The 72,089-nt window shown below is 43.4% G+C and overlaps 1 protein-coding gene across 3 annotated transcripts; it reads right to left on the bottom strand.

Moving 5' to 3' along the window:
- Positions 1–13,962: 13,962 nt before the first annotated feature.
- Positions 13,963–42,125, bottom strand: PDP2 (pyruvate dehydrogenase phosphatase catalytic subunit 2). 3 transcript variants are annotated; one of them, XM_078671031.1, is made up of 3 exons: positions 41,900–42,125; positions 29,188–29,364; positions 13,963–19,374 (listed from the first exon to the last, which is right to left on the bottom strand). In XM_078671031.1, the coding sequence occupies exon 3, from the start codon at positions 19,303–19,305 to the stop codon at positions 17,704–17,706; it is 1,602 nt and encodes a 533-aa protein (XP_078527157.1). In that variant the 5' UTR covers positions 19,306–19,374; positions 29,188–29,364; positions 41,900–42,125; the 3' UTR covers positions 13,963–17,703. The 3 variants fall into 3 exon arrangements, with proteins under 3 accessions (XP_078527157.1, XP_078527156.1, XP_078527158.1); XM_078671030.1 differs by lacking the exon at positions 29,188–29,364 and adding an exon at positions 30,440–30,585 and having other exon boundaries at positions 41,900–42,086; XM_078671032.1 differs by lacking the exon at positions 29,188–29,364 and having other exon boundaries at positions 41,900–42,097.
- Between the last annotated feature and the right edge of the window lie 29,964 nt (positions 42,126–72,089).

The raw sequence follows: 72,089 nt of genomic DNA, 5'->3' as shown, positions 1-72,089 counted from the left end.
TGTTTGATATGCTGAGTACTAGCATTTCATTGACAATTCATTGACTTATTTGTCAAGTTTTTATTATTTAGCTTGCCTATTGGCTTAAGACTCGATAAAGTACTTGGCTGTTTTATTTTTCTTTAGCATTAAATTTTCCTAGTTTTTAATGCTTTACCTTGCGGACCGTCCACATATAAACTTGCAATCTGCTCTCATGAGATGGCACTTCTATTATCTTATTCAGTTCGTTTCCGGATCATGGGGAGGTGTCATCTAGGTCCTGGATATCTTTACACCGTGTTAAGTTAGCATGGGCTCATTACCGGTTTAAACGCCATTTTTCCTTTTTTGCAACTTCTGCACACGACACTTAGATTGTTGCTTTAGCTTTCAACCTAGTAGTTCATCGTGGTTTACATGAGAATAATATGTTATTGCTCTACTATCTGCTTTGCTTGTTAAACTATATCTGTACAGCGAGTGCTGAAGTTTCAAGAACAACACGATACAGAATTGTTATGAGGTCTGATCTCCACGACTTCATACTCATAACATAAGTGCAACTTCTGCCAATTCTGGGCATGAGGCGGGTTTTATATTGTTTTGCCGAACACACATACACAACAGTTGATGCGGTTCACATGAAGAGAGAGCTGGTGTATGCTGATGTGATTCCTTCAAATCTAAGACACTAAAGTATGGGCACGCCCTAAACCAACACAAAGAGACCTTCTTAGCAAATAATATAATATGTGTATTAGGGAGGGTGAGATATAAGCAGCCGCGGGCCGTGGAGGGAGTTACGGTGGGGCAGGGAGGCGGGGAGGGGGAGGGGCAGGGTGGAGCCCTCTACACCCTGCCCCTCCCCCTCCCCGCCTCCCTGCCCCACCGTAACTCCCTCCACGGCCCGCGGCTGCTTATAAGTGTTGCTAACTCTTATTCATTTACAGCATGTTAACATACTGTCACCATTCGCTTTTTATGTACTAGTAACTATGCTGGTAATTTTGCTACTGATAATATGTGTACTTGTATTATCTAAGATACTACGCCTGAGAAGACGGCATTAGTAAATAAACATTTCAAATACACGTGTTCTTCTTAACTCCATGTTCTGGTTTCTAGGAAATATATAACGACCGACTGTTCATGAGTTCCACGTATCCTGAGGTACTATAATTTCATATTCTGGATTGTCTAAACATTGAGAGTTTGTTATATCCAATGTGACACTGTACCTAGCTTGCTAAGGGGTTTTTGATTACTAAGGTGAGTTTTGGGGCACCCTAATTCGCCGAGGTTCCAATCCTCTGTCCACAGTTCTGTGTGAGAACAGAAACCCTGCGACAGGGGCACCCCCGACCCTTGCTGGAGCTTCATCACACTTGCGATACAACTCCAGCAATGCGCCACCTTTACGGCACAGATACATCACGCATCTGTGCTGTTTTTGCCCCATGATGCGCCGCATTGTAAATGCAGCACACCATAGGTGACGGAACAGCGGCACAGAATGACTAACACATCCCTGGTGATGCGCCAGTCATCATAAATCTATCCCTATGCTTCTTATCTTGTTAGAGATGAACCGCCATATGTATCATCAAAGTTTTTTGCATTTCCTAAATAGCGAACTTTAAGGAATAAATAGCGATTCTTTACCATTCCTAGTTTGCGATGAGCTATTTGCTAATTACAAATTACCCATTCATTTCCTTCATTTCCATAGGGCGGTTGGACTCACTTTTAGCTCGAACGGCTGAATGGATTTCCACGAAACTTGGCAAAATTGTAGGGACTGGTAGCCCGATGTGCCTTTGCTATGTCTCAAGATATATGCTCCAGTGGTTTTTACGAAAATTAACTTTGAAAAATATATATTGGGCTACATTGGCCTATATATATGTTGGAGCCCAAATGTAGCCCAATGTAGCCCAATGAAGCCCAATGTAGCCCAATGTAGCCCAAAGATGGCCGCCAGAGACAAAAAAAACAAATGTAGCCCAAATATCAGCCAGATGTAGCCCAACTATAGCCCAGTGACAGAATGACCAATCAGCTTCGCAAACCTCCGTTACGCGAAGCGGAGCGCTGTTACAGATATATATCTTTTTTTGAACGTTAATTTCTCAAAATCCACTGGAGCACATATATTGAGACCTAGCAAAGGCACATCGGGCTACCAGTCCCTAATATTTTACCAAGTTTCGTGCAAATCCATTCAGCCGTTCGGTTATTATTATTATTTTTTTTTTTGCCCCGCGGGGCCCTTTTAAAACCTCCACATCAAACCTAGGGGGTCAGCGAGGATCTACTATGCCCCCTTATGGTCATTTGCCCCTTCGCTTTGGACTCCTCTTGTCTCTCGATCCTACCGAGAGACAAGATGGCGGCCGCTACGGACTGTTTGGAATGTTGACAGACGCCGGAGAACCAATCAGCTTCGCTTCACAAAGCTCCGTTGCGCGCAAAGTACGCGAACTGGAGCGCTGCCCGGTCCGCTGTTACAGATATATATCTTTTTTTAAACGTTAATTTCTCAAAATCCACTGTAGCACATATATTGAGACCTACAAAAGGCACATCGGGCTACCAGTCCCTACAATTTTGCCAAGTTTCGTGCAAATCCATTCAGCCGTTCGGGCTAAAAGTGAGGCCAACCGCCCTATGGAAAACTCAATGTTAAAAACACGTTTTGGGACCCCCCTTTTTTCTCAGCCCCCCCTTGACGAACCCCCCCCAAATTTTCAAGGGCTGCTCAGAAACAAAATGTGCAATTTTCCTGAAAATTTCAGCCAATTCCGTCCACAAACGCCAAAGTTATTAGACATAGAATTTTCAAAAATCCCATAGAGAAAAAATCCTAACTATATATACCTACTGGCGACCGCCAGTAGGTAATATATATATATATATATAAAAAAATCTATTGGTAGACCTTAGTTACCAGGTAAAAATGAGTTAGTTCATTTCTGGCTTAGTACATTTCAACTTAATAAAGTTCCACTCTAAGATGGGGGGCACAAACACACTGCAAGTCGCCAATCGACTACTTCCAGTGGCAAAACAAAAGACGGGCCTTACAAAATGGGCATGAATATAGTGCCATGACAGGAAGCCACCAAATGCCCCTAGGGATTTAACTTGTGAACTCTGACTTATTTTAGATTGTAAGCCAACATTACAAGAGAACGTGAAGATTCGAAAATTGGTAAACCTAAAGCCTTGAGAAAGCCCCAGGCCGTTCAGCTCTAGAGGGCAAAACATGTGTTGGCTGTTCTATAGCTATATTGTATAACAGATTATTATAACTGCTCTTCAACTATACTGTATAATGGACGGTTACTCGGAAATTAGAAAAATATAATAAAGTAAAACTGGAGCAACACATATATGGATTGGAGCAAGCTTTACTAACAAAAATAGGGAGACACTCCTACACGTCTGTGAACCTATATATATATATATATATATATATTCACTGAAAAAACCATGGGTTTCACACACGTTTTAGTTAGGAATTAGCATTTAAAAACCTAGCAAATTCATTTAAAAAAACCATAGGTTTCATATCAGGAATAGTTAGCTGGACAATTTACTCGTACAAAACCATTGAAATTCCCACGTTATAGTTAGTTGTAATCACTATAACTGGCGCGCCCGCAATGCACTGCTAATGACGTCGCATATTACATCACTCATGACAGTCAGTGACATCACTCATGACATCACTGATGACATCTCAAATGACATCACTGATGACATCATCCTTGTGAAAGAGTGTCTTACGGAAAAAAAATATGTTTCATATATGTGTACCTAAACGTCGATGGAAGAACAAACGGTTAACACGTTTTTTTTTTATTGATTGTATAACTGACTTATTAAGTGTATGTTACTAAATACATGTATTAGCAATTATTGTTTAAAGATGTAAATATCTGTATCACTGTCTCCCTTTATCTATAGAAGGCTGCTTGGGTTGGTGAGTAGCCACATGATTGTCTATATGGGTTAATAGTGAGATTTTTGAGTATTAGTATGAGGGTCTGTTTGGTTTGGTGGGGACATTACTTTGTGCATAGATGAATGAATGATTGGCTTACTCTTTGTATATGTTTTGCAGACAGCATTTGTGCATGACTTTATGGGTGGATGAGTGTGTGTATGAGTGTGTTAGTGAGTGAATGACTGTCAGAATCATATCTTTATGAGTAACTACATATGTTTTATATTAGTATAAGTGAGAATTGATGCATATAGGTAAGTATGTGTGAGAGTGAGAGATTGTAAGTTTCTGTATAAATAAGTTTTTGTTCCTATAAGTGATTGTTTTAGTAAAAAAGTATGTGTACGTTTCTGTAGAAGTAAGAGTAGTGGTGTATGTATAGCTGTATAAACAAGTGGATGGTTGTTTTATAATTTATTTGCATGTGTGAGTAACTCTAAGAATGAGTGTCGGTGTGTATTACAAAATGTATAGGTGAATGAGTATATATGATGATTGAGTATGTGTATAAGTAACTATATAGAAATGTTGGTGAATGAGTGAATGTGTATGTAGATTTTGCAATTTCTGAATCGGTTGTTGTAACTGGAATTAGTTTCTCCATTGTTTTTAAAAATTTTAATATATTTTTGAATGTGTGTATCAAAACTTATATTACAATGAGGGTCTGCCATTCTTTCACAAGGATGATGTCATCAGTGTAGTCATCAGTGATGTCATTTGAGATGTCATCAGTGATGTCACTGACTATGTCATGAGTGATGTAATATGTGACGTCATTAGCAGTGCATTGCGGGTGCGCCAGTTATAGTGAGTACAACTAACTATAACGTGGGAATTTCAATGGTTTTGTATGAGTAAATTGTCTAGCTAACTATAACTGATATGAAACCTATGGTTTTTTTAATGAATTTTCTGGGTTTTTTAAATGCTAATTCCTAACTATAACGTGTGTGAAACCTATGTTTTTTTTAGTGAATTTGCAAGGTTTTTTAAATACTAACCCCTAAATAAAATATGTGTGAAAATCTTTGTTTTTTATTATGAATATAAATACATCAAAACACTGTAACTAGTTTTTTTCTCCTTTCTTTACTGCCTTTACCTTAGTTTTTCACTCCCCTACCTTTAGTCCCCTTCTTTCACTCACTCACTCACTCTTCAACTCCTCTTTTGTCACTCACCATACTCCCCTTTTCTCACTCTTTCCCTCAGTCCCTATCTTGCCTTCACTCAGTCATTTCAATCACTCATTCACTCATTTATGCACTACGCTTTCATTAAAAAAAATGAACGACACAGTGTATTAGGAATATAACTCTTTTTAGAGAATTGAATGAGTTCTGAAAAGAACTTTTTTTCTTTTGTTGTTTTATATATTCTTTTCCTTTTTTTAAAGTTTTATAATTTTTTTTGTTTTTTTGAAGAAAATTCAGGAACTGCAACATGGAAACTGTTCAACAAGAACAAAATAAATGAAAAATAGAAAAAAAAGTATGATTCTGAATGCTGCGTTCAATTAGATTCAGGCTCTGTTCTCCAAAAACAATAAGATCAAAACATTTGTTGCACCGCATATGCACATGTGCCAAATATGGCCTAAGGTCCATTTCTGCTGTTGCTGGCGATGGAGGTGGAGCTGTAGATGTGCTGGTCTCAGCTGGTGGAATCTGCTGGGCCAGAGCTCTTGTGGCTGCTTGGGCATATTGCACAGGGTGCACATTTTTTAGGTTTTGCCTAGCGAGCTGCGCACTGCGCAGCTGCAGGGAAAACCTTATGAGAAGAGTAGAGTGGCTTTGGTCCCCGCCTCTGTTTCCATTGGCTAGCTCCATAAATGGAGGCTAGCCATTGGAACAGACATCTGCTCGTCATCCTGAGAGCAGATTCGGGGGCGTTCCTGCAAATTTTAGGCTTTCCGCCCCTTTCGAAATCATCATGCGGCGGTGTATTTTTTTGTCGCGTCCATGTTTTTTTTTGTTCATTCTGCGGCCGACCGCCGCCGGAAGTCTTGGTCGACGCGAGTGCTTTTGGCCGTTCTCGCCTCTCCTCCTCCTTTTGCCGTCGTTGTCGTCTGTTTTTCTTTTATTTTGTAGGTGTAAGATGCCCCGTGTTGCCTCGTAGTAGCGTTTGCGATCAGCCTCCTCCCGCTGTCCGTGTGCCTCAAAGTAGCGTTTGCGATCAGGTAAGCAGCTGCGTGTGGTTGTTGTTGTTGTCTGTTGTTGCCGTACATCTTTGTTTACATCAATCTGATCGGTTTCTCTTTTGTTTTTGTATGATTAAGATGCTCTGTGTCCTGACTGTTGAGCGATCACCTCTTTGCGTGTTCCGTCGTTGTAATCTGTTGTTTCCTTACAGCAATGTCTGACTGTGTCTCTGTGGCTGTATATATGTGGAGCTATAAGTACAAGAGCAGAGTGATGCTATGTGTGTGAATGTCATGCTGTGTGTGGCTGTGTATGTGTGGAGCTATGTGTACAGGAGCTGAGTGAGGCTATATGTATGTGTGATGCAATGTGTGTGTGATACTATATGTGTGTGATACTGTGTGTATCTATAGCAAGGTCGAACTGTGTACCTCTGTACAAGTGTATGTGTGCAGCTATGTATACAAGAGCTAAGTGATACTGTGTATGTGATGCTATGTGTATATGATGCTGTGTGTGTATGTAGCAATGTGTGGCTGTGTGTGTCTGTAGCTGTGTATGTGTGAAGATATATGTCCACGAGCTGAGTAATGCTGTCTGTGTGTGATGCTATGTATGTATAATACAGTGTAACTGTGTATGTCTGTATAACTATGCATGTCTCGTGCTGTGTGTGTGTAGTTGTCTATACAAAGCCAGTCAATATGTGTAGAAGGAGAGCTCTCTGTGTGTGTGTGTATGTCTCTGTAGACATATACCTAGAGGTGTGTATAAGTGCAAATGCAATACGTCTAACATTTGCTACACATAAAGCTATTTACTAGTAAACAACAACGCCATTTATTTATCGGTTTACTCAAACAAAAATTTTTTTTAACATTTACAATGCCAATAACTAACATTGTCAAAGGCAAAACGTTGCATTGTAAATGCTTGTTACATGTCTGATCATGGTATGGATTGAAAAGGAGTATTTTTTTTAGAGGGTTTCCCCTTGAAAGAACAGTACCACAAAGGTTACACGTTACTTTAGGGGTATTTACCTTTTTTAGTCCCCTCAGGAAAAGTAAAAAAAACTTCCAAATAAAAGAAGATTTCCCCTTCTTGGCTCGCTGGCGATATTCTATGTGGGAGTCAGATAAAGAAGATGTTGTTTTCTGTCTTTCTGCCATCCTGTTGTTTTTTCTGCTTCCAGCTTCAAAAAGGGTCCTTCTTCCAGGAGAATAAAGCAAATAATAAGGGAAATGAGTGGGGTTTTTTGAAGATTCTAGATCTGAAACTACTATGAACCAATGAAAAGTATTGTTTTCGAGTCACATGACTTGACGTGCGCGCTCGGGTGCGCGCACCCGGTCGCACACGTCACACCAAAATGGCGTTTTACCCGATTTACATAAAAGTTTCATAACATGAAAAGGAGGCAAGGTAAACACTCCCTGACCCCCTAGAGCTTCTCAGGGGGTCCCTAAACAACCCAGACGGTCCCCAAAAACTTTTTTAAATTGCGAGGTGCGCAACCAGGTGCACGCACCTCGCGGTTTTTAGGAAAAAAATAAAATTGTTTTGGGCCTTGGGGGTCCTTAATGGACCCCCTGAGAAAACCTAGGGGGTCAGGGAGTCTCTACCTTACCCCCTTTCCAAGATCTCCACTATACTTTTTCACAATCTTGTAGATCGAGGTGCGCGCACCTCGCAACTTTTTAGAAAAAAAAAACATTTTTTTTTGGTCTTGGGGGTCCTTAATGGACCCCCTGAGAAAACCTATGGGGGCAGGAAGTCTCCACCCTGCCCCCTTTCAATGTTCTGCCCCTTTGTTCTCTACAATATCTTGACTCGCACTGACAAAATGGCAGTCAACACTTCCTGATTTCCTCCGAATCGAATGTTGACAGACATCAAACAGCAAATCAGAATTCCTCTCGCGCACGGGAAGGTGCATGCACGTGTGCGCTTATAGATATATAATTAATTTCAACTTTAATTTTCTCAGCAACTACTGGAGGGATTTACACCATTTAAAGAAAAGCGTAATCTGCGAACAGGACTCTACCTTTTTGCCAAATTTCATATAATTCCATTAAGCCGTTCGGGCTGTAGACGCGTCTAATCGTCCTATGGAAAATAACATGAGGAAAACACGTTTTGGGACCCCCTTTTATCTCAGCCCCCACTTGACGAATCCCCCCCAAACTTTCAGGGAAGGAGCAGAGCGGGCCATCTTCTTTGAGAAATTCGCAAAGATTCGTCCACCGGCACCAAAGTTATTCCCAATAGAATGTTGCAGATTTCCTATGGAAACTAGGTCCTAACTATACCTACCTACTGGCGACCGCCAGTAGGTAATGTTATACATATATATATATATCCAACAGATTCCAGTTTAACGTAGAAAAATTCACACTGGTGCCGCGACCTGTTCTTAATCGCTTTTATTTAATCGTGCAACGGGTGCCCAACGCGTTTCGCTGTTTCAGTCACAGCTTGTTCACGGGTAAAGTTTTACCGATTCAATTGTGCAATTTAAAGTGAAAGAGACTAGTTCCGCTTTTTTCAAAATAGAAACAGTGAAAAGACTCCATTGCTTAATTTTTAACATATGCAATATAAGTCCGTTAGATATTTGGCTTACAATTTTAAACACATAATTATACATTTTCAATGGTTAACATAATAAAGTCAGTATTGCTCGTTAATCTCATACTAACCAAGTGGGTGTGGCTTAACTCAACATCATTTTGAGCTTGTGATCGATTCCAAACCCTAATCTTCCAATGGGAATTCCGGATTACATCGCCCTAGTGGGCATATTAATTTATAATCAAAGGGACATTACATATATCCTTATTACATGTTTTTGCCACCGCGTGAAATCAATTTCCAATAACTTTATGCTTTACAATGAAAATAAAACTACTAGAGAAAGTCCTGCTCAAGTGAGCTTTTACATATTTCATCTTCAGGATCTTCAGATCTGCCATACAATTCATTCTGCAATGGAAACAACATATATTTTCTAATTTAGTGCCAGAGGAACTCTCTCTAAGTGAATTAAAAACAATCAGTTAATAAAAAACAATCAAAGGACAGCTAGACGCAAAGGTTCAGATCATATATACAATATCTTATCTCAGATGAATTGATAGTTCCTCGTCAAAGTTTAACCCCGCAGGCATCATGGTGTTAAACCTTATAATCATTTTTGATTCAAGTTTCCTCAATTCAATCACACGATTCCCCCCCTCTTTCCCTCTGGGGTACTGAATCCAACACACAAAATTTGAGGTTTTGATTTTGACTGTGAACTTCATGAAAATGGAGAGCAACCGGATATTGCCTCACCCACGCACACAAGGCCCTACACAACCAAGGCCCAGGATACCTCAACAGCCGCCTCAACTTCTACGCTCCCACACGCCAACTTCGATCGACCGGCCACGCCCTCGCTGCCGTCCCCCGCATCCGAAGAGCCACCACAGGAGGAAGGTCCTTCTCCTACCTGTCCGCCAAGACTTGGAACTCCCTCCCGAACCACCTCCGCCGGACCCAGGACCACCTCGCCTTCAGGAAACAGCTCAAGACCTGGCTGTTCGAGCAGTAGCGGACCCCCCCTCCCCTAGCACCTTGAGACCCTCCGGGTGAGTAGTGCGCTATATAAATGCTGTGATTGATTGATTGATTGCCTATCATTATTGGAGATTGCTCTTAAGTGTTCAAGGACTCGTAATTTAGCCTTCTTGGTAGTACTTCCAATGTAATAGCGATCACAGGGACATCTCAACGCATACACCCCAAACTCAGTGTCACAGGAGAAATGTCTAGTGATTCTAAACGCTGGTTTATCTTTCCTCAATTTTACAGTTTTACAGTTGTGACTGTACTTGCAAGCCTTGCACTTCATACAAGTAAAAAAAACCTTCAACAGGATTCTTCTTCCTAGTTTCTTTTATTGCGCTTTTTATCAAAGTGTCTTTGAGTGACTTACTTCGTCTAAAAGGTAATAGACGGGTATAGTCCTACATACTCATTCAGGTCCTCATCTGTTCGTAATACTTCCCAAAATTTGTTTAAGCTGTTCCGCACCTCCCAAGCCTGGTTATGGTACGTTGTTATGAACCTTAGCTTATTGTCTGTTTCTTTTAGGATTTATTCAAAAGGTCGTCCCTATCGAGATTCTTTACTTTCTCAATTGACGCTGAAATAGTCTCCTCTTTATAACCCCTATCTCTAAATCTTTTGCACATGATTTCTTCTTCTTTCATGTAGTCCTCAGTAGAGCTACAATTGCGTTTTGCTCGCAATAGTTCTCCAAAGGGGATACTTGCAACAAGATTTCTGGGGTGACAACTTTGTGAAAGTAACAAGCTGTTACCAGCTGTCTTTTTCCTGTGCAATTTGCTTTGTAATGTATTTTTGTCAATGTATATTTCAAGGTCCAAGAAAACAACTCTTTCTTTACTGGTCTCACTGGTGAATTATAAGTTGTAACTATTCACATTGAGTATTTGGACAGATTCTTCTGCTTTGCACTGCTCCCCTTTCCAAATACAAAAAATGTCATCAATGTACCTTGCCCAGAGGACGACATGGTCTTGGTATAATTTGATGTTCCGGACCACCTGCTCCTCCCACCAGCCTAGGTAAAGACCCGCAAAGCTGGGGGCGAAGCAGGTCCCCATTGCAGTCCCCTGGGTTTGTCTATACATAGTTTTGTCAAAGATGAAAAAGTTATTTTTCAAGCAAATAGAAATCATATCTAGTATCATCTCTGTGTGAACTAGAAATGATAATGATCTTTCTTTTAAGAAGTGTCTGCACGCATCCACTCCAGCATCCTGTGGGATGCTGGTATATAGACTACATACATCCATGCTTGGGAGCAGGTAATCCTCTTGCCACTTGATTCCATTGATCTTATTAAAAAAATCCCCTGTATCTTTTACATAGGCCGGTAAGCTCTGCACATACAGCTGTAGAAAATAATCTACGTACTTTGATACGTTTTCCAATGTGCTGCCTCTGGATGACACTATAGGTCTACCTGGCGGTTTAGTGGCATTCTTATGTATCATGGGTAGGAGGTATAGTATAGGAATTTGTGGGTCTTTACAGTATAGATACATATATTCACTGTGCTCCAATAATTCCTGTTCCCTCCAGTGTTTCAGATTGTCAAAAACCATTCTGTTTGACTCCTCATACTCCGATTTACTTGCCTTACTATATTTTGTTACATCATTCAGTTGTTTCAGGCCTTCCTCAACATACATATCTAATGGCCAGACCACTACATTGCCCCCCTTGTCCGCTTTAATTACAAAGTCTCTGTGTTCCTCCAGCGTCACAATGGCATCTCTTTGTGCTCTGGTTAGATTCTGTTTACTTTTGTGCTTTTTAGAATCCAATTTCTTAAATTCCTGTATCATCCCTCTTTCAAAACAATTTATGACATCGCAGTTCAATTGTGGTATAAATATTGATTTTGGCTTAAAGCCACTATCACTCGTCATTTCGATGTCAATGTCAGTATTCATCAATTCTATAATATATATATATACACATATACATACATACATACACACACACTCATACATATATACACACGTATTTGCTTTATATATATACTTATCTTGCGATGTAAAGGTATATTAGTGGTAAAGTCTTGTGTTGTAAAGTTAATGCATGGTAAAGGCATTGCGCGGTAATGGCATTACGTTGTAATGGCATTACGTTGTAAATACTGCGTTGTAAAGGCTGTTTCCCCCATATTAGGAATGGTGGTTTCTAAATTTTTTTATGTGCGACTCCGATGTCAACAACAAACATTCAGACCGTATGGAAATCACAAATGTACACATTAGTTTCAGCACACTAGTTCTAGGGTCCACGGGGTCTGCAACAATTTTATCACCAAGCATCGATGAAGATGCACAGTTCCTTGTGGTGATAACCAATGCAATTTGAAAGAAACAAAGAACACAAATCACAGAACTGCTGTAGACACTGCACACTACATTTCCTAGTTAGATAAATCTGTGCAAGAAATGGTGTGAAGAATGCATCTAAAGAGCCTATGTCATTAGTTGAATAATAAGGGAGTAGAACCTTTCAGATGAGAATAACTCAAGTGGTACTGGGAAAAAAAAACAAAGGTTCAAATATCTGTCCTGAACGAGAAGCAAGGGAACGATTATTTGCTGTACAGATTGACATATCAGCTCCTCAACTGGGTGAGGAGAAAACAGATGGTATTGGTGTAGAACTGATGCACCATTTCCTCTTAACCCACTTTTCTCTTATGTTGTTTTTGTATGCTATGTAATGCATAGAAGTGACATGCAAAGAAAAGGCGGGTATATGGCCCCCACCAGACAAAAATAGGTCATTTGCTTTCTCACTGAAAAGTGCACTTTTTAAATAAAGGTAAATGTCTTGGGTTGTTTTAGGCCATCTTATGCAGTGACTAGACACAGGCAACACCAGTACTGATGTACCGAGACACTTCAAGGAGTGGAACTCAACCTCTGATGAAAGGTATCCGGTATGGAGGGAATTAGCTCAAACAGTCTGATAAATCACAGTAAGCCAATCACATATGGAGATGTCCCATGACGCTTATCTGCAGTATTAGAATATCTGTATCAGATTGAATAGGTAGTCTGATACCAGAGTACCTCATATCGCAAGACTGGGACCGTCCATATAAAGTTCCTCACAGGAGTGTGTCGTGGAATGACTTAGCTCTTCTCTATTAAGCAATGCATAGTCACAATTAGAGTCCCTCACACTCAATGCCAAAAGAGGTACTGGACCCAGTCCAAAGGATTCACTTTTTTTTTTTTTAAAGGCACAAGTGAAAACCTAGATTAAAAATGCCCTTTCAAGGAAGGTGGAGAGTTAGCATTTCCAGAGTCCTGTCGATTCACAACCTTTTCTTTCTTGGAGAGGGTCAAGCAAGGTATAGGAAAAACTAAATGCCAATTTCTTGGTGGAGAAAACTATCCAATCTTGATAGAGAACTGAGAGTGTTGAGCCTTTGAATTCTGTCAAGATGATACACTTCCTTTCTACTGAACTTGCTTTGCAGCAACAAAACTATTCCAGATTTCAATGCGTTGCAAAGCCAAAAGGAGCAATTTCTCTCAGCTGCGTAGCGCTCGGTCCACTTTCCAGCTGAGATCACTGAAATGGTTTCCCCGAGCCACCACTTGGTCAAGGCCTCATGTGTGCAAGACACCACGAAGTACAAAGGGACCACTTCTGTCTGAAAAGGCTTGTCAGACTGAGAATTTTTAGAATGTATTGGCCTGTCCAATCATTGAAGTATCAGTTTACTGGTCCAGTTCCTAAAGGTGTGAATGGGAGGGAAGGCATCATGCCAGGCGGAAATGTACATACGGTTTGGCATGTTCTCCAACTCGGACCAGATAATTTATTACTTCTGAATTATAGTAATAGAAATTTAGATTAACTGCCCCTTTTTTCAATACAGAGTCCCGCAAACATGAAACTTAAATACACTAGGTGATGCAGCAGGCTGCTACGAAAAATATGTATTGCAAATATGGCTTGAGAGGTTTTAGGAGTAGATAAGAAAATACATCCTGCACTCTCCACAGCCCTACTCTGTGCAACTGCGCAGGACCCATGCACAGACAACTGCCTCACCACTTCAGTGCTCTGAAGCATTAATAAGCTAGGAGGTTAACAATGAACGTGCAAGTCAGAAACACAACTTAACAATTTTGTATAGCACCTAAACTTATAACGGCCCCAATACCAAACAGTGCTGTGAATACAATTAACAAAAATAACAGAACTGCAATAAAGTTTGTTTTTACTTTACATTTACTGCAAGAAAAAAACATATCGAACTGTTGTATAAGATTCAACGTAAAAAATATATCCTGTTAATGTAAACAATTGTGCTATGAATTAAATGTAAACAGATTAAAAGAGCATAGTACAGTAAATGGATGTGGCATTTTACAATCAAATTCCTCTGGTTAGTCTCTTTATAAAAATAGGCATTTTATCATGTTAAGAACAGTTTTTGTAAACTATAAAACTTGAATTGAGGAGAACTGAAGGGAAATGTATAGGGAGGTGATGTTTAAAATCCTGTCACTACGGCCTAAATTACATAAAACCAAGTCTACTCTGCGAGAACCCATTTACTGAAAACAATCCATTAAACATAAGCTTTAGAAAAAAGTTACCCTGTATAAACATTTAGTACCTGAAAATATTTTTAAACCATTTACATATCGTGTTTAAACAACAGTTTTTTTTGTTTTTTTAATCTGTCGGCTTTTGAAATATTGCCACATTTGAAACGGAGGAACGGGGCAGCTTTCACGCTCTTCAAGTTTTTTTAATAAAAAGGAGAACTGGCATGGCAATAAAATGGTTTACAGAGCGAGTCACATTACAGCTCACTGTACAGCAGATTTAAAATACAGGATTGCTAAAAAATATATATATAAATCACTGCATAGGTGTCATAACATGGAAGAAAAGGAGGTGGCCATCTTCTTGTCCCTGTGGATTCACAAAACAGGCTCACATGTACAACCCAGCTGATACAGGTAGGGCGACGACAGGTATGGAGATATCCAGAAGGAAGACATGCAGAAGTAGTCTTTGGAGAGTGTACTTTATTAGTTCATGTAGAAGGATTTAAAAAAAAAAAAAGGCTTCTGATAGTTAAATAAAAACGTTTGGTAAGCAACTGACCTTACATGAGATTAAGGTCGTGTGAATGAGTAAGTGGAACTGGGCATGCAAACTGGAGATGGTGGTTTACAGGAGAAGGGCCGTTTTCTGGCAAAGAGAGCAGTTTGGGGTGTAGTATATGAGCGAATCATTCTAAATGGAATAAGAGTGGAAAGGTCTGTATGGAACTGTTGAGTTTTTCGACAATATGTTAAAAAAATGTAAAAGAAGATTTTCAAGGATTAGTAAAATGTACATGGAGTGACATGAGAAGCGATTCAAAGAATAGTATCTAACAGTATGCTGAAACCCTATGAAATGAGTCCTATAGAGCACAGATAGGCCAATGAGTAATAATGTTAAAAGTACAGAGAATGACCGTAGCAATTGGGATAGATCTGCAACATTGTTAAACAGAACACTAAGCATGGCGCAGCAGTCCTATTGTAAAATGTGAAAAGGCTTACTAAAAGCGAATTAACTGGCTTCGAAGAGTAGAAAATCAGACAAGCAAACTGTCTAAATACGCCCCAAATGCACTCCATCTTCTACATGTGTAATACAGTATAAAATAATTAAGGTTACATTTAGTAGCTGGCTCTGCGACACACAACCACAAGATATCACAGGTCTTGTCACAATCAACCACTTCAATTTTAGGCAGAGATAGTGTGGTCAAGATGGCAGTGTAAGCAGTCTAGTGTCTCCTCCGCTCCCCACTCTCGTTTGAGATGGATGAACCTAGACCCTCATTTTCAAGTTTGAATCAAAATCTTAAAAGCTATGTATAGCGAGCCTGGGCCTCTGTTGATTCTGCATTTGAAAATAAGGTCCTCTGCAACGCGGAGACAGGATAGCACCCGATGGAAGGTAGGCACGTCGGATATATGCAATATGGTAGCTGACGTGAAGGACAGAGGCGACCTGGAGTGCCACCAGTTGTAAGTAGTAATGCTGAATGTGGCAGTGGGCAGGGCATGAATCGCCTGGATAGATGCACTGCCAATTACAGGGTGGGCCCTAGCTTGAAGGAGAGATTGGCAAGTTCAGAAGCGGCCCCCAAATGTAGAACCGGTGGGGGCAACGGAGTGGCCTGGTTAGATTACATTGCCCCTCCTGACATCAAGTGCTAGAGTGCTAAAATGCTAAGGGAGGAAAGCAGACTGGACTTTCTTATTAGTGAGGAAGCCAGTTAACACTGAGTTCAAGCACAACCCTTGAGCTAGAGGACGAGCAGCCGGAGATGTGAGCCACAATCTGGAACACAACACCACAACATTTTACATGATTGGAGCTAAATGCATTATGATGCAGATATAAAACCAAGAAGAAAAATTAAAGTAGCCCAAATGTTTATGTCCCTGCCATCTAGGCAAACGGATTACCTTTTCCGACTGAGGGACATTTTGAGGAAGAACAATAAGAGGGCTACCTGCGTAGGGTATAGGGAAATACACTCTAAAGCTCTTTGCAACTGACACTTTGGGCCGATTAATATCCACTGTAAGTACCCCAATGCTAGTCGTAGCTGTTGGAGGGGATGTGGTGGAATACCTGATACAAAACCTGATTTGTGGAACTGCATGAGGTAAGTCCCATTATGGAAAGAGATAGCCCCGGCATTGCATATAGCGCTAGGATGCCCCGTGCCATTTTTACAAGAAGTTCAATTTCTGGGACCAAGACCATCTGGATAGCTGTGCCTTTCAAATCCAAAACACGTACTCAACATTGCAGTGTCTAGAAGCAGCAAAATAGGGAGCAAAAGAAGCAGAAACGGTTATATTGTGAATACAATAGTGGTGCAAGAACATCTAAAACACAATTACCTGTGCAAAACAGACAGGTCATAGTGGCTGTTATGATAGTGAATCTGAATATGGGAAAAGGTTTTATAGCTATAGTAAATGGATTGAAAGAGTAGTGTCATGGCAGAATAATGGGTGGTATAATTTAAATGTGAATAATGTGATTTATGGTTAGTAGTGGACTGCATAGGTGATAGATGGTGGAAGATGTGAAGAATCTATGTAATATAGAGTGCTCTCTGAATCGATGATGAATATTTATTCAAAGCTGGATACTGCGACAAAGCACACAGATTTCAAACATTAAAACCCTAAAACGTTTGACTAATGCGAGGACCAAATACAGGCAGTACTGAAAGTACCCTATTCGACCTCATCAGCAGCAACCTACCAACGAGAGATTAAACACATAGTTTAGGTTATGAAAAGCTAGTTGGCCAAAACTATTTTACTTTGTACACCCCTTAATCTAGGATTCCAATGAGGAATTCGAAGATGAATTCAAGATAAAAGCATTTAAAGTGAAGCACTTTGGAAACTGCAATAGGTCTATTTAAACTAGCTGAATAGTGCCGCAAAGGAAGGGAATAACTAAAAGAATGTATTATGTCCATTAAAATAAAAGCATGGTATTTATAGTTCAGATTTTTAAAACCATTTTTCAAGGTTAGAGTTTACTCTAAGAAGAAAAAAAAAAAAAAAAAAAAAAAGGACACTGGGTTAAACCTGTAGAGCACAAACTGATTTTGATTCACCAATTATATTGTTGTCATTTGCAACTTTGTACCTATGCTTCCTTTGTACTAAAGATTTACAGCATCTCACACAATCTGATTTATCCGTTTTTGAGACGCAAGTAGATTTAATCACTCGCTTTAATAAACCATTTGCCATGCTGTGCTTCCAAGATGTATTTTTCACCATAGTAGTGTTAACAATTTTTTTAATCGGACAACCAAAATTCCCTTAGAGAACTTCCGGTCTTAAAAGTCACTTTTGGTTTCTATTCTAAATACCATTTTAAACGGAGGAGGCCCTTTTTTTATTATTAATTATTACTGTAGTGCTTTTCAATTGCATCCGAGTTAAAATAAATCACAGTGACAGTGATGTCATCTCTATACATTCTAGCCAAATCGTCTGGCAAACTCAGCATTACGGTAAGTCTCTCTTGATCAATCTCTCCATATTCATTGGTGCCAATGGCATGCCTGATGAGATGAGTGGCAACATTTTGATCTGGCGGGTGAAGGCCTTTCGCTCTCCTTTTAAGAAGCATGCTGTGCATATGCCCCAAACTGAATTTATCAACAGTAAGCTCCGGTGCTTGAAAATGTGCCCCAGAATTGTGTTCAGCAACCAGTCTCACCACATTCTCATTGTCCAGCATATCCCACAATCCATCTGAAGCTATAATCAGAAATTTATCCTGAGGCCTTAATTTGTGATAGGTTATCTCTGGCTCAGCCGTCAAATAGGGCGGAGTATAGTAGTTCGGGGGAGTATATTGATAAATATTCAATGCTTCAATATCACAAGCATTTTCCAAAACACTTTTCTGCAGTTCTTTGCTCCATTTAAATCGGACATCCCCAAAAGCTCTCAGGGGCATGAGAATTCCCAACAGTCTGTTGTTCAATATTATGGTTTCTTCCTCCGATTTGGGGTGTTCCCCATATAATCGTAAGAGTTCTGCCTCATTGAGGGAATTGTGGTCAAGTGTAAGTGGAAGGGCAGACACCGTGCCATCGTCATTTTCAACACCCAAGACAGCTCTGCAGTCCCCCACATTGGCGACGTGCAAGTGGATATTGTCAATGTGAGCAACGCATGCAGTTGCCCCAGAAAAGGCAATCTGAAGTGCTCGATTCCTTAAAACTTCATTTTCAAAAGGTACTTGCACTTCCAATGAAATGTCATGATCAAGCCTCTTAAACGCAAATGCCAAGGCTTCCTGCACACTGAGTCCGCTTTGATTGTCCAGGTCTATTAGCTCCTGCCAATAAACTCGAAGATGGTCTACATAGAGTGATGCTACACCTCTGTAAAAGTAATCATTTCGGTGTTTGTGCCACTGTAAAATTGGAAGGACTGGCTTCATATGTTCCATTGCAAACTCAATCTCTTCTAAAACTTGTTGGGACATTAAAGACACAGCAATGTAATAGAATAGTCGCTCGCTAATTGACTGCGCACATGCAAATCCAGCGTGGCCATCAAACACACCAAACATGAGGCCTTTGGTCTGCAAGCACATTGCCGCACTTCTCCTATCTTCATTGGGTGTATTGGCAGCCAACTGGTTACTCTCAAATTTAAGAATGGAGTTGGAATTCTTTCCATCAAAGTCAGGAATTTTGTGTGAAAACTCATTAGCTCGTAGAATATGATTTATGTGCGATGGGGCAAACGACAAACTGATTTGCTCTTCTGCCGAGGTATGTCTGAATGATTTTTTACTCAGGAAGACATTCTTATTTGGTGCACAGCCCACCAGAAAGGGCACAAAAGGATCCCTGTAAAATGTACTTTTCCACCGGGTTGCGTTTTTGCTGGAGATGCATTTTGCATGCCAATGCCTTTTGCCTGGCAATGTAACAACACAGTTTCTCGCAGAGTTAAAAATCCAACCGGGTACAGTACATGACATCGTAGAACAAGGACGCTTCTTTAAACTGGTTGGTTTTATTTCAGTTCCAGTTTGCACACTGTTGTAATCCTGGAAGACAAAAAAGATTTTATTCAAACTTGAAAACAAGTTAATATTTTACAATCGTGTGTGATTAGCAAAGATCAATACCTTGATTAATGCACCGCCTAAAGTATAACGCAAAGAAAAGGCGCAAGATTTGGCAGATTAGAGCACAGAAAAACATTAAACTGATGTTGCCTGGTACCTAAACACTTACCATTTTCTGCATGGTTATTTTGCAATCACGATTGAAATCGTTATTTATCATTCGGTCCTTCACACAAGTTTCTAAATTAGCAGCCAGGTTTCTGGGCAGCTTAGGAAAGTCATTTTGCAAGTGTACTTTATCCAAATAAGCAACAACTCTAAGTAAAAGACAATTTTACTGTCCATCCTTTCACAATATGTAAAGCAAGCATTTAGTAAACATGGTAAGGCAAGCAAGTATGTTTAACATTGTTTTGAAATTTGAAACAGTATATGAACCACTGCACTTAACACACTTCAAAGAGCATATGTAAATAAATCTTCGGAACATCCATGATGTATACTAGGTAACGGAATTATACAAGGGTGAGAAAAAGCAAGAGAAGAGAAAGTGAGAGAAAAAGAGAGAGAGGGAGAAAAAAAAAATAGAGAAAAGGAGGAAGAAAAAGGTATGTGTGTGAAAGGAAGCGACATCACCGGATTCCCCCACATCCATTTGCACAGGAAGTGACAGCACTGGCTTCCCACTAAAAGTCCTAACTTAGTAGCGGCTGCAATGTGGACACTCAGTGGATGCCTACAGTTTATCCACCCTTGTGCACCTCCTGCACACAAAAGGATAGCTCTTCTGCACCTTTCCATGCCCCACCTGCACACAGCGCCAGGACTCCGGATACTCTTCCTACCCACCTTCCACCTCTATCATTCACACCCTGAACTCCAGTCATATCTACCAGCAATGCCTTGCAGACCAACAATAAAGGTGCATTCTCCTGTGCTACCTGCCATTTTGCAGGCACTCTCCTGCACCCACTTCATCCCCTGCATCTCATACACCCAACAAACATGATCACGATTACACCAAACCACTCCCTGTGTTGCATGGTACTCAATACTCTAACCCTCACTAAACAAGTCGCTGAAATTTGGGATCTGCTACACGACGGCTCACCAGACCTTCGACCGAAACCTGGCTTACACCTTAGTTGGCCTCCATTAGCCAGATACAAAATCGCAAGACAGGACACAGACCCAGAGCCATCACCTTCAAAGAATCTATCCAATGCTCTACAAGCAACATGTAACACTTGAGCTTCAAACTCCTCATCACCACCAACTGCACCCTCATCTATCGCTTTGCCAGAACACACACCTTGTTCGGCAGCATCATCGCAGACATCACTCCCCAATCCTTGACTACAGCACCGTCATATTCCTCTGCGACCTCAACTACTGCATGTAGGACCTTACCAATCACGACACGACCAACCTCGATGATCTGTCCATCCTCCGACTCATCCAGTGAGGGTAAGACCCCACACATGCTGCAGGACAACTACTGGACCCCATCTTCACCAGCTACAGCAACACCACAGTAGACAAGCCCACACAGATCACCTGGTCCAACCACACCCTCATCAACCTCAGCATACCAATTCCACACCTCCGTAGAAACTCCCTCAGCATAGCTTGATGCCGGAACTTGGAAATGTCCAAATTCAAGGCCTGGTTCACTGTCTGAGCAGAAATACACTGACTTCTCTCAAAGGAATAAACAACGAGAACCAGACCACAAGCAAGTTGGTACACAGAAGAGCTCAGGCTCACTAAAAACCACTGCTATCAACTTGAATGCAGATGGAGACAAAGTCAGACGACACCAAAAAGAGCAACTGCTATCAGAAAAATCAGAGCCATCAAATGCTCCACGCTCAGTGACTGCAGCACCAACTGTGCCAAGGAAACCTATGCAATAGTGAAATGCTTCACCTCTTAAGCAGCAAACTCCACCAGCATAACCCTTTTTCAGGACCTCAGCACCCAGTGGTCCCCAATCTTCAGCAACAGGATCATCAGAAACTACGAAAACATTCGAGCCTCAACCAGACCCTTCCAGCCCTCTTGCCCATTTATACCAACACCCATAGGGCGCCCTAACCACCTGTCCACTATCACCACTCAAAAAACTGAAACAACTATGCAGCCATCAGAACACCTTCAGACACCTGCACTCAACAAGTCTTCATCAAAGAACTGGACTCCATCAGCGGAGCAATCACAGTGATCCTGAATGTCTCAATCATCACAGCGACCCACTCAGACGCCTGGAAACACGCCACAGTACTCCTCCTCATTAGGAAAGTCTCAGCAACCCAAAGGCAGTGGCCAACTATCGATATATATTGCACTGCCACCCTAACTGGCAAAAGTAATGGAGAAGTTATAAACACCTGGTTACACAACTCACTGAAAACTACCTTCTCCACACCACTCAGTCCGGAATCAGGCTCAACCACAGTACAAAGTCCGCTCTCATCGCTGCCACAGATGACATCCGGATGATCACAGACAGTGGTGACACTGTGGCTGTTATCCTACTAGAACTTTCCACAGCCTTTAACATAGTCTCACACCACATCCTTATCCAACAACAGTACAAAGCCGGCATCCAAGGTCATGTACCTCACTGGATTTGTTCTTTCCTGACAGGTCACACCCAGTTGGTCAGCTTGACCTTCTTCAACCCAGATACCATTTCACAGATTAGGTGCGATCCTCATTCAGGCCCCTTCTGTTTAACGCCTACATGACCCCACTGCCAGCATCATCCAGCCCACTGAATCAACATCATATCCAATAGTGACAACACCAGTCTCATACTTTTCCTTTCTGACAAGTCACCAAACACACACACCATCTAGCAAAGGATCAAGGTACACAAGTCCTGCACCCGTCATTATATAATAAAAAAAAGTTAAATAAAGTTCACAGTGGTGCAACGAACCAGCGGTGCGACCCTTCTACACCTCTAAAGTGAAATTACTGCCCAAAATGAACATCAACAGCAGTGGTTCAGTACTCAATTTCAAGATCAATTATATGCACATCATAAATCTTCAGTACATAGTACACAATTTGGAATGATAAATCGCCATCTCAATAAACAAATGTGAGAGCTGTTTCTGCTTCCAAAAACTCTTTATTAATCATCTTTTTCTTAAAAGCACAGCAAACGTGCAGGAGCCAGGTACATTTTTGTCTCATGCCAGATCTCTGTAGTGGAGTCTGGTTGGTCTTCACAATCTCCCCATGATGATAACCTATTTCTGGTTTCCCTGCCATGAATTGAAGTTGGCCGGTGAAGGACTATAAAGAAAATAAACAGAACTTACTGAACAATCGATACCTGACACAGTTACATTTGAGATCCCTTCACTTACTTACCTGTAGAATGATTTGCAAACGTTGGTGGCTGCTGTAGTAGTTAAACATGTTACCATCCCTTGTAAAAAATATTTTAAGAGTTGAAGGCAGATAATGGGATATTTTCATTTCTACTTTTCTACTTACCAGCGAAAATGAGTGCCTGGTTTGCATGGTACTGAATTGACATACAGTTTGTACAAAAATATACAGACATGGCAGTGTCCTGACCACTGTCGCTGAGATGCTGAGATGCTGACCAGCTACAGTATGCAGGAGACCACTGTTGTGACAGTCCATTTCATGGTTTGCTGGATGGCTGATTCGCAATGATATAGTGTATCACAGTTTGCTTGATGACCGATTGCCTTAGTGATCAGTCCTACTTACAATGTCTAGGATAACAGCCTCCGATAATGTTCAGCCCCTTCACAGAGTGCTGTGCAGGTCACATCTTTATTGGCATAAATGCTTTAAAAATGTACCTCTCACTAGGCAGACTGCTGCAGACAAGCTCTGCTTATCACTGAAAGTGAGTATCTCTTGTATGGGTCAATATAGATATGCAGCGCTTGTTAAAACTATCTACAGATAACCATTTATTTATAGGTCTTGTCACACATGTTGGGTCACTACACGGATGCGGCTCTTAGATCTTTGTCGAAAGGTCATGAAGCTTATGAATGACGCAGGACCATGATAATAGGAAAATAAAAAGTGATGTTTTATTGAAGCATAGGTGAATATAGGCAATATTTACTTTACATCAACATTGTAGAAACTTTGAACAAATGTGTATTACTGAGGCAATATGTGGACAGGCCTGCACTTTGTCAATGTGGGGATATTGTGTGTCGAAATGAGGTAAATATAGATTTAAGATGTTATACTAAACACTATTAGCATGGAGGAGATAATGTGCTGACACTTGGAACCATTATATTGCACATATCTTGGTGCAAAACACTGGTAACATCAGTATTACTAGGTACTTGAAAACAATTTGTAGACTTGGGTCTATTATGTGCTTTTATGTGATAACCTAATTTAGAGTTTGGCGGACAAGTTACTCTGTCAGAAACGTAACAAATATCCCATCCGTCGTATTACAAGTGCAGTTGGATATAAAGCACTTGTAATATGGGTGACGGGATATCGGTCACGTTTGTGGCAGAGTAACACGTTCACTGAACCCTAAAAATCGAGCCCACTGTATGTTACTGAGAAATAAAGACACATTACGTGGTCGGTACGCCTAGTGACAGGTACATTTTTACAGCATATATACCAATCAAGATGTGACCTGCACAGAGCACTGTGAAGGGGCTGAACAATATAGGAGGCTGTTATCCTAGTCATTGTAAGTAGGACTGTTCACTAAAGCAATCAGCCATCCAGCAAACCATGAAATGAACTGTGTCACAGCAGTGGACTCCTGCATACTGTAGCTGGTCAGCATCTCCGCGACAGTGGCCGGACACTGCCATGTCTGTATATTTTTGTACAAACTAGGTCAATTCAGTACCATGCAAACAAGGTACTCATTTTCGCTGGTAAATATCCCATTATCTGCCTTCAGCTCTAAAAATATTTTCTACAAGGGATGCGAACATGTTTAACTATTACAGCAGCCACCAACATTTGCAAATCCTTCTACAGGTAAGTGAGTGAAAAGATCTCATATGCGCCTGTGCCAGGTATCAATTGTTCACTAAGTTCAGTTTCTTTATTGTCCTTCACCTGCATACTTCAATTCATGGCAGGTAAACCAGAAATATGATTATCATCATGGGGAGATTGTGAAGACGAGACTGAATCAACAACAGAGCTCTGGTATGGCACAACTATACCTGGCAGACTGACTTTGTTCAATATACTTCACTGCCCGTCAGTCTCTAGGTAATAATATAGTTTTGAACAGATTTTTGACATTAATAGACAAATGGTACACTTTCAGAAGGGGACCATACCTCAGGAGGTATACTTGAGGGAAAGAGCGGTGATCTAATCATACATAACACCTCATATGTACACATATAGAACACAGTATTGGGATGCAGATATTAAGGAGCAGCACAATAGATCACATATCTTAAGCAAGGCAGCAGCATAACTCCGATGACCAAGAGAACCTGGTATCCCAAATATAAGAGCACATGGAAATGAAAAAAAAGGGAATAGACGAGAGAAGAACTAACAAACAAAAGGGGGAAAGGAGGAGAGGAAGGAGGCGAGATTAAGTTGTATTCTGAAGAGCAAGTTCACCAGAGTCCTATGACAGGACGACGAATCCTACGTGGTCCCCATATTTACAATCTATTAGATAGTCAGTGAGAGTGGGACCCATTATAGAGCAGCATCCAAAATCATACAGAGTGTGTATTACAGTATCACCTACGGGGGTTTGCATTTGTGTAACTAATCAGCAATGGAATCCCACAGATGTCTAGCGCTGCGAGCTGTGCCTAACTTTGTATACATTATATTGTCCGCGCTTCTAGTTGCGCAAAGCATGTTCGACCATTTTTTTTATGAAATCGTGGAAGCAGATTTGCACTCCATCAAAACCACTTTAGCACTCAAGGTTACAAGTAGGTCAAGAAGTAATGAATTTTGCAATGATAGGGACAGTGAAACTGGATTTGCAGAAATTCGCAAAACAATTGTAGGAAAGTCTATCCAAAAAGGCTTTTCGAAAAGATCTTGGATCAGAGACTGTATTCGGATCCAAAAGGTTTGGACCAGTTTACAGGAGTAAAACATTTTTTCCAAAGAGCCCACCTGCTTCATGCATTTCCAGCAGGTGTCTGTCCTAGATAAGCCCAGTTTGTAAAGTTTGGCATGAGTCCAATAAGTTTTATGAATGGGCCAACATGGATTGTGCTAAAGCTGGGGCGATTCTTGCCAGAATTGGGGTCTGCCAGATCAACTTGTTTGTTTTGTTTGCCCTAAATTGGCAGGGTATGCCCAGACGTGGGTCCCTTGCTCACTTTGCCACTGAATTCAAGCTAGCCTGGCTGATGAGGGCTGTCAGCCCGAAACTGGTCCCAGGATGCTTGTTTCCGGTCCAGGAAAGACATGGCTTGGCAGTTCGGGCTGGACTGTTCCCATGAGTCACAGGGTCAAGACTGATTTGCATACAGCTGTGCCTGAAATGAGGTGGCGAAGTAAGCTAAAGAACGATGATGGATTCAACCCGGATCTGTGACTGGGGGTGAGTGTCTGAAAAGTTTAAGAGCTCCGTCCATCATCTCCTAGTGTTTGGTCGGCCAGATCTTTCCCCGTGTTGCATGCTTTAAGGACTTATTATGCATGGGTTGAATGAATGTGGACCATTTCTTTTTCAGACCTTTCATTACGTAGTTTTTAGTGGGTTCACGCATTTTGCAAGTATGTGATGCTGAGGGGCAGTTCTTCCTGAAGTTACAGAGCAACCCTAGAAGATCAGGGGTATGGGGATGGATCCGTTTCCCAATTACACTTTTCAATTTCAGAAAGTTATATAATTCTATATCAGACAGGGCAAATTTAATGCGTAAAGTGGAGAAAGGAATAATGTTGTCTCGTGTTCCCAAGTCCCATAAGGCATTTATGCAGTTATTTGCTCATTGTTCCCAATATATTGTTTCACCCTCTATCTCGATTCTATTATTATGCTCTAGGTGATATATCATACACTTCTTAGGCAAGGATGTAATACAATCAAACTCACTCAAAGATTAGATTTCTAAACACGCTTTCACAGGTAGGATAGCAAAATAAGCTTGCAGCCAACCTCAGTCTTAATGACGGAGGACTGCTTTGCACTGGTCCCTTGGGGACTGGTGAGTCAAAATAGAGGTGGAACAAGCATGTCAGGCCCTACATTTTTCCCTCCCCGTCACAATTTTAAAAGGTAAAACAGACTAGAGGAACCAATGAGGCGTTCACATAACCTAAAAAGTGCTTCTCTGCTTTGTATGTTTGCAGCTAAGCTGAGCTGTGGAGAAAAGTTCATCTAGGTCAGTGAACGCCTGCGGGAAGAGAGAGTTTGCTTTAATTTGCTAATGGCCGTCATGGAGGTGTGGATACTCCCTTTAAGGTTTAAGTCAGGGAAAGACAGTGAAATTACCATTAAAATAGTCTCCAGCATTCGCTTACCTTTAACATTGTTCGCGAAAGATACTGTGATAATGTATTTGTAGTCAGACTGAATTAACAAGATATTTGCATTCATTGAACATAATCTAGTATTTGGGGTCGAGAAATTATTGAACACAAAACATTACAATTTGGTGTTGATGGGGGATATTTCATCCAGTCACTGAATTGCACAAATCTAACCAGGAAAACTGGGATCAATTCCTAGCTTTCCCATTTAATCAAATTGTGTGATCCTATGCAAATCAAATTTTTCTCTGTGCCGCATTTTTATTGACCATGCTATTTGTGACCACATTGAAGAAATTCAGGTTAGTTCGTGGGTTATATGAAAATCTCACTTACTTGTTTATAAGGACACTAATGTTGCTCCACGTGCAAGATTTAGTCACACATACAGTGCACGTGACATATTGACTACTTATGTTACTCTTTGCAAATCGTAGAACTCCAGCTGTTGCATGTAGCACAGACTGCGAAGGTACGTTAAAGAAAGCAGGGCTTTACTTTGTGCAGGCTTGGGTGACCGCTTCAGGGGCCTTTTCTATTGCAAGGGAACTTCGTGGGGATCACTTAGTAAAGAGACTGATTGAACAATAATGTGAGCTTGCACCACATTAACCTGTTTTCCTAAGCAGTTTTCTTGTTCAAGACTTGAAGGGGAGCCGAGAACAGTTTTCCAATGGGCTCTATGGTGACGTCTGCCTCTTATGAAGGCAGAGTAGAACTGAATGCCTGGTTCACTGCTGCTCAGTGCAATCAGCGTTTACTTCATTGCCAGAATTTAAAGAATTTGTGATGCTGTATTAGGAATGCCAAAAAGTCACAGAGAGGTCACAGAGGGGTAGAACTACTTGTATCGTATTTCCATGCGCAAAATGCAATGGACTGATAGTAAAGCCCATGGACAGTCCTATTAGCCACTGCCTAAAACCTGATGAACATCAGGAAATCTATGGTTGAAAGGGGTTGTTCAAAAGTTCCTTTCTGTATATTTATATGGGTGTAAAAGAAAAAGTTACGTCGTGTGTTGTGTAGTGTGGTGTGTCGAGTGCTGATAATCGATCTCTGCAGGCAGCTAAAATGGTCTGTAGACACATAAAACCTCTGTGACTCCAAAATGGACACAACTATAAAGCTCACCGCCTCCTGGACTTAAAATGAAAAAAACTAAATTATGAAAGCATGGACAGTTCTCCTCTGAAGTATTTTAAAGCATTATTCCTAGAAATGTGGTTCGTTTCCCTTATGATCGTACAAATGTATCCTAAAAATAAAAATAAATAAAAAAGAGGGCCACTACCTCAGAAACTAGGAAATTCTCTACCCTCTTTACACCCTAGACATGTCACTTCCTCTTTGGCTACGAGTTTGCAACATGTTTCTTCCTTTATAAACAACTGCACCCACTACTTTGATGTACCTCTGTTGCCAGTGTTAATTTTGTTCCTGTTTCAGTTCCTTAGCATACTGTGTGTGTCTGGACTATTGGCTCTGCGCTGTAGATTGCTTCTGCATGTGAAGTTTTTTTTTTTGTGATAGTACCCCCTGGAGTGCTCACTGTTGAGTTTCCTGCAAATTCATTGATGAATTCTCAGGGTGGATCATGTTTTGGGACTGTAGTTTGGCTCGTTAGGTTTGGGTAGAAACTTAGTTGCCACTTTCCATTTTTTCCATGGATTCCTCGAGATGCATGCTAGGCCTACTATGGGACAGCAGAATGCAATTTTTAGAGGGTTTTGTGTGAAATGTTATTACCAACCTAACTAGGAGACTGTGTTGCAACGCGGCGTAATGGTGAGGCTTTGGGGGGTATGCAAGTGTAGAACGGCTGAAAAGGATGGAAAACAGATTTCTACGTAGGCTATTGGTCGTTCCGCAATCTTCATCCACTTATGTCCCTTTCAGAAGTGAGAATGGGTTACCTGGAAGACGTAATTAAATCCTTTGCTTCTTTGGTTAAGGGTTTAAGGGACCCCAAACGAGAGCCTCACAAGGGCAATCATAGCTAATTGTTTATCTCTAGATAACGTGTTTGCCATACCATGGCTAGTATATGTGAAACTAGTTTTAAGTATATTCAGGGCTCAGGAGCTCTTCTCTAATCGAGAAAGCATAGTTAATAAATCAACAGACCTAGCTAGAAATTTACCTTTTAACTTCAGTAACAAGACCCGTTTGAAGGAGACTCAAAAATTACAGACAGGCAGCCACTATTAGCTTTTAAATTTATCTCCAGATGTTGAGTTTTATTTAACGATTACTTTTAATGCTCAATATAGATTTTACCTCACACAATTACGGTTGAACTCTATCCACTTTTTAATGCCGTTCCGAATGCAGGGATCCTGGTCTTCGAACCTTCACAATTGACCATGTGACACCGTCTCGAAACAAAGCACTGCTCTCTATTTGCTTTTTAGCACATTATATTTGCCTCACTGGAAACGCTTCCTAATTCCAATTCTGCGGGAAGCAAATATTAGACGTCATAAATACGTTTTAATCACTTTACAACAAATAGGCTCTTTGGAACATGACTTGTAGTACTTAATTTTATTAGATTTTCACTGTATACGAGGAAGAGGTAAGAAGCACCTGTTTGCATGCAAACGTTCTATGGTTGTACGTGGGCGAACGGTTTATATGGTTTCTTTATTGCTCGAAATTGGTCCTTTTTTTATACATTTTAATACTGCATTTTTGTGTTTTATCTTCTGTGCTTTTATGCCTTTCTTAGCTGAATAAAGTTTGACTTGACTATTGTGAGACTAGTACCATGTGTATTGTCCCTAATGTTCTTTCAAGAGGTGTGTTGGATATAAACTACAAACTTGTAGTTCATGTACATTTATACATATTTTACAATCCTATGTGCCTAGAATACCTCAGAAAAAACGATAGCTTCATTTCTGAAACGTACTTGTCAAATATTTGAATGTGTAATATATTTACTGGTGACTGTTGGGATGTACATATGTTCGTAGGAGCGTTCACGAGCTCTCAAGTGTGCTGAAGCTCGTGACAAGCTCGTGCATGGTAAATGTAATGTTGACTTTCAAATAGGTAGAATGTGGGGAGTTAGGCTTGGGTAGACTGTTGCATCATTATGAACTGGGAGTGAGAGAGGAAAGGATACGAATAAATACTCCTTTAACTTCATCCGCTGTCTTGCGTGATATATCGACTTCCCTACACTGGCGACGGGCGGGATTCATCACCTGCATCAAGGATTATAAGAATTAATTTTTAACCACGTTTTTTTTTCACTTGCGTTTTCTTTGAGAAGGTGAAAAACGCAGAAAACAACCATTATATTGGAAGCGATTTTGTTTTAAACAGCGTTGAACTACTGCTGTATATTTTGGAAAGTGAACAGCGTGAACCACTGCTACAAATATCGGGAAGCGAGCAGTATCGAACCACTGCTGTCCGTTAGGAAACTGAAACGGATTTACAGAAGCGGATTTAAAATTCCTGCAGCACGGATACATGAAATTTGCCAAAGCTGTTTTTAGAAAGGCATGGAAAGATAACTCACTATTCTGTTATAAGCATCAATTGAAATCCTCTCGATCCGACTCTCGAGCGTGTTCATTGCTGACGTACATGCGCACAGACTTGCGCACAAGGAACGACGTAGATTCCACACGCTGCCTGACGTCCAGGAAAATTGACAACTGCGCGCTGTGGAGCAATAAAAACGAGAGGAGTCTTTCTTCTATTATTTGTTTACCTTACCGGAAACTTACTCCAAACGTGACAGAGCCACAGTTACATCGCGCAAATAACTTACAGCTAAACGAAGAAACCTGGAAGGTTATGAGAGTCATGAATATTATCCTTTATGACTAAAAGTTAATAATTTTATTGAAAAAAAAAAAAAAAAAAATTTTTTTTTTTACAAATTAACTTATTTACGTAAAACTTAATTAACAATACAAATAACATGTCTGGCATTGTACCTCCTCCTTCATTTTTATCATCACCTGGTGAACCACCCATGGCTTGGGAGATTTGGGAACCTGTTTCCTTAGCCTACGTAGATGTATTAGAAGAAGGGGAATGTGAACCAGAAAGGAAACTATCGCTTTTAAAACATTGTTTGGGTGGTATAGCTTTGAAAGAATTCAAAACCTTACCAGCGTTAGTAAATCCAGGGAATATTAATGTATATGAATATGCATCATTACAGTTAAGTTTAAGATATGGTAAGAAAAAGAACGTTGTTATGGAGAGGTTTATTTTTATTCTCGGAAGCAACGCACAGATGAACCTGTAGAGGATTTTGTTTCAGCATTAAGGTCTTTGGCTGTTACATGTGATTTCGAGCACATATCCTATGAACAAGTTTTAAGAGATCAAATTTTGATGAGGACTAATAACAAAAAAGTGCAGGAACGTCTTTGGACAACTTCTGATTTATCTCTTAATAATGCCATAGATATAGCAAAATCAATAGAACATTCGGAGAAATTTGTCAAGGAAATTAGAGGCAATGACAAAAGTGATGTATTTAGTGTGTCTAAAGACTTTGACAAGTCTAAGAAAAGTTTCTCACAGAGAAATGAATTTCCTGTCAGAAATGATAACAAATCCAGATATCAAAAACATGAGAGGAGAACCTCAAAACTTTTATGTTTCAGGTGTGGAAGTGATGCACATTTAGCAGATTGTAAGAATTGTCCAGCCTTAGGTAAAACTTGTTCGAAATGTCATAAGAAAGGCCATTATACAAAGTGTTGTAGATCAACATCAGGGAAGATGAATTGTATACATGAATGTTGTGATGATTATCAATTAGATGATGAAGAAAATTTTCAAGTCAACACCGTTATCAATGTTTGTGAAGATGGGGATTGCACAAAATTTCCATCTTGTATGATAACAATTGATGATGTGTCCCTAGAGATTTTCGTGGATTCATGCGCATGGTATACCATCATTTCTCAAAGTGTTTTTCAAGAAAAGTTCCCAAATAGGAAGTTAATAGACTCTGATGTTTCTCCTGGTAGTTACACAGGTCACAAGATTAACCTGATAGGTTATTTTATTGCAAATATACAATTTTCTGACCAACACACATCTGGAAAAATTTATGTATCAAGGTCGGGGTTATCACTTTTAAGTTGGCCACACCAACATCAATTAGGGATGAAAATTGATCCCAGAGCTAGTCCCCCAGTTTATGTAGTACAACCTTTGAAAATGCCAAGTGTAGATGGGAATAGCTCATCACTAGTAGAAAATCTACGCCAGTCTTTTCCTAGTGTTTTTAGTGAGAATTTGGGTCGTTATAAAGGGTTTGAACATGTCATCAAGTTAAATGAGAATGCCATTCCAGTGAGACACAGAGTGAGAAATGTCCCTCTTTCTTACAGGATTAAACTTAAAGAAATGCTAAATGATTTATGTAAGAAAAACATAATTGAACCAATAGAATCATCACCTTGGGTTTCCCCTATTGTGATTTCTGTTAAATCTAATGGTGAGCTCAGGCTATGCATTGACCTTCGCAGTGTAAATGGTGCCATTTGGGTAGATTCTCACCCGTTACCCAACCTTCATGAAATGGTTTCAACCTTAGCTGGCGCACAAGTGTTTTCTTGTGTAGACCTAGCCAGTGCATATCATCAAGTGGTACTAGCTGAGGAATCTAAGAACATAACTGCATTTATCACACCTGAGGGTTTATACAGATTCTGTCGCATGCCTTTTGGGTTAGCGAGTGCAGCTTCAGTTTTCCAGAGGCTCATGAAAGAAACTTTGGAGGGTCTAAATGGTGCTGTAGCATTTCAAGATGACATTTTAGTACATGGAAAGGATGACATAGAACACGACAAAAATTTAAAGTGTGTGATCGCTGCTTTAGCAGAGAAAGGCCTAACATTACGCCTTGACAAATGCAAATTTAAGCAGAAAGAAGTAGAATACTTAGGCCACACCATTAGTGGGATGGGAATTAAACCAAAAAAGAATCATGTCAAAAGTATCGTGAATGCTCCTGTGCCCACATCAAAAGAACAGCTAGTAGCATTTCTAGGTCTCATAGAATTTTATGCAAAATTTATTCCAAATTTTTCAGTCAAAGTTGACCCTTTCAGGTGCCTATTGAAGAAGAATGTTAAGTTCGTTTGGACTGATGAAATGACAAAAGCTTTTCAATCTTTGAAAATGTTTGTGGTAAATGCTCCGTGTCTCAAACCTTTTGTGGTTGGTATAAAATGTATCATAATGGTTGATGCAAGTTCCTCAGGCCTAGGTGGAGTGCTATTACAGAAAGATAATGAAAAAGAATGGGTTGTTGCGTATGCGTCGAGAGCTTTGAGAGATGCTGAAAAGAATTATTCTGTCATAGAAAGAGAGTTACTAGCATGTGTTTGGGGAGCTGAACATTTTAGGTCATTCCTATGGGGTACGAGATTCTTGATAAAGACTGATCATAAGCCCTTAGTGTATCTTATGGCTCCAGGAGGTGGAAGGACTATGTCGGCACGTCTTGCAAGGTTGGCTTCAAGGTTGCAATCTTTCCAGTACAACATTGAGTATGTCCAGGGTAAGGCTAATGTACATGCTGATTGCATGTCAAGATTGATTTCAGACACAAATCCTCCTGAAATAATTAATGACGATGAGTGTGAAGTTGCTTTTACTTTCCAGGATGTCAACTTAATGTGTGGTGGAAAGTTTACTCTGCAGGAGGATGTTTGGAGGGAAGAGATGAGTAAAGATTTGGAGTTGAGTAATGTTAAAAACTATCTTGTACATGGTTGGCCAGAACAGAACAGAGGAAATTATCTGGCAATATGATGGGTTTTTTTAAAGTCCAGGAAGAATTAGCTGTGGAGAGTGATGTAATTCTTCGTGGTGACAAGATTATTCCTCCTTTTTCAATTAGAAACACCTTACTTGAAATTGCTCATGAGGGCCATTTGGGGATATCTTTTACCAGAAGACGTCTAAAGGAATCATTCTGGTGGCCAGGGATTGACTCTTGCGTAGACCATTTTGTGCGTTCTTGTTCGTTTTGTTCTAACAGTGACAAAACAGCGGTTGCTTTACGTCCAGAGCCCTGTCCTATTGATTTACCTTTAGGACCTTGGCGGAAGCTGGGAATAGACATTATTGGCCCGTTCAGTTGTTTGCCTAAACAGGAAGCTTTTGGTATTGTACTTATTGACTATTATTCCAAATGGCCAGAAGTCAAGATGGTTAAAGAAGTTACTTCTCATCAAGTGATAGAGTTTTTAGATGAAATTTTCTGCAGAGAGGGCATTCCTCAAGAAGTTGTGACCGATAATGGGCCACAGTTTGTGAGCAAGGAAATAGAACAATTTTTTGACAAATGTGGAATTATTCATAGAAGAATAGCAGTTTTCCACCCTGAAGCAAATGGCCAGGTTGAAAGATTCAACCGTGTGATCAAAGAAGCCATCCAACTTTCTATCAAAGGCAGGCTGAATTGGAGAGTGGCGTTACAGTCCATGCTGTTGGCCTACAGGACTTCACCTAACTCAGTAACATTAGTCACTCCTTTTGAGCTTTTAAGAGGAAGAAAACCTAGTACAAGGCTGGTACCTTGGTGGTTGAAAAAGAATTTAGCTGGTTTTGAAAATTGTTTAAAGGTAGATTTTGATGCTGTCCAGCATAGGGTTCAGTTGTACAAGGATAAGATGAAACATAACATGGTTAAGAGGATTGGTTCTATGTCTAGTCGCCCTATTAAAGTGGGCGATTTAGTTCGAATTAAAAGGAAAGAGGGTGTAAATAAAGGGTTTCCTGTTTGGTCAAGTCCTAGGAAAGTTGTTGAAGTTTTTAGGAATGCGGTTAGGATTGATGGTGGTTCCGTGTGGAATTTGACTAGAGTCTCTTTGTTTAATGGGAAGAGCCAAATAGTGGATGATAATGACAGTAATGTTTTTCTGGATGTAGGGGAACAAAGAAAATGAAGATCGTACACATGCTGAATGTAACTTAAACAATACTAGAACCATACGTTCTCATCGTTTACCTGTTCGATTTAATGATTTTGTGATGAACTAACCTTGTTGTTTTTTTTACAGAGAATGTTCATGTAAAAATTAACATATTGTACAGTTATTGATTTTGTAATGAATTCTTTGTTGTTTTTTTAAGGGGGGGAAGGTGTGTTGGGATGTACATATGTTCGTAGGAGCGATCACGAGCTCTCAAGTGTGCTGAAGCTCGTGACAAGCTCGTGCATGGTAAATGTAATGTTGACTTTCAAATAGGTAGAATGTGGGGAGTTAGGCTTGGGTAGACTGTTGCATCATTATGAACTGGGAGTGAGAGAGGAAAGGATACGAATAAATACTCCTTTAACTTCATCCGCTGTCTTGCGTGATATATCGACTTCCCTACAGTGACTGTAGAAGTTGTCGCTTACCAGCAACCTTTGATGTTGTGCACATATCTGCAAGGAATTCTGGTTCATCAATATTGATCATATTCAGCATGTATGCAACACATTTTTAGGCCAAGGTAAATAAAGACTGTTCAGTGTGTTGCACATTCGAAGTACAGCAAAATGCCTTTGTAGCAGATTTGCATAATATTGTGCCTTAAGGGAGAACGGGAGAATGTGTAGTGCCCATCCTCCCAAAATAAAGTAAAAGGACATTTCACAATATGAGTAGATAATGGGTCTCCAACGTTTTCTGTGATAGGAGCTACTTATGTTCAATGGAAATCATCCTGAGCTACTACTATTAGTGATGTAATAGTGTCCACCCCATCCTAGATGGTCAACAGTGATCATATCAGTCCATGGGGCAGGGTTTCTAGCGCTAATGTAAAAAAATAAAATCCTTTGAGAATTTGAAATGACTGTACCTGGGTAATAAATAAAAGCAAACGATACAATACCTCTGGCACTAATATAATAATATGTGTAATAATATTAGGTGAGAACAGAATACGCCATTGGGCTGAATTAAAAAGTGGCTGACCATGTTCAAGCCAGGGAGTGGTCAAAGAAAGACGGTAATCGAAAGGAGAGGACCCAAAGCCGAATCTAATTAAACTGCAGGCTGTGCTATCAAACTCACATTACCTATCAACTATGTGACCATGTAGAACTGCTTGCCTATGGCAATCTGTCCCATGGTGCCCATTGGTGGCACCACCAATAAGAGTGACATATCCGGGCCAGTGTCATTGCATGCCAAGAGGCTACAAAAAGTCTGTAGTTGCAGGTGAAATTCATTTTTCAGAGAAATTACACAATTTATGCTGGGTCAGTCACCTGCATGATACTTGTATACGAGGTACACTCTTGCAAACAAAAGTAAACCGCGATACTGATGGGCTGTACAGTATCAAAGTCGTATTGCTTTGAAGTAGGCACGGCAGCACTTAAAGGCATAGTAAACAGGAAACTACAAATAATGCTGGCAAAACGCAAGTCTGCACCTTAAAAGAAACGCACTGGCATTACCTTTAAGTCAAGAATCTACTTGGCAGGTACGCTTGAAAATGCTCTATTACTTACCGGTAATCTTCATTACTCCGGATCCAGTCATCCTCGTCCCATTCATTTACATATTAGAGATAACCATCTCCCGACAGAAAAAAAGAGCAAAGGCATGCTGGGACCCTAATACTGCCCCTCCCACCGGGAGTACATAAGCAGTACTTACACAGCATCCCGTCTGTACAACCAAGCCGAGACAGGAAGGCCGGCCACCCGGGAGGGAGGGGAGTATGAATGGGACGAGGATAACGGGACCCGGAGTAATGAAGATTACCGGTAAGTAATAGAGCATTACCCCCAGGTCCCTTATGTCCTCGCCCCATTCATTTACATATTGGAGAATACCAAAGCAGAAAAAAACGGCCTTCCGAAACCACAAGCACGCCCAGGAAACCACACCAAATGCAGCAACCCAAAGGAGCACCGAGAAGGAGGGAAGGTAAGACCACAGGAAGCAACCGGCCAGCAGCCCGGAACAGGACAGCAGGGCCAAAACAATGACCGGAGACAACCAAGAAAAAAACAGGAGGCCAGTACCACAAAAAGGAGGCGCCAAGGCAACCAGGCCAAACTTACACGGTAAAGGACCGACAAGCCCGCCCAACCCAGAACCACCAGGAAGGCAGACAGGACCCGGCAGCCGCACAGACCCCGAGCAAACCCCGACCGCCCCTGAGAAGGCAAAAGAAAGAAAACCACCCCAGGCAACAGGGCAGCCCCAAGCAAGCATGGGAGCAGAATAGGAGCCAGACCCCAACCAGACCGAAAGGACAGGGAGGGAGACAAAGACTCAAAACCCCAGGAGGCCAAAAGCCCCCACAGAGAAGAAAACCGCCAACCAAACAGGGAGGCCAAAAAACTCATAACAGGCGGAGCAGAAGAAGCAACCCGGAACTGAACCGGAACCACAACAGAGGGCCTACCAGGCCCTACCCCAGCCAACACCGAAGAGGAGCCAAGAGACAGCAAAAAACGAGGGCAACAAAGAGACAAGGAACCAGGAAGCCAGGACTGAAGCCCAGCAACCCGCCAAGGCAGGAGGACCCACAAGCCCAACCAGCCCCTGGAAGAAACCCACGCAGAGCCCAGGGCAAAGGGCAAAGGGCAAAGGAAATGGCAGGGTGGCCGAACGAGACCCCCAACGCCAGACCAAACAGAAGGCGGGAAGAAAGAAAAAAACACAGGAAACCGCAAAGCGGAAACCGGAGGAAGCAAAGAAGGCTGAGGGCCAAGCCACCGTACCAGGAGGAAGCCCGCAGACCAGGAGCAACAGGAGGCAATCCTGGACACACCAATCCAGAAGCACCGAATCCCAGGCCCCATACAGGACCGGACAAGGGACCAGCAGCCCAGGAGAAAAAAAGAGAGAGCGGACCCGCAGACAGGAGCAACTGGGAAACCGAAGTCAAACAGCACCCAACTGAACCCCAGGAACCAGACAGAAACAAGGACACCCAACCAGAGGCGAACCAAGCCCAGGAAGAGAACCGCCGGCCGGAGCAGGCCCAAATGTACCCACCAGGACACGGCCAGAAACCAAGAGAGGACCCCGCCAGGACCCACAGAGAGAGCACTGGCAAGGACGCATAACCAAAGAAAAGGCGTCCAATAGACGCCCCAAAACCAGCAGAAAAACGGAAAGTCCCAACAGACCAAAAGAGGGGACAACTGGCGCCAAGCCAAGGACACCGCATCAGCGAAAGAGAGCCAGGCCCCAAACAGAAGAGGCCAGACTCCAGAGAGCCAAAAACGCGACCCGCCACTGGCAACACACCCCAGGGGGATGCAAAGGAAGGGAGAGCCGGGCACAACGCCACCAGCCGGAGAAGCAGACAGCCACAAGCACCCCCAGGTAGCCCCAACCAGGAAGAAACCAGACCCGACCAAGTGAAACCACAGAGAGCGGGAGAGAGCAGGAGCGCCGGTGGAAACAGGAGGGGAGACCAGAACCCCCCAAAAGAAACCACAGGCAAGACCAGGAAAAGAGCAGAGGCGCTGCAGAAGCAGGGGAACACGAGGCCACCCCAAGGAAAACCCCAGAAGCCAGGAACAGCCATCTCCAGAGCCAGGAGAAAGCAAAAAACAACAGCACCCAACACGGAAGAGGCAAGAAGCAGAAGATAGCACACAGCCATCCCCCCACAAAGCAACACAAGCACACAGCAGGGCCCAGAAAACAAACTGGAAGCCCCAGAAAGGTGCAAGGAGAACACAAGAGCAGCAAAAGGAGGCAGCAACAGGAAAAGCACCCCCCCCCCCCCCCAGCACAGGCCAACACCGGAACCCCAGGGAGGCCAGACCCCAGAAATGAAGTGGGACCGCATACCAGCGGATAGAACGAGCAACCCTGAAGAGAGGCCGCAAGAACCCAAGGCACAGCCAAGCAGGGCACCCAACCAGCCGAACTGCCGCGCAGGCAAGGACTCCCGGGAAGGGAGAGCCAACGCAGGGACCCAGCCCACTCCAGGCCAGAGCACAGCACCAACAAGACCCAAGGAGCAGGACCGCGCAGACCAACATATGAGGGCAGAAGCGGGGAAGCAGAGCAGCAGCAGAGCGCCAGCAGCCCAAGCAGGAGGCCCCAGGCACAAACCACTGGCAACACCATGAGACATTGCCACCCAACCGGACCATGGCCAACCCGCCAAAAACAGAACAGGAGCAGGCGGACCGGCACCACACATGAAACAGAGGCGCCCCCGGGCCAAGAACCAGGACCGAGCCACACACCACCAGGAATCAGGCACACCCCCCAGCCCAGCAGGAGAGAGAGAAGGGGCCGGGAAGCAAACGAGAGGAGCATAGGGGGAAAGGAGCATCCAGGAGCTCCGGACGAGCAGGAAGAGTGCAAAAAGACAGAGGCGCCCAGCAACCAACAGCCAAGAGAGAGTGGCAGAAAAAGTACACCCCACCCGCAGGAGGCACCAAAAAAAAAAAAAAAAAAAAAAAAAAAAACCAGACCACCACCAGGCAGGAGTCCCGCAGCAAAAGGCCAGCAACAGCCAACAAGGCCCGCTGGAGGCAAACATGGGGAGGCCACGAGAAACATCCAAGACGCCCGTCCCTAAAAAAGAAAGGTACCTCACGGTAGTCCCCAGGTCCCCTTGAACAGACCAACGCAGGCACCAGGGGAATGGACCCCCACCACACACTGGGGCCAGTACAGAGTGGGCGGAAATGGGGAAAAAGACCTGAGCAAACCATCCCACTGAGACCACTCAAACACCAAAGTGCAGAAGGCAACTGGGACACAGACACGCGTGCAGGGAGACCACGCGAACCGCGCAAAAACACAGGATGCCGAGCAGACGCCAGGCCCAATCTGGCTGCACAGCAGCAAAACAGGCAGCCCACCTGCAATGCCGCATGCACTCCCTGAAAGAACCAACACACGCAGAGGTAGCAGCCAGAAGGAGAGCCACAGCACCACAGGCACAATACACCTGCAGCAGGACGCGGACCCTAGCAGCCGGGCAGCAGGCGGAGCAAGGAGCCACGGTCTCCAACACCACCGAAGCAGGCCAGTAGCGCGAAACCAAGAAACAGCGGAGTCCGCAATGAATGGTACAAGCCTTCGTCACAGCACCGTAGGAGCAGTCACTGAGGTCACCCAACCTCGAAAGGAATGCGTGCCGCGAAGAGCGAACCACCCACAAAGCTCCGGCGGGCAGGGAAGCCGTGAGCGCTCCGGATGGGATGTAGCTCAGAGGAAGAGCGCATGCTTCAGAAGTATGCGGTCCCGGGTTCAAACCCCGGCATCCCCAGGAGCCGCCGCTGCCCATCCAGGAATGCCAGAAGGCCAACCTTTTTGCCAACCCCCTGAAAAGAAAAAGACAGGAAGACGCAGCACAGAGCCACGGCGCGTCCAATGCAGGCTGAGTTGGTCCAGCAGAGATATGAGCATGTGACAATGCAGAACACCACACAATGCAGCAGTAGCAACAGAACTCAAGGAGGCACTCCGACTGCACGGGGAGAGCAAAGAAGAAGAAAAAACGCTATGCGGGACTCACCCGGGGCAGGGGCCGGACACCAACAGCAGCAAGGCCCCCACCCCTACACCGCTCATGGAAGGCACGGCACACAGGAAAAGCGGCACGTCTCCCAACACGCCCAGCAGCAGGAGACGTGCACACGACCCGGAAGCACCAATGGAGGCGCACCAGCCGCAAAGGGCCCGCAGGATAAGCAGCACACCGGCCATCACAGTCAGGACCCCCAACAAGCCAGGCATGCCAGGGGACAGACCAGGAAACCCCCCGCCCGCACAGCCAGGCAGCCGGGCGGGGGGGAAGGGGGAACGCCACTCCAGCCCCGCAGAACAGCACACCACGTCCATTCTTTCGACAGACAGAAAAAAAGAACAGACAGGATGCTGGGTAAGTACTGCTTATGTACTCCCGGTGGAGGGCAGTATTAGGGTCCCAGGATGCCTCCGCTCTTTTTTTCTGTCGGGAGATGGTTATCTCCAATATGTAAATGAATGGGACGAGGACATAAGGGACCTGGGGGTAATAGGGTTCTTCTTGCTTGAAAATCAGATGTCCCTATTTATTTTGGTACAGCCATAAACCTAGCCCTCACGGGCTTGAACTATAATACATATTACATTAAATTCTAAATCAAGGCATACGTTAGATTCATTTGATCTGCACACAGAAAAAATTAACTAAATTAAAGAGTTGGCCTGGAAAAGGGTCGAGGATCACAGATATTAATCTTCGTGCCGGGGGTATCAGAAATAAATGACTAACTAACAAAAATCAACATTATTCCCTGGCCTTGAACTAATGTAATTACTGAAGGGGAGGGGCATTACCAGCGTTAACTGAGTACGTGTGAAAGAATAGACCTATAGCGCATAGCTCTTCTCTTGAACCTAGGACTTACTACATTTACATGCATCATTTCGTGAAGAGGCTATCCAGGTGGAATGATTACACTTCCAACACTAAGTCGAAATTGATGTACAGTAAAACGGAGATGTGTTAAACTAGAGAAAGTAACACAATAATGAGAGATCTAAAGAACGTGAACTCTATAGAAGCAGTGCACATGAGATTCCTCGCTATTTCCATTCAAGCGCTCAGCCGGTTTCTTCCAGTCCCTCCTCCTCTGGAAGGAACAGGCTGGAACTGGCACCTCCAGCTTTACTCACACCAAAGGGTCATTATTTTTGGTTTACACTTTGAGTGTTCTATCAGAACTGCGATTTTACCCTCCTGAAAAATATTTCGATTCTACTGACTCTTGCTTGTGTTTACAGATCAAATCCAATCAATCTGAATTCAATCCAAAACCCACTTCCCCGCCCCTCAGCCCCTATGCAAACCCCGTCTCTTATAACAACATACTCTTCCGATCGAACTCCCTGTAGTGCCTCGTCCTCCTAGAGCGGGACTACTGAGCAGCTCGCCACATGTCACATAAATACACTAATCCGCTATTCACCATGTCCTGCTCATAACGTGCCTATGCCCCTGTCACACAACACCTGCCTCGCCTCACCTGGCAGACACGACCAGGACTTTCCAGAAGCCCCTGGCGTTGTCCGTTTGCCTCCTGGTGCGCGCGCCCCTGTCCTGAGCTCACCCGACTCTGTCAGCCATAGCCGGACTCTGAGGGGCGGACAGCGCGGGACTTCACAGAGAAGTAACAGGTCAACCAATTAAAGCCTCCTCGGCTTCAGATAACAGAAACTCAAGTGCAGAAAAGCACCGACTGCGCACCCTCCACACGGCGTGCCTTCACCAGCCAATCAAAAAGAGGAAGGAATCGAGGGGTGGGGTCAGGAACAGGCTGCGATCTGTTATTTTGATTGCAACCATGTGTGCAGCGGAGTTAGGATTCTGACGCGATATATATCAACTGTTTTGTGATCAATTAGATATAGCGTTATTACTATGAAGTTGTTATATATAGGCACTTAATGTGATTTAGAGAAAAAAGCAAATACCGTGCACATAATCGTTGGTAAACTTGAACCTCTCCTAAGATGGCCGCTAAGTTTGCCACGGTCCAATCAAGCTATTTGAGTTCGCGCATTAGTAGGCCATCTTGAAAGGACTTCTGTCTTCGACTTCCACTAAAATCCCCATAATTTTACGAACAAGCATTTGCAATGCAATAGGTCTCGCATTTATGCAAGTTTAAGCTATTGCATTGTAAACGACAATGCCTTTGTTTATGTTTTAGAAACTAAAACATAAATAAAAGGCATTGTCATTTACAATGCCAATAGCTCAAACTCCTGTAAATGCGAGACCTATTGCTTTACAAATGCTTGTTAGGTCGAGCTTACAGCGCTACGCGATCTGTTGTAGTACTTGTGGGGTCTGACTCCTCCCCGCTTTTAGATTGCCATGTGTGTGTGTCGTATAAAAATAGTAGCCTGCCATTGGCTAATGGTGGGTCCATGTACTACCTTTCCTGACAAGGTCACTCCCATGGAGTATTGCCGCGGGCAGAAGCAGCGACGCTCACACATTCCCTACGTGCAGTCTGGTGCATTATTACTGCCTTTTTTTTAACAGACTCGCAGTTTTTTTTTTTTTAAGCGTGTTCATGCCGCAGATGCCACATTTGCTTAGAGGTGTCATGTAAAGCCCTTCTCTGACACACGCAAAGTGGAAGAGACAAGCTAGGCGCTGCACTTACCACTACTATTTTCAATAAACATGTCTGTAATTGCCTGGCCCCAACATGTCCTCAAGAGTAGCTTATTCTTCTTGGTGCGTAGGGGCGAGGCAAAGGAGTTAACATTACTGTGTGCGAACTGATGAAACTTGCGCAACACCTTCACTCAAGACGCACAGCTCAAGGGCATGCTCACACCTAGGAGCAAAGTAGACGGAGGGAGCGTGAGGCATCAGCACTGCAGCAGGGCAGCTACAGTGAGAGCGAAAGGTCTTCTCCTTCCGCTGATGACTCTCCTCAGCTGTTCTCCTGTCACCTTGTCTTCTAGCAGCCTACTGGGGCAAGTGAGGCCATCCTGCCGGCATGCTGCCTCAAAGGTCCTGCACTTCTGTAGCGCGAAAGGACCGCGGCTCGGGCGGAAGTGTGGGTCTTCTCGGTCACAACCTTTACCCCTTCACAAGTCCATTTCTTAATTGTATATATAATCCTTGCACTTTTTGTCTGTCTGCTTACCGGATAAGCTGGTACGGACTCGCGAGCACAGGCTGCAGCCACATTTCGTGGCATACAGCCTAGAAACACACATACACAGCTACAAACTGATGCCCATGCCGTTAAGCAGAACTAAAGCTAATCACAGAGACATCATCCTGGAGGGGAAAGGCTAAAGGTCAGATGTTAAAAGCTGGTGATAAAAACAAAATAATTACATCCAATGAACATAACTGTTACACATAATCATCTAGTTTTGGTATTGGCCTCATTTACAAGTGTAAGGATTACTTCTTTAACATTTCAAACAAGCTGAAGAACTGAGGCGACATCGCGGGGTGCACTCCCTGCCTCCGGTGCAGATGGCGGTGAAACCGGAAGTCAGGCAGCCTTCGTTGTGACGTGGGCGGGGCCTGCCAAAGAAACAGGAAAACCCCACTGGGGAGGACGTCCGGAACCCTGCAGGCTCCATGCTGAAGTCCCGGCCCCATCAGATGGACCGGCCGAAGAGCGAGGCAGACTGCATGGCACCAGAGGCAAGACGGGACTACCGAGTGTTGAGGAGAGCCCCGCAGGGTGCCAAGAGCCGGCCATGGAACCTGCAGACCGAGCCGGTGAGTGAAAGCTTGGCTGGGTGCATTGCCGGGCACCGTGAGATGTTGTCTCGTCACGCCGCAGTGCGCGTTCACGAACGCGTTCACAATTGAAATCCTTTGTGCGCGTGCAGATGTCCTGTCCCCCTTCCGAGGCAAATTGACAACAATAGAACTCGCTGGCGACAGCACTTCGCGCTGCCCCGAAAGGCGAGACCTAAAAAGGAACAGTTTTTTCAAACTGAAAATGATTTAAAACCGATAGGTGCTAGCTTTTTGTGCAATAGTAGTTAGTTATTTCAATTCCCAAAGTTACCAAGGAAAGTCAGTTTTTTAAAACTTTTTTTTTTTTAAATAAATGATCTTAAGAATCTTTGATTTAAACATTCCTACTCTCTTAAAGGCCGGATGGCGGCAAACAAGCAATATGGCATTTTGGTGCTCTATGTGCGAAACTCCAAATGCTCATGTTGAAAGTTAAGTAGACGACACAGGTGTAGAGGTACATAGGCATCGTGGTGACAGCCTTGCACCCTGGCAAACACAAGGCACCAGTGTACATTATTCAGGCGTGACCTTGAGCGGCACTCAAATGCCTTTATTTATACCCTATGGCGGAGCCCGGCCTCCAGGGTGCATGCTGCGCAACTGCCAGACACGTAGAGGCCAGGTGGCCCTCTACATCCCTCTCCAAGTCAATTTGCGAGGATGCCACATTCCTGCGTGTGGATGCTCTGGCCTCCTCCAGACTCCATGCAAAGTCTCTTAGGGCCATTCTGGGTTCAGGGTTTGGTCGCAGGCTGTGGTGCCACAATACTCTCGAATTTGACCCTTGGGTGCTGCTTTTGTTCTAGAGCAGCCAGCTTGTGGTGGGTCACAAACCATTTGTCAGGGAGGAGGACTGGCTACATTACTCTCTCTCATGGTTGTCTCTATTCAAGACTTCTAGGTGTGGCGTCAGGGCGTCAAAGAAGTTATCACCCTCGGGTCCTTCCTGCTGGTTCAGCGGGATGAGTAGTTTGAGCCTACTTGGGCCTCTTGCTTCCTTGAACCAAGACACGTTCTGGGGCACTGTTTCTTTTTGGGGAGCTGCAGTGACCCCAGTCCATCGGAACTGGGTGCTCCACCAAGGTTCTCTCTCAATCCAAACTCTAATCCAAAGACTGTACGAAGCCAGCATAGAGGGGATTTCTCTCGACTGGATCACATCCTTTCTTTAAAATGGGACTAATGTCATCCATACTTCCCCTTTCTCATTCAAACCGTACTTCAAAAAAGCAATGGTCCATCAAGGCTCTATCATCTCATCCATGCTTTAAAAATCTACATGAAGTCATCACCAGCAATGATCAACGAAGTTTCAGCTCACATGCTGTAACTATGCAGATGACACACACAGACTTCGTGAACTGCAAAGCCCCAAAGACATTGGAAACTTTATCTTCAGTTGCCTCAGAGCTGTTGATCAGTGGATGACCTTGAGCCACCTCAAATTGAAGGCTTCCAAAACGGAAATACTCGCATGTGGCAACTGGGAAAATAATGACCCACTCTGCACCTTGCCTGATAATCTGGGATCATCTCCTAAAGTATCCAACTAAGTAAGAAACCTTGGAATTACATTGCCTCCAAATTATCAATTAATTCCCAAGTGGACAAGTTAGCAAGATCAAACTTCATTACCATGAAAACTCTGCGATGCATGCATCTTACCACACCTAGGATTTACACCCAAGGTCCATGCTACTATCACTCTTGTACTGTCTCTCCTGATTATGTCAATGGCCTCTATCACAGATCACGTTTATCAAATATGAAAAAAACGACAACGAATTCAGAACTCTGCGGCTGACTACTCAAACAAGCAAAGCCACAAGCCCACATCTCCCCTACCTTGAGGGCTCTACAATGGTTACCGGTTGCCAGAATATCCACCTTCAAGCTGCTTTGTATCACCCAGAAAGCAATACATGAAGCAGGACAACTTTTTCTCAAGAATAAAATCACCAAATGCATACACCAAAGGATCCTCAGTTCAAGAGTGACACCTCTCCTCAGAACCCCTGCATACAAGAAAAAAACATGAGGGGTACATCTTTCTCTGTTCAAGCACCCAAACTATGAAATTAATCATCCCCCAAACATAAGAGCCATGGATAACTACCTTAACTTTAGAAGAATACTCAAGAGCTGGCTCTTTTCTTCATGACCACTGTAGGAAGCTGTCTCTTTGTTAGATCTGGGGGTCTCTAGTTGGTAGAGGTAGGTACCAATGTTCAAATAGGGACCCTTGCTTCTAGTCAGAGTAAGGGGGATACACTCTTTAGATAACCCCTGCTCACCCCCTTGGTAGCTTGGCACAAGCAGACAGGCTTATCAAAGGCAATGTGTAAAGTATTTGTACCAACACTCACAGTAACACAGTGAAAACATCACACATGGACTCCACACCAGCTTAGAACAATAAAGTATCTTTATCTAAAGTACACAAGACCAAAACGACAAAAATCCAACATACACAGTTCAAGAATAGGATTTTAAAAGAGTTCTAGGGTTTGCGTCAAAATAATCCACAATTGTGTCACGTTTAGCCAAAAGTACCTTTAGATGCAACAAAAGTTCCAAAGTGAAAGCTGCAGCGTTGAAAAACAAGCGATGCGTCACTCCTGAGACCTTGGGGAGGCGATGCGACAGCCCCGCTGGACGCAGCAGGAGTGTTGCGACTAATCCGGTCTGTATGGGGAGGGAGGCGATACCTTGTATGGATTCCGGTGCGCAGGTTTCGTAGGAAGCGCCTCGCAAAGGTACGTACGATGCGATGATCTTCAGGACGGCGACGATCTCAGGTGCGGAGGCGATGCACAGCGCAGCGCCGATCTTCTCCTCTCTCGGCCCCTCGATGCGATGGCTCTGCGACTACACTCGCAGCGACGTGATGCGGTCCGCAAGCCAGCGGTGCGGCGATCTCACACAGCGACAACAGGCTCTGCGACGATACTCGCAGCAATGGTAATCTTCCCGCACCGGAGCGATGCGTTCCGCAAGCGAAGCATGTGTCGGTTCTTGCAGCGGCAACAGGCGCTGAGACAATCTCGATCTTCCCGGCGGCGGGAATTTCCTCCCACTGTCAAGGATAGTTTCCGCAAGCAAGCGATGCATGAACATTTGCAGATTGTCTTAGTTTCTCCTTGTCCAGCTTCCCTAACAAAAGGTACAACTTCCAGAGGCACCACACCTGGGCCAAGCACTCTAGGAAGAACAGAACTCTCTCAGCAGAGTTCAGGGGGGGAAGCTGGGGGTGATGTTCTTTTGTTCCTGGGACTTCTTAACAGGGAGCCAGCTCTACTCAAGCCCTTGGAGATCTCTTCAAGCAAGGGGACACAGCACAAAGCAAAGTCCTTCCCCTCTCCTTGGCAGCAAATCAACTGCAGGTCAGCCCACAAGTACACAGCAGGACAGTCCTTCCTCTTCAGTCTTCCAGCTTTCTCCTTGGCAGAGGTTCCTTCTTGATTCCAGGATAATCTAATTTCTTGGGATCAGGGTCCCAATATTTATACCCCAAACTCCTTTGTCCTCTGAGGGCAGAGGGGCCTTTGCCCAGTCCAAACCTGTTCTGGAGCACTCTGTTGACATTACTCCTTCTTTTCTTTCACAGTGCAGGGCAGAAACATCAGATGCCCCACAGGACGTGGAGCCAGCATTGTGGAGGGCAAGCACAGCCCTGTAGCACGTTGTTGACATGATTCCTTCTCTTCTTTCACAGTGCAGGGCAGAGGCATCAGACGCGCCACAGGGGGCGGAGCCAGCACTGTGGGGGGCAGGCACAGTCCTATTCAGGTCCCAGGTGCAACTCCTCCCTCCCATCTAGATGCAGATCTCTCTATTCACCACTGGGCGGACTCATTCTGTCTCCTTGAATCCCCCAGCCCTGTCACTCAAACTCTAGACAAGGAATACACAACGTAACAGAGACAGGCTTAGCATTTAGGCAAGAAAATAACTACTTTCTAAAAGTGGTATTTTCAAACACAGAATGTTAAAACCAACTTCACTAAAAGATGTATTTTATCATTCTGATTTCAGGCATACTAAATTCAAATTTCTACCATGTTCCCCGAGTCAGTTAGGATTATAAAATGTAATAATCTAACTGCCCATTCTGGCCCATGGAGAACAGGTAGCCTTGCAATAGTGAAAAATGAAAATGGCTGTAATTCACTATTAGGACATGCCACACACACCAGGGCATGTCCTACCTTATACTTACAACGCACCCTGCCCTTGTGCCTACCATAGGGGTGTCTGATATAAAGAAAAGGGAAGGTTTAGGGACTGGCAAGTGGGTGCACTTACCATGTCAACATGGCAGTAGCAGACTGCACACAGGCTCTGCAATGGCACGCCTTAGACACATTTTACAAGGCTGCTTCTGTGGGTGGCACCACCAGTGCTGCAAGCCCACCAGCAGCATTTGGATTTACAAGCCCTGGGCACACTCAGTGCACTGTACTAGGGTATGACAAGTAAACCAAACACGCCAATCATGGAATCACTAATCCATACATCAATTTATAATAGGGAGAACATATGCTCTTTAGCACTGATCAACAGTGGTAAAGTGCCCAAAGTCCTATTGCCAACAACCACAGGCCAGGAAAAACAAGGGAGGAAGAAGCCAAAAGTTTGGGGATAACCCTGCAAAAAGGACCATTTCCAACACTCTTTATATAGTATTCCAAAAAGAGGTATACTGTGCAAAGAGTCCAGGTATTCCCTTACAAGTGGACAGGGGCTTGCTCTAGCAATCCCAACATGCTCTTCTGGTGGGTAGTGTGGTCGAGCAGCCTTAGGCTTATTAGAGAGGAGTGTTAGACATCTGCAATACACGGACAGTCAATAAATGATGCACACGACTCAATAAGGAGGTCCACACCAATTTATAACAAGCATTGGCATAGCCAATAGGTCTCGCCTTTGGGACCTTATGAGTGATATGGAGTACGTGTAAGAGCGGCAGTGGGACAAATGACTGGATTAAACAGTGAAGAAGCACCATAGAACATAAGGACAGCCGGGGGAATCTAAGGACATTTTGCGAAATTAGAGGAAGTATATTGTAGGAGCAGTTCAGAGTTTGTTAGATTGCAGGGTTAAGCGGGATCAACCAGATGAGTGGAAATATTGTAATAGGTTGGAGGACTGGAGTATCTGTAAGAGAATGTAAGAGAACGCAGTTGAGGCCTTCGCTGTTTGTAATGAGACAACTGTTAGGTCAGTAAAATATAGCAATTATCAGGCACAGTGGTCCTGTAGGGGCACTGAGCCCCGGCACCACTGCACCTTCTGCACCAATGGTAGCCACGCCCCTGGTTCTTAAGGGGATACGGGGTAGAGGCTGTGATTTCGGTTACGCTGTCAGTGGGGTGCATGGTTGCTGGACATGGGGTCACGGGTGGGTTGCTTTGAGGCGTTTTGCTTCAGTGGTAGGCTGGGTTGGTCTGAGGGATGTGGGGATTCAGCAAGGGTCAAGGTGCATTGCAAGGGAAGTCTGATGGATTCAAGGATGGGGGAAGGAAGGTCCGTACCTGGCTGACACAATGACCGCATCCGGCTCGCCCCATCGTAGCCCTGGCAGCTCCTGGAGCCCCCGCCGGGAGAGAAGGAATAGCCCTGGGAAGAAGACTCCCCCCTGCGACCAGCACCATGGTTGCCGCACCAACTGGAAGGAGGTGGGCGTAGGGGGGCAAAGGTGGGTACTGGAGGAGGGAGTAACTGAGAGGGTGACTTGGAGGATGTCGAAGAATGGGAGCAGACGGATATAGAAACACAGGAGGGGAAGGAGAGAGAGGGGATACTAAGATTAGAGCAGAGATAGGAAGTGGGAGGGGGAAGGGGAAGGGAAAGGGGTGAAGGGTTTAGGGGAGAGGAAGAATGAAATGTGCGATGGAGAAGAGGGTGTGAAAGGAGAGATAGGAGTGGAGTGAGGTAAAGAGGAGAGTGGGGGGATGAAATAGAACGGAGGAGAGGGAGTCAGGGAGAGTCGGAGGGTGTTGCAGTCCCAGACACGGAGTGTTAACTCTGCTGTCTCGTGCCCCTTGGCCCCCTGCACCTCCTCAGCCCCTCCGGATCTCAGGCACCCTCAGTCAGGTGAAGGGGCGGGAGGGAGCGTGCCTTTCTTTACAGTGCTCAGCGCGCCCCTGTGCCAGCCACCGCGGAAGAGAGCTGGGAAGGCGTGCAAGGGCGCTGAAGACGGGGAGAAGCACTGGGCGAGGAGACGGACGGATGCGGTTTGACAACTTGTATTTTTGTAACTTTACAAGTAGTTCAAAATTTAAAAATTGAACTGCAGAGGGGCATTTTACGATAACAAATCCAATAAGCGGTAGCCGCCGATAAAGCAGCGCAAACTGTGAGAGGGAGGCCGTATAACAGAATTCGGCTTTGGTTTTAAAGCAAGACATTTTTTTACAAATAACCCTTGTGAAATCTCCACGCTCGGCCCCAACACAAAATGCAAACTTATACAGCCATAATAAACTGCCCAGTGCCACCTATTCTGCACAGTGTGTAAACCAGCAGGGCTGACGGACATAAAACGGACATAAAACAATAAGCAGAAGCGTTGAGACTTCCAATGACAAATGAAAACCAAGCATACAAAACAAGCGCGGGTGCCTCGCGCTAAAAGTAAAAAAACAAGTTTGAGGAGGAGGCAGCAGGGGGAGGGGAGAGAGAAGGGGGGATGCGCTTCCCTTGCGGGCGCGAGCTTTGAAACCATCTGTTAATTTCAAACAGATGGTTTCAAAGCTCGCTCCCGCAAGGGAATCACCAAACGTGCACACGTTGCCATTCAAAGCAATGCAATGCGTGCACGTTTTTACCTGAAAAAGGGAATCGATTGCTAAAGGTATTTTTCCTAGGCAGCGCATGCGCGCAGCGTAGGTGAGACCTAAAAATAACTCTTGTCTTCATATAACTTTTGGCACCAAGATCATCAAAATCAGGAAAGCACGTTTCGAGTTATGAATTTTTACAGGTTTGAAAAATCAACAATTGTGCAATTTCTGAAGCAGTAATGTTATCATATGGAGGCGCTGACATACGTAAGGTAAGTATGGGGCAAGGTCCAAGGCAGCACTAACAGGTAACCTCAGGCGGCACTGGGGCAGCCAGGTGCAGAGATGCTTTTCAGTGTTGGGCGCCCAATGTTATTCTATGGGGGAAAACATGTACTGAATTCGGGCACTTCACAGCAACGTACAGGACCAATCTCCTGGACTTAAGGAAAGTGTGGGGCAAGGTCCAAGGCAGCACCAACAGGTCCTCTCAGGTGGCCGGGTGCAGAGGTGCTTTTTAGCGTCGGTGTGAAATGTTATCCTATGGGGAAAACATGTACTGCATTCGGGCACTTCACAGCGACTTACAGGACCATTCTACTGAACTTAAGGTAAGTATGGGGCAAGGTCTACATACAGGTAATCACAGACGGTACAGGGGCGGCTGGGTACAGAGGTGCTTTTCAGCATCGGATGCCCAATGTTAGTTAATGGGGATCGGTCAGGTCAAAAAGAGGGTGCAGGTTTGGACTGAAGAACCAGTAAGGCTGAACCAACAGGGGAGATCAGGTCTCATGATGATCAGAGACATGGGAACACCTTCGGTACACTTCCACTCAGGCCAGGGGTGACGGCTGCAGAGGTGTGTTGAGGCGTCTGTTTTTTCACAGCTAAGTCACTTGCGGTCAGGGGGACCTGCACCAAGAAGTTGCAGGCAGTGTCACAGAGTTCCCTTCTGGAAAACCCAAGGAGGGCTTAATCTCTGAAGAGCTGGAGGACCACACTGGCACTGTTGGCCCACTTCAACTCAGACTGGAAGAGATGGGTGAAGTAGTGCTGGCAGGTGTTGGGTTTACGCGGTCCAGAGTTCTCACAACATTTTCTTTGGTACCTGCAGGGTGCAAAGAATCAGCTCTGCTGCTCCACGGGAGTTCCTAAGGCTTGGCAGAAGTTCTGGCAGTCCTCTCAAACTTTTGGAGACACAGCAGCTTACAGTGTGAGTCGACTTTTGCACTATCGTCGGGAACACCGATCAGACCCGCAGGACTGGTGCCAAGTCAGTGGCTCCTTCCACAATTCTTGCTTTTCATACCTCTTCCGTCCTTCTTCATCTTTTAGGTTGGCAGGATCTGTCTGATTTCCTGGTCCCAGGGGCTCCCCTAAATACTAGATTTAGGGGCATCAGAGGAGCGTAGTGTAGTAGCCAATGGTCTACTGACCACTGGGGTCACTACGCCCCTTTATGAACACGTCCTGTGGGAAGTGGGCATAACCCTGTCCCAGAGTTCCTAAGTTTGCCATCACAAAGATGGCAGGCTTCTTATTTTCATATTCACTTTAGGTAGCCCACCTTAGAGGTGGAACTAGCATGAAGTGATGTCGATCGCATCCCTTTGTTGTCTTGGGCTTCTTGTCCTGCCGTCCATTTAGTTTGGTCTTTCTTGTTGTTGTTTTGTTTTGCCCCAGTCTGCTTGTTCAATTAGGTTACCATGCCCATCTATATCCCTTGCCTACTCTTTTTTTAACAATGACACGTTTTGAGTCACAGTCTCTGCGCCCGACGGGCTGACACAATGGTACCCTTTACTGTGATTACCATCCTTAGTTCCTGTTTACACGGAGTGCAGAATTTCCACCCAAGTGCTGATCAGGAATCACCTAGTATCTTGGTATTACATTGAGAGTCCAAACTATTCAATGCCTGCTCACCCAATCATTGTTCTTCTTACTGAGGTTATGTATGTTAGTGCCAGTTGCAAGTTGGTGCTCTCCACACATGGCTTGTGGAAATGAGGTCCCTGCCGGGACATTTCAGCATCAAAGCCCATGATGAGCAGCATGTTGTGCAGTGAGGGGTGCTTCTGTACACATACAAGAACCCATGTATACTCACTTCCAGGTCAGAACCTTCGTCGATTGCTAGTCGGATTGCTTTATTGAGCATGCACATAAATCATTTGACATCTGCATTCACCTGTGGCCATTGAGGTGTAATTCTTCTGTGACGGATCCTGAGGTGCTCGACAAATTCTTTAAATTCTGCTCCTTGGAAATGGGATCCGCTGTCTTTGCATATTTCTTCGGATTGTCAAATGTAGCGAATGTCTTCTCGAAGAGGGGCCGACTTTGCAGAACGCTGTCAACTCTGTGAGTTCGACTACTGGATATTTGAAGTGTTCATCGACTAGCACCATTGTCAGTTATCTACCTGGAAAGCTGCCAATATCAAAGCTGACTTTGTTTCTGGGATGTTCTCAGCTCTCTTTGGTGGCCACAGGCGCAGTTGCTTCTGGCCCGGACATAGTTGACAAGCCATGTAGCACTTCTAGGAAGTCAAGCCTTTTCTCTCAGGTGGACTTTTATTTTTGCTCGTCCCTGGTAGCCTGAGTGTGCTGAAGGAAGTGGCCCGAAAATGGGTCACTCGGGTCACTCACGACCACCTATATGCCTTCCCAAATAGTGAGGAGTCAGTCAGACAGTAGAGAATACAAACCAATTAGTTTATTACATATACGCTGCAGCGGAGCCCAATTTGATCAGTCTACGGAGAGGACTGCTGAGGGGTCTGGTCACTCTCCTCATGGTCACATCAGTTATACAATTTTACACCTCTAGAGACCCACCCAAACTGGATATTTCCAGCTCAGGCCACAGTGAACAATAGGAGACAGAGAAGATGGGCTGTGCCACCTTGCGAAGAATACGCTATCTTGGCCTCAAGGCCATGCAGCAGCTCTCTACCACGTAAAGCTGTGAGAATGAGCAATTACATATAATGGCAAAAAAACATATAACAATGAACAGTACATTCATTAGGACAGTAAAGCTCCAACCTTGAGGAATACGAGTCAGAGGGTGGGGTGGCCTTCTTGCAGAGGCAAGCATTACAGAAAGAGACACTCGATCTTGGCTGTGAAGCAACATGGCACCGATAAAGATGGTGCTAAGGATGCTAACTTAAGAAAAACTAGGGTAAAAACATAGAAATAGAGCACGGTAATCACATGTATTGCAGGAATTACTTTTAAAATCCAACAGAGCTAGCTTGAATACTCTCCAGTACAACGCCACTGGTATTACTATGCAGTGGCCTCAAAGGAGCAAAGGACATTTTGGAGTGCCTCATCCTCCTGGGTGACTTGGCAGATCTCCTGTACAGACAGAGCTGTCAGACAGGTGTGCCCACTTATCATCTGTACATAGTCTTCAGTGTCAGAGTCTGTTGTTCTCCGTTTAGGCGCTTGATCCGCTGGCTGTCTGGCTAGGAAAACAGAAAGTGGCAGGGTAGGATCAGCGCAAGAGTGTGTGTTATAGTGTCTCAAATGATGTATTCAAAATGGTGCTCCAAGAACCTGAAGAGTACTCTAAACCCTTCCAAGTCGCAGGACAGAAGCCCCCAAAGCGTAATTTACCAAACAGTCCTGAGCAACAAATTGATATTCAGAAACTTGATAGTCCATGCAATGTTGTTGCTGCTGTTTTTTTTATATTTTCAAACTTCATATGGACCCAGTGAAAATATAGTACAAACTCACAGCCAACACGTGTTTCGTCTCACGGTAATTCTACCGATGACTTCATCAGGGCCACAGAACAAGCAATATTTATACGGATTATTGGTTTCAAAAGCTCGTCAGCGAGAGATTTCATAATCAATTTTGTCTCAAAGAAAAGGCAATCATCTCACACTCAATCTAAAAGAATTCTTGATGAAATAAAAAAGCCTGTAACATTCCTATTACACATTTACTTCACAACATTCATTACAGTAACCGATTATTGCCAAGCTTAAGTGTAATAAGGTCTCTACTGACAATGCTGCATCTTATCTACTAAAGTCCAATGCTACATATTATGGGGGCCAAAACAAATCTGGAAAACGTTTGGCGAATTACCTTACAATTAAACAAAACAGATTATTTATTGATTCAATTATTTATGACAATGGCCTCACTTACAATAGAGATTCTGATATTCTAGCTTAGTTTTGGAAATTGTATAATGTCCTGTACACACCACTTTATAATCTCTCTGATCAGAAAACTTTGGATTATTTATCTTCTGTTAAAAAAAAAAAACTTCTTCCCAGATTGATTTTTCTTCTCTGGAAGCAGATGTTACACAATCTGAACTTCATCTTTCACTGCTCTCTCTCAACAAAGGTAAAGCTCCTGGCCTGGATGGCTTTACAACAGTGTGCTATATTTACTTCTATAGGTTACCCCTCCCTAAATTGCATACTCTTATTAATTCATTTGTTCAATCCACTTCATCTTCAGGTTCCCTTTTAGATGCACTTATCTGTCTCATTCCAAAGGAAGGGAAGGATCCCCAATACTGCAAAAATATAGGCCCATTTCTTTAGTTAATTTGTACTAAAATATTATTTCTAGAGCTTTGGCCTTTAGGTTAGAACCCTTTCTCTCTGATCTTCTTGGAAAGGGGCAATCAGGATTTGCCAAGGGGAAGTATCTCTCGGTTATCACTCGCTTATTTCTTTATATTATCTCCAAGTCATCAAACATGTCCAATTTTTGATCTATTGCATCTATTGCCTTAGATGCAGGGAAGGCTTCTAACCATGTGAATTTGTCTTTTATGTTTCATACATTTACTTGCATCTGTTTTGGTCCAAGAAGTCTATCCCTCATTTCTCTTATATATACCTCTCCACAAGTAGAACCTTTTCTATCTAGTTTTCGACAAAACATTAAAATTTATGGGTTTACTTGTAATTCTCAGCAAATTAAATTAGCAGCTTATGCAGATGATATTTTATTATTTCTGTCCCAACCTCATTCTTCTCTTCTCGCCTTTTCTTCCCAAGTTTTCTCTTATGCATCTGTTTTCAGTTATAAATTGAACACTGATAAACATGAAGTTTTACCTCTTAATAAATTCACTTTGAAGCAGGATTACTCTTTGTTAAAGTTTACTTGGCAATCTAAACAACGTAAATATCTCGGCCTTCAATTTACTCAGTTTCACTTCTTCCATTTATATTAATATGGATTCTTGTTTACTTGTCTTGGTGGGGTCCGCTTGACTCTATCAAGATGATGCAGGTTCCAATTATTCTTTTTACTCTCTTGGATATTCTCTTAAAGATTCCTATGAAATTATATGCAAAAATGTGTTCCATCTTATCTACCCTTTCTTTTAAATAAAAAAACAACTTTGTATGTCTTTACTTAATTTGAAACTTCCCAAGACTGAAGGTGGAGTAAATCTCCCAGATTCTGTTCATTATAATAAATCCTTTTTATTGTGCCAATCTGCTCATTAGATTCAAGCCTCACCATCTCACACCTACTTATGGGTATATCTGGAACTTGCTTTTCTATATCCATTATCATGTCAGGAATACTTATCCTATAGACGATAGCCTCAGAAATACTCCCCTCCTATATTTAAGAATACGTGTAACTTAATAGCTCCTACTATTTCTTACTGACCGACTGATTTACACTCCATCCTTAAGAATACTATGTGGAATAACTTTTATTCAAATTAAGCCGAGATCTATTTACTGGCACGCTTGGAGAATTAAAGGCCTAATTTGGGTCAGCTAATTGTTTCAACTGAATTCTATAACTTCCTTTCCTCAGCCTCAGATACTTTTCAACTTACCATACCTTTCAAAACAGATTTGTGCTTCTACAGGGATCCATCTCTTGAGCATACAATCATTTCAAAACACTTTCCTCTCCTTCTGCTCTATTGTTTAAACCTTTGTCTGTGCTTTTACAAACACATGCAGGGCTTCTTCTGTATATGCACATTTACGGGTTGTCTCCAGAATCAGACTCAAGTCTAATACTGAATTGACATGGGAAAAAGATATTGATACCACTTTATCTACATCTACTTGGAGACAGATTTGGATTAACATTAGAAAGTCCTCGCACACAGCCAACATAACACAATCAGTGTTCTTAATTTATTATAGACTTTTCATGACACCAAAACTTCTCCATAAGTTTAACCCAGATACTCCGGATACCTAATAGAATTGATCTGCACAAACAGCCACTTTGAAACATTTACTATTCATTTGTCCCTCTGTTGCTGTTTTTTGGTTACAAATTTGGCTTCAAATTAATCTTATTCTTTCATTCCAATGTCTTTTTTTCTTTGTGTAATGTGTTTTTGGGAAGTGTTTCTGATGTTTTGATAAACAGCTATTTTAAAATCCGAATGTTGGATCTTTTATTAGCGATTGCTTTTCAGCAAATCAACTGAAATTGGAAATACTCTACACAGTTGTCCGCCAAAGTCTGATGGTATGCAGTAACTCATAATCACCGTTTGGATACGGTATATATGCAACCTTTGTCTCTTGGATCAAAGCGAAAGGACTTATCGACACCTGTTACGCAATCCCTTGATAACTCTGTAAAGGTGTCTTTTGTTCTTGCCCCTGACACCCAGGAAATTCTGTAACCTCCTTGACTTTGTATTGTACTATTTACTTTATTATCAAGTATCTTTTAGTATTTGTTTTTCAGATTCATATTGTCCTTGTGTTCAGACATAGCTGTATGTCACAGTATATTTTTCTTCCCTTCCCTTTTTCCTCCCTCCTTTTTTGTTAAGTTCTATTGTATTATTGCTTTTATCTTAATAAACTTACTCTTTAAACGTAATTAGTTTCATAAGCTTCATAGAAAGTTCCTAATCCGTCATCGAAGCAAATGTTAGTGTCCGTGAGATGGCACATGCTCATGTCATTGCCAAAACCATCTGAAAGCTGATGGTATGGCTCAAGTGGTAAGTAATACTCCAAGTAAGAGAAGACAGAGATGTGGCATAAAAAAGCCCTCAGGATAACAACATTTACAAGAATATTCATTCTGTCTCCTACTTAAACATAGCATAGAAGTGAGTGAAGGATAATCGTTGCAAGATTTGTAGATAACTGTGAATGAGAATGGGTATTAAATCGAAGGCAGCACGCAGGTTGAAAAAGGCAACATATAGCTTGCCTCTGCCGATCACTGCTGTACAACTGAAACAAACCACCTGGTGAATTGTACTAGTGTTAGAACAGAAGCCTGCCTGTAGCTCTGATAATATATTATTGGTTTGGGTCCAAGAATGCAAGTGGGCCAATACCTGCTACAAAAAAGGTTTTGAGTGCATCAATCAGGCTAACTGGCCTGTAGTTCGCTAGATCATTACGTAACCCCTTTTAAAATACTGGAATGATCTCTGCTGACCTCCAGGAGAGAAGGATCTCCATTCCCTACAGGATAGCATTAGATAGTAAGTTTAAATAAGAGCCCCATACTTCCGAGTCGGCCAGGTAGAGATCATTGGACAGCATTTCTGGAGGCATGAGACGTTTATATTGCAGCCACTGTTTCACAAAGCTCAAAACTCAAGGGACTCGACTTTGCTAGCTCAGGGCTCAAATCAGTCACCTCCATCCATATGTATTATGTTTAAGGCTCCCTGTTTTCAGTTTTTACGGATTGTCACAGATAAATATAAACAGAAAACAATGTGTTTCCTGTCTGGATTTATGGATACACACAGAAAATTATGCTACTTTAAGTGAACCTCTGTGCTGTCTTTCATGAATAATAGCACAACAGCTGAGCAGATGGACAGCATTGAAAATGAAGAGAAACAGGATGAAATTTCTTTAAATAAAAGCACTTGTCAACATACATTTGTGGTATAGTGCTAATATTTACCAGTGGATGTATTGTTATGTAATATTTGGTGGCTTAAATAGCTAAAATACGACAGACATCAAAGTATGAGTGTGTGTGGATCAGTTAAAAAAATATGGAAATGTACAGTTTTACAACTACATTTTCACGCAAAACGCAAAAAAAATATGGAGAAATACAGATAAAATGGCCAAAAAATAAATATGGATAAATGCAGACGGAAATGTAAAAAAAATTAACACAATAAAACCCGGAGCCTTAATTATGTTGCATGAGGAACAATAGCCATATAACCTGTCCAATGGACATGACCACAACATGTACTAATCCCAGCATCATACTGACCCCAGGACTGGAAGGTGACACTCCCAAAAATGATCATACACCTTGGGCGTTTCAGACCCAAGTAGCATGCGAGGATGAAGTGCTATTCCAACCGAACAAGCGGGCTGTCATAAGAAATATACTGTGTATTCCAAAACCATCTGGACACACAAAAACTCAGTCTGAGGTAGACCTTTTTTGATAACTCATACTTACAGGGGAGGAGGATGTGCCCACCTTGGTGCCGTTGAGCACCACCTCTTCACTCTCCTTTTTTGACACTATTTACTTATAAGAAAGAAGTCTACACTGTTGAAATGCTGGCTCTCAACGCCCTACCGCCCTATTACAATCCTTTGCACAAAGAGCACTAAAAGGGCTCTTTGAGCACAGAGAAGGCCACATCTGTGCTACACTGAAAGTACATCACCACCAGTTTTCTATTACATAAGGCTAGTTCCATAAGCACACAGCCCAACTGAATATATGGCAGTTATTAGATACCCCCTCAGGACAATGGATATAACACTTACCTGCACTTGCCAACGTTAGCCAATCCCACCTGACCACCCACTTGTCAGGTCCAGCAATGCAAGACACTTGCAACAGTATCGATTAGGGTAGGTTCACTGCACGGGCAAGAGTCCACCACAGTATAGAGATATGCCAGTGTAAATGGGCCAACAGAAAGATTCAGTGAAATGTAAAAATGGTCAGGAGAACAGTGGCAGTAGTGCCAATGCCTCAAAAAGCAGTGATTACATGGTGATGCATTCATGAAGGCCCTAGCATTGATACATGGGACTGATGGGAAGATGGCAGACTTCATCAAAGACAAATTGTAAATCCTTGCCCAGGAGACATGGCACCCTTCAAATCTCTCTGCTAAACTGGCCCATAGCATAGAGTCCTCCATAAAATTGCTTGGAGAACCACCTGCAGGTGATTCAATTGCCAATCCATGTGCACGCAGTAAAGTTCAACATCACAGCATTGGTGGAATGCCCTCCTTCCCCAAAACCCTACTAGCAGAAGAAGAGAGGACATAGTGTCAGTGCCTTCATTGTTCTCATGCGGGGACCCTAAATGAGGGAGAAGGTGATGGTAATGGTGGTAGTGGCAGTTGAACATGCTGCTGTGTAGTAGGTGGGCTGACAAATGGGAAGTTTGAGAAGATGGATTTTTCCAGATTAGATTCCAAGGCATGGGCTACAGGGGCTCTAGTTTGGCAGGACATAGACACCACTGACTAATCTTAAGTGGGTACTGTGTCTACAAAGCAGTTGTGCAGGTAGAAGTTTGAACAAATCAGAGTGTGGATGCAAGCACAGACCATTTATGATGGGTTAGATGCAGTTGACTCTGATTTTGCAGATACAGAGGGTGCTGAATGCTGTCACATGCTGGCAGTGTGGACTACATTATCAACATGAGATATCAAGGAAGAAAACAGAACAGGATTGATCAGCATTGTATGAGTGCACCATAAAGAAGGACAGGAGGATAACGAGCAATGCATTGAAGAAAAGTATGCAGGAATCACGGGATGGCAGATTAGACATGGATCCAGCATTCATAGTGGAACATATACGCTTGGTGGTGTTGCAGGAAATGTGTGATGCAATGCATGAGTATCATGTTGGGAGCAAGTCACAAGAGGTAGAGTGGATTAGTAATTACATCTTCCCCCTAAATTTCAATTTGGACATTTTAGGCTTTATCCTTGGTAACCATATGGTCCTTCAGAGGAAAATTAGAGCCATGCCCAAAAGCGCACACTACTAATTAAAACTGTTCTGGTGCACCAGGCAGTTCATTTCTGAGCTGGACTTGAAATCTGTGATCCAGGCTTTGGTTCTTTCCAGTTTGGTTTTGGGAATTCACTCTTCTCTGATCTCCATAACATGAACCTAGCACCACTGAGACTAGTGCTCCATACAACTGCCAGTTTCTGACAAGCCACGAGAAATTCAGCCCCTTCTCCTCTATTCTTCATATCTTGCAAAGGCTCCCAGTCAAAACAATAGCCAAATCTGCACTCATCACTCACAAAATCAACCACATCTTCACACCCTCCTACCTAGTTGAAAAACTGAAAGCCTCTGGCATGCAACAAGGAGCAAGAAATGCTGAATACCTTCTTGAACCTCTGACATTCAGCCAAGAAAGTTGTATGACACAGTCATTCTCAGGTAGCACAACAAAGTCTTGGACATTTTTCCAACCCACCATTCACACAAACTCTTGTCTGACTATGTATAAGAGGAACTCAAACTCCTCTTACATGAGAGATACTTTGGTTAAAGTAAAGATCTTTGCTTGGCATCTCCTCTGTTGACTTGAACTATCTATCCTGATGTGAACGGGTTGTTCTTTCTGTTTTCTCTGTACTTTGTGGATGTTTTATCATGATCTTTTCCCAAGTACTTCTTGTGCTGCACTGACTAAGCAGATACAAACTGTTTGTACCTTTTGATTTCTAAGTGCAATTTGGTTGTTTTCGGATCTTGCTGAACATGCTTCTTTTTTTAAAACAAACGTTATTCATTTTTCTTTTTTTCTGCACATACAACAGCAGATCAATATTTCCGTAGAGATATACAAATATGATTACATGTGAAACCATTAGTCTTATCACTTTACAATATCTCTATATTGCTGAACATGCTTTGTGATCTCCTGTGAAGCGAAGTAATGCCTGCAGGATGGACCAGGTTGAGTTATACATAACCACAAACAGAAATAAATAATACCAGCATCATCTGTAGGTTGCATTACAGAATATCGTCAACAACAACAGTCGCTCCAGACATGATAATGTTAGCATCCAAGAGCTAGAAGAGGAAGCTGAGGGCCCTGACCTACAAGCGTTTGTGGTGGACATGTTCTTGAATATCCTGGGCGATGACCATCCGGAGGAGCGCATGGAGAAGGTCCACAGGGTTAGGCTATAGATGATTGGAAAAAGTAAATGCCGTAGAGGCATTCTAGCTAAGCTACACTGCTTTAAGACTTAGGAGAAGATTCTCCTAGCGGCCTGCAAAAAAGATTCGGTATTGTTCCAGGGATCCTCCTGCACCCTGTTCCAAAATGTGGCTCCTGCAACCCTGGCAACAAGAATACACCTTAAACCGGTCACTGATCATTTTCAGAAGGAACATGTAAAATATTGATAGACATATCCCTTTGCATAGCCTTCGAATTTATGAACAAGCGGCAACACTTCACCGACTCGGACGGAGCTGCGGCGCTGTTGGGTTTGGAGGTTATGCCTCACAGGAAGGTAAGGGATCAAGGGGTGAACCCTGTTCGGGCCATATTGCACCAAGGCCGGTGGAAATTGGCAACAGCTCTGGCACTCTGGCAAATGAGGAGACAATGACAAATCCCCCTGGAACTATGTTGCTGACCTTCCATACAAGAGTCTAGGGAGGGACTCTTACTGGTCTTTACCCGGTTCGAGGGACCCTGAACTGCCCAGAAGCATGTTCCAGGTTGAATTAGCATTCAGGACAAGATGACTGGTAATATCAATTCTGTCCCGGGGCCCACTCTCGTGGGAGGAGCTGGACGCTCATTATTTACCAGCCAGAGCTTGCAATCTCAAGCTTACTAATAGACCTTACACAGTGCACTTGCAGAAATGGACCAAAGTCCCCAGTTATATGTATCACCAGATATGTTTCTATCATAATAAGGAGCTCCAGCCCCCAAGGTTTTTTTTGTAATAATGAATTTATCGTTGTTTTTGACTGCATGTCCAGAAATACCGTATGAGGTGCGAGAGGAAGACGGGAGGGAAAGGGGAGAGATGGGGCTGCAGAGGGACACGTGGTCAAACCTATTGGCTACTGTTCGCAAGACTGACAAGCCCACCCGCATAGAACAGATTTCATTCTGTGTTATCTACATGGAAGTCAACCTGGGCTCCTGGAATATTAAGGGCATTAATTCCCCCAAAAAACAATGTACATTTAGGAAATATATCTACACCGAAGGTTTGGGACAGTGGCTCTGCAGGAAACCCACCCAAAATGCAGTGAGGAACATAGATTAAAGTAAAAATCCCGCCTGCTAATGAACAAGTTGTGGGCAAGTTCTAAACATAATGGGATAGCCCTGCTGTTCCACTCTTCTCTTAAATTTCAAATGACCAAAGTTAAGACCTGTAGGGAAAGGGAGAATACTCTGATGGTCAAAGGTCTCCTACACGGTTGCAAATGCATGAAAGTCACAATTTATGCTCCAAACTCGATTCAAAGAAAAAACAAAGGTGGTGATGGACGGAGCGTTGACAATACAAACACTCACCCCCAGTCAACTGATCCGGGTTTAATCCATCACCGTTCTTTAGCTCACTCCGCCACCCCAGTTCAGACATGGCCATATGCAAATCAGTCTGAGCCTGTGCCTCATGGGAACAGTCCAGCCCGAACTGTCAAGCCATGTCTTCCCTGGACCGGAATCAAGCTTCCTAGGACCGGTTTCTGGCATTACAGCCGTCTTCAGCCGGGCTTGCTTGACTCCAGTGGCAAAGTGAGCAAGGGACTCACGTCTGAGCATACCCTGCCAACTTAGGGCGAACAAAGAAAAACCAAAGGTGGTGATGGACGGAGCGTTGACAATATAAACACTCACCCCCAGTCAACTGATCTAGGTTTAATCCATCACCGTTCTTTAGCTCACTCCGCCACCCCAGTTTAGACATGGCCATATGCAAATCAGTCTGACCCTGTGCCTCATGGGAACAGTCCAGCCCGAACTGCCAAGCCATGTCTTCCCTGGACCGGAATCAAGCTTCCCAAACTCGATTCAGGCAGATTTCCTCCTTTCTTCTCTCAACCAGCTAGGGGGTTTGTGGAGGGGGACATAATAGTATTATGAGATTTCAGCCTAATTTGGGATGACAGTGTAGGAAGGTGGAATCTGACTGCATGGTTACCCCCACTTTTTGCCTGGTGTTTTGATGTTTTTTGAATTAGTTTGGCTGGGATCCTGCTATCCAGGGTCCCAGCCTATCTGTTTCCCTCTCTAAACTGATTGCATGTACATTAGGTACACTCCAAATTGGTTACTGGGTTACCCTTGTGAGTCCCTAGTATATGGTAGCTTAGGTCCCAAGGACATAGGTACCCCAGAGGCCTACCAGGGGCTGAAGCATGTATTATTCCACCCCTGGGAAGCCTTCCAAAATGACACCACAGCCAGAGGTCTGCTACTGCAGCCTGGGTAAGGTGGTGCTTGCACCCCTTACTTAGATATAGTAGACCTATATCTACCTTTTAAAACAGACACATATAAACCTATAAGTCACTCCTGCGGCAGGCCTTGACAATCCTGAAGGCAGAGTGCTTGGTTTTGTGTGAGAGGGTGCCCTAGCATGAGCTGAGCCCCTCTGCAGCTTTCAGAATCCCTTCCTTATAGCTGTTCTTTAATACAGCCATATCATATATTCTTAAGTGCATTATAACCTCGTGGTTAATGCCAACTTTGGAATGGCTGTATCAAAACATGTCGTGTTTGGTGTCAAACACTTTGGAATACTATCCCTCCACCAGTTCTGGCTGCGGGGGTAGCATTCCACCCTTCTAAAGGGAGAAGACACGTACACACTGGTCTAACCAGTAAAAGTTAAACAGAGCCCCAGCATCACAAAATGGATGCTGCTGCCACAGACACGAGTCTGACCTCCTGCTGGTGGATGAAACTCCAGCAGGGGAGGCCTGGACAATAGGTTTCCTGTCCAGGAAGGTGTAACCACCTCCCCAGACAGGCTTTAGGGTATTGGGGCAGGGTGGGTGCACTCACTGAATGCTTTCCAGACAGTGCCTGGGGCACACAAGGTGTCCCTGTGCATTTCCCAGTTCAAACCAGTTGCTGGGGCGCTCAGGCACAGCTCTGGCGTGAAACTGGACAAAGGGGAAGGGGTGTAACCACCCCCTCCCCAGGTCCTCCCATAGGTGGGACCTTAGAGTTAGCCCAACCCCTAAACTTAGTATAAGTATAGGAACCCAGTCCCTAGGACTTTAGATTACCCTGGACGGAACTCTGCAACATATATCTTGGACCTTCGACATTCCATTTCGACTTTAAGAAGGTAGAAATCTCCCTTGGGGTCAACAAGTGACTCCCCTGTTCAAACAGGCACCAAAGAAGCATCTTGCCGGTCTGCATTTTCGAGGCTCCTGACGGATCCCGAAGAATCTGCGACACAGGACATGGACTTCTAGACATCTCCAAGGCCGTCACGAGTCCCCAGCAAAGCTGAGACCTGTGGCCATCACGAGAGATGTGGAACCGGAACTCCTGGACATCCAGCATATTTGCTAGTGCATCAACTTCCTGAGCTTTCCCGAAGTTGTGTATTGGGCTACTTGTAGTCCAAGCCCTGAGCACCTTTTGCACTGAAGTTTGTGGGCCTACACTCCATGAGTTTTCCATGGGCCGGCTTCCTGCATTTCTGCTCGAGGCCCCTTTGCGATCCCTGGTGCGTCGACTGGTGGGTCCCCATGAAGGAATCTCTTTTGTTTCTTGGGCTTTCCTGGTTGCTCCAGATGTGCCCTGACTCCTCTCCAAAGGGCGAGTCCCTCAGACCTTGCTGGTCTGCACCGAAACCAATCTTTCCATTCTGCATGGGTTGCTGTTGCCAAGGCTTGTTGGGTCCAATCCAGATACCGACGCTGCAGCACTCGACATCCGACGTGGGACAGCTCGAATCCAGCTTCTGATTGTCATCGCTACCTCCTGGTCCTCATGGCTGAAGAGTCAAGCTTCACCTACATCACCTGAAAACACCTGACATCGGCTGACATCTTCTTGTTGCCTCCCTGGTCACTGGCAGGGGCAGGGGGACAGAGTCTGGTGACCCAGACTCTGTCCCCCTCTGCTTTCAGGTTCTTCAGATCTTTGATCCATCCTTGGATACATCTGGACACTCTTCATCTGGTCGCCTGCAGCACTTCTTTGCAGCTCTCCAAAGGAATCGACGACGAAACCTGACACAAAAAGACACCTATGCACCCGGCTTCACTGGGTGAGGTAACACGAGTACTTCGGTGCTCCCGTGGGTCTTGACTCTCGAAGTTTCCAGTACTGAAGTGGTTTGTTCCTAGTCCACTCCTAAGTGTCCTTAATCTTTAAAAATCTAATTGCGGCTTTCTATATAGAAGTCAATGGTGATTCGCGGGTGTGTTTAGACACTGCACGCATCCCCCATGGGTCTCCTGCTTCCCTACCTTGGGTGGTTCCTCTTTGTCCCAGCGGTTCTACAGGCCCTAGGCCTTGCTTCTATTTCTCTCGTGGTTCTTATACCACTTTCTTAGTATATGGTTTGTGAGGCCCCTAGGGCAAAACGTATACTGTGCTAATTTACTGTGTGCTATTTAAGTAATTGTATTGTACTTTTGCCTCTAGCCTCATAAAGAGACTAGAGGGGTGTTTTTAGAATAAATACATATATTTTATATATATATACCTGGTGTGGTTCTCCTTTCATTTGATCACTCATGAGATTATAGACTGGTAAAACAAGCTGCTTTACATTCCTTCAAGACTTAGCCTGAAGGCTGCTCTCCACAGCTACCACTAGGATAGCTTTCTACAAAGGTTGTCTTAAACCTACCATCAATAAGGGTCGTTTGGACTGGTGCAAGGTGCCCACTAGAATAGTGGACAGCATATGCCAGGCCAACTTCTCACAGCCAGTATACATAGTACTCATCCCCAGAGGTCACACACAGGCACCTTTTCCCAACCCACGAAACAGGAACTAACACAACTTGGGCTCTTAGACACATGGCGTTCACTCCAACCCACCACTAAAGATTATACTTTTTTTCCCATTCACATCGAACCTATTCCTGGCTCGATTATATCTTTGTGAGACAAAGACTACAGCAGGTCATTGTAGTAGCCAATATTCTCACCATAGCGATTTCAGATCATGCTATGGTGGAGGTTACCTTGGACTGGCCAGGCCAGATATCCTCCTTCCATAGATGTTTTTTTCCCGAACCCCCTGACAGATGACCACCTCTTTTGGGACGAGCTGAAGAAAACCATTAGGGAGTACTTCCAGAAGAACGACCCCCAAGTCACTAACTATTTCATGACTTGGGACGCCTTTAAAGTAGTGCTGAGTTACAAATTTACATCACTCATGACTACTGTCACGAACCGGAAGACTAAGGAGCACTTGCCAATGGAGGAAGAGCTTCTCCAAGTGAAAAGAGCTCACAAGGAACCCCCACCCCTTTTCTCCAGCTGAAAATGACTGCACTGAGGGGTAAACCTGCAGCCATATTTTCCAACAGAGCAGAACTCACCCTATTGCATCTCAGTCAGGCCTCTTATGAAAGGGGAAATAAAGTGGACACTCATCTGGCCCGACAGCTATGGGTAGGACAGAAAAAAGACTATATAGGCCAAATTCAGGATGCAAATGGGACTTTGACTCATATGGAAGAGGGGAAGGCGGGGATCTTCCAATCTTTTTATAAGACCTTATACACAAAAGACTCAGTGAACAACTATATGCAAATGCCATATTTGGCATACGTTATGCTCCACAGAATTTCGCCAGCCCAACAGGAACTCTTAGAGGTACCCATTAATTCAAAGGTGGTCCTAGTGGCCATTGACTCTCTAAAGCTAGACAAATCCCTAGGCCCAGATGGACTCACCGCCCAGTTTTATAAGACCTTTGGCCTTATTCTGGTTCCTCATCTGCCACACTCTTTAACTCCTTTGTGTGAGTCAAGCTGTGACCCCCTCAATGGATGAAGCCCTCCTTACGGTAATCCCGAAACCTGAAAAAGACCCTATAGAATGTTTGTCCTACCAGCCAATCACACTTTTAAACCTTGACGCAAAGCTGTAGACTAAAAAGCTAGTCTAAAGGATGTCATCCTGGATCTCATTCACCCAAATCAGTTGGACTTCATTAAAGGGCAACAGATGCATGACAATCTTCAATGAGTGGTCAAGAAAAGGTACCCTCAGTGCTATTGGCATTAGACACCAAAAGGCATTCAACCAGGTGGATGGGACATTTATTTTTTACACACTATGTCAGTTTGGTTTTTGTGATAACATCATTGCACAGATTCAAGCCAACTATGCCTACCCCCAATCTAAATTCTTAATTAATAGGACAGTCTTTGACTACTTTTCTCTGGAGCGGGGTAGACGACAGGGGTGTCCCCTTTCACCCCTTTTATTTCACCTAAGCAACAAACCATTGGCAACCAGAATATGGGTCTCCCCCTTATTCAGGGAATTCCCTTTGGGTCAGTCAATCACAAACTCTGATTATTTTTTAAGATGATGTCCTTTTGACCCTCATCTCCCTTCAAACATCGCTGACAGCCCTGCATACAGAGCTCTAGGCGTTTAAGCCAGTGGCAGGATTCAAGGTCAATCTAACTAAATCTTTCCTACGTAACCTGACCGTTCCTGGCAGGGAGATGGATGAGCTGGCTTCCTCTACACACTTCCGCTGGTAAGAAAGGAGATCACATGCCTGGGCAGAACCGTAGAGCCTGACTCCCAAATAAAATCTTGATCCTCCCCAAAACGGAAGGAGGATTTGATCTCCCGAACTTCCCCAACTATCATAAGGTGGCACAACTTAGAGTAGTCACAGAGTGGTCCAAAAGGGAATCAGATAAACACTGGCTACACATGGATAGGGTGATAACAGGGACAATTATTGCGTGATGTCCTATGGAAATCTAAAGCCAATTGCCCACCCAAAGCCTATTTAAGCACCCCAACTAGAACTACCCTGAAAGCATTGGATGAGTCATACCACCTGCATGGCTATACACTCCTATCCATTTCAACAAGACTTTCCTGCCAGCACTAGCCCTAGGTCCCTTTGACATGTGGCAGGAGAAGGGTTGTCTCACTATCGCTGATCTGTTTTACGGGTGGGACATACTCACATTTGACAACTGTTGCCATGAATTCAATCTACCTACTAGAGAGCTATACCATTACACCCAACTAAAACACCAGCTAACGCAACCTGAGATCCGACAGGCAGCCACAAAAGACTTGCTCCCTATAGAGAAATGTGTACGTAGTCAGGGGATCCCGGGGATGTATCTTGTTTCTCTATTCCCTCCTGCCCTCAGTGGCCAACGCTCCTACTCCATGGCATAGAGGCCTTTGGGAAAAGATCTTGGGATGCCTAGCACCGTAGAGCAATGGCATAAATTATGAAGAAACATCACAAGGTTTAACAGATCGCTAAACTTAAGCAAAGTCAATTATAAAATGCTTTATGATTGGTATCTGCACCCTGCTGAACTACACAAAATATACCTGGAAACATCTGACAGATGTTGGAGGGGTTGTGGAACTTTGGGCAACTTTCATAACATATGGTGGAACTGCCCATGAATAGACCATATTGGAATGAGATTCTACCTCAGATGAAGGACATCCTGGGGTACCCCCTGCCCCAAACAGCTGCTTTACCCTTCTGGGATTATGTGACCCTTCTCTTAAACATCAAACAGCTGGGGACAGATCCATTATATGGCTTTGTTTAAGTGCAGCCAAGATAGCTCTGGCAGCTGCCTGGAAGAAACTGACAGCCCCCTCCATTTCCCAATGACACACCCACCTTTGGCAAAGTCTTACCGTGCAATGCATGACAGATAAACTCATGGACTCTCAAAAGGGCTTTGACTACATAAGGGGTCTTCTGGTGAGGTGTTTGTCCGTGGGTCATCTCCTATTTTCCTGACGCACATGCGTGAGGGCACTCTATCTTTTCCATACATGAGTCCTTGCTCACCTTGTTGCTCCTCTAGTCAAGCTTCTCCAGACATTTAGCTACAAAAGCTCATTGCACCTGCTCCTATCTACCACATATTAGCAGACACCTTTATCACTCTGTATATGCAAGTTCTTAAGTTATATGTTTTCCCTGGTCCAGGGATGTTGGCGGGAAGGGTTAGATTGTGCTTCTCCATAGTCCATTGTAATAAGCGGCATTACCTCATTGTTTTAAGGAGTCTTACTGTGACCTTCTATGTAAGTAACCACTATGTATGACACTGTACTGTAATATGGCACCATTATCTGACTGTGGTTTCCTGAGATGTCATGCTGTAATGCTTACTTTCTATGCTCAAGAAATGAATAAAGACAGTTTGAGAAAAAAAAAATATTGCCTACAAAAATTTTGAGTTTAGATACTTTGGAGGTGAATCCGATGTCAGCGGTCGGACCTCCAACAGGCCGTCGATGACGGTCCGAATGCCATATCTGATACTAGCGGTCAGACCCTAAACTGTCAGACGCAAGACCGCCAGCTCTGCCAGGATCATAGATCCTGACGGGTGGCGGTCGGAACATCGTCCCTGAATGGCGACAGTGTTGAGGCAGGCACTGTCATCGGCATTGCAATATCTCTGTTCAACCACCCTTTCATGGCAGGAATTCTGCCTTGAAAAGGTTGTTAGAAAGGAAAATGGGGGGCCCTAAACAGGGTCTTCTGCCATATGTATATGTAACACTTACTGTCGGTATAGCGCTCTGATATCCGCCAGGATCTTGTTCGCGCTTTATAAAACTCTACAAATAAATAAATAAAATAAATAAATAAATGCAGTGCTCCTATTCATCTCCGTGCACCATGTGGCATGCACAACATGGTGCTGGCACACAGATGTGCAGGAAGTGCTGCACAGCAGAGGCATATGCTGCGGCCATTTTCCATGGCTGCAGCATGCCTCCGCCATAGTACCAACACTTTGTTGACCGCCAGCCCAGCGGTCAAATCCGAATATGGTGGTCGGACTGCCGCATGCTTGTCGGGCGGTCGACCGACTGCCGCTATGGCGGCCGAAGGTCCAACCGCCCAACATCAGAATCACCTCCTTTGTATGTAAATTACCAAAATATCATGTCAAAACTATTGTGTTCCATAGCGTCAAAAAGATATATCGAAAAATGAATACATATAGCATTATAGGTCATTTTAATTACTATAATATAGTTAAAAATAAATAATTTTAATAAATAATGCCAGTTATCTATCTATCTATCTATCTATCTATCTATATATCTATCTATCTATCTATCTATCTATCTATCTATCTATCTATCTATCTATCCATCGATCTATCTGTCTATCTATCTAGCTATCTGTCTTTTTTTTTTTTAAATACAAAAACAATAAGTAAAAATAAATAAACACACTTATATAGACAACCAAAACATACTGTACGGGTAGCTGACACGCCGAGACTGACATTTCAGGTCTCTCTTTGCCAGCCCTTATCAAGGAGCCCACCTCACCTTTATTAGTGACGATACTGAGTGCCACTGATTCCATATTCAAGAACGCAGTAGTTGAGTATCCATCCTACATCAACTTTGCCCAGACGAAGTTCAATTCATGAACTAAACGCGTTGGCTGATGTATTTTACTAATCACTTGGATTGTCAAAACTAAAGATTGATACAACAAAGACACTGATCGAGCTTATTTATTTACGTAATACCGGCCTGGGAGTGCACCGCTCCATTGTCCTTACAGACAACCAAAACATATATAACCTCATTTAAATATTACAATTAATTTAAAATAACTACTCTAACAATATCAAAACTTTTTTAAAATACATTAATAATAGTAACAATAATTCAAAAAATTCAATTAGCAAACATACATTTCCAAAAACATATATCACACTTCAATAAAAATACATTAAAAAAATACATTAAAAATAATATAAACATCAAAAACATAAAACTACCTAATGATAAAAAATAACAATAAAAAAAGACACTAGCAAAAAATATTGGACTTCAATGTAGTCACATTAATTAATGTAATAATGTAACACCAAGCAAATTTAGAAAAAGTGTTTGATTTTGGAGGGGTTAGATGTACTATTCCCAC

The sequence above is a fragment of the Lissotriton helveticus genome, chromosome 12 (assembly GCF_964261635.1).
Source record: "Lissotriton helveticus chromosome 12, aLisHel1.1, whole genome shotgun sequence".
Taxonomy (NCBI): domain Eukaryota; kingdom Metazoa; phylum Chordata; class Amphibia; order Caudata; family Salamandridae; genus Lissotriton; species Lissotriton helveticus.
This window is presented reverse-complemented; position numbering and strand designations above follow the sequence as displayed.

Excerpts from the sequence above, each read along its gene's own strand:
- PDP2 (XM_078671030.1), bottom strand. The coding sequence starts at position 30,496 with ATGAACACGCTCGAGAGTCGGATCGAGAGGATTTCAATTGATGCTTAT. Across the intron at positions 19,375-30,439 it reads TTGATGCTTATAACAGAATA|GATTACAACAGTGTGCAAAC; the intron begins GTGAGTTATCTT and ends TTTGTCTTCCAG.